At 36.8% G+C, this 72,089-nt stretch overlaps 1 long non-coding RNA gene across 1 annotated transcript; it reads right to left on the bottom strand.

The window, feature by feature from the left end:
* Positions 1-20,107: 20,107 nt before the first annotated feature.
* On the bottom strand, positions 20,108-46,082 carry LOC147912033 (uncharacterized). Its single transcript, XR_015550669.1, has 6 exons — positions 45,693-46,082; positions 38,063-38,170; positions 21,943-22,127; positions 21,420-21,523; positions 20,911-21,018; positions 20,108-20,697 (listed from the first exon to the last, which is right to left on the bottom strand). It is a non-coding gene; the product is annotated as an uncharacterized LOC147912033 (long non-coding RNA).
* Between the last annotated feature and the right edge of the window lie 26,007 nt (positions 46,083-72,089).

Below are 72,089 nucleotides of genomic sequence, written 5' to 3'. Positions count from 1 at the left end.
TAATTTATGGAGCAGAGATTATGTGGTAGGTAAATTGCATAAACTTGTCTGCAAAGCAAATTTAATTGTATAATCCTATAATGCTATTGACAATGTCATTTAAACATCACTTCGGTGAAAGTCATTTTGTTCAAAGAGGTTTCCTGAATAGGAAAAAGAAAATACAAAAAAGCTGTCATAAAAAATACGATCTTTGTTTATATTCAGTTATTGGATGTTTCAGGGTAGAGTTGAGATCTTCTCTTTCCCGGCAGGCAATTAATCTCTAGCTGCTTCATTTCAATGTCTGAACTCATTTGTGTTAATTATCTAACCTCTATTTCTTAAATCTTTGGGTAACTGTGGCTTCTTTAAGTCAAAATCTTCAAAAGCAAAGCATGTCTCAAGTCAGAGCTCACAAATCTTCATCTGTTTCAAGTTTCAGAACTATGTGTATACTAGTGTATATTCACATATGAATACATATCTGCATATGCTTTGTGTACACATATACGTGTGTACGTATACACATATATTTGTGTATGTGTGTTTGTACATGCTCATGTATAAATGTGTGTATATCGCATTGTTTATAGATTTTTGAAAGAGCTTCGTACTCTATATTCTTTTAGGAACTTATTTTATCTATAAATATGATTACTCATGTGCATTCATGTTTGCAAGTAAGCAAGCAGTTATGATGATGTGTTTTCAATATTCCACTAAGTAAGCATGGCATGCTCTTTATACCCGTTCTTCTCCAAATGTGTTTGAAGTTACTTTGGGTTTTGTACCATTTTGCAATGTCACTAAAAACATTTTTGTGCTGCTCTCCTGGTACACATGACCAGAACTTTCTCATGTGTGTATGGCTGGGTCATAAGTCTGATAGCTGAATTCATCATAAACAAGGGAATGCAGAAGGCAATGGAATGACATTTTTTAAGTGCTGAAAGTTACATTTTCTGTAACCAGCAGAAATATCTTTCAAAAAATGAATTTGAGACAAAGACTGTTGGAATTTCTTACTAGCGGACATGGAGAACAAAGGAAATACTAAAAGAACGCTTCATAAAAATTATAGATGGATACAGAAAAGCAGTAGGATATAAAGAACCAGCAAAGGGTTAATATATTCATATACCTCAATAAATACTATCAAACAGTAATTCTGATTGTCTTTGAACTTCAAATTTTATTTAAACCAAAAATGAAAGAAAACAGTAACCTGAAAAGAGAGGACATAGGTAAATGCGTTTGGAGATTCTAAAGTTATAGCTGCATTGGGGAATTTGTAGTACTGTATTGGAATATTTTATACAGGGCATTATAAGTCTAAGATGTGTGCTACCATCTTTAGACTAGTTATAGAACATTAAAAACCTATAAAGAATTAAAAGAAGGAACAAATAAAACAATAAAAAGTGTCAATCGATATTATAGAGGAAAAAACTAATTAGCAATTACATTAAATGTAAGTTAACCAAAAACCCCCAATAAAATATAAAGGTTGTCAGCTTGGATTCAAAAAGAACAAGAACAAAGACAAAGACCTTATATTGATTAGAAGTTATATATTATACTGATTTAAAAATAAGAACAGAGAAAATTTGAAAGTAAAAGAGTTGGAAAGATATACCATTAAATCCATAACCAAAAGTGGCATCCAATAGAAAATTAGAGCAATCCCATATTTCTATGCACCTAACTATATAGATTCAAAATACATGCATAGTGAATATTAAAACAAATTTTATGAACTGCAAATGAGAGAAGTGAGAGAAGGCATAAAAAGTTCTCAGCGTTATGCAGTCACATAGGAAGCAATTAGCAAATGACCAGTATGTTCATTTTGGTAGTTAGGCTTCTTATCACTGCATTCCTGTCAAGGTGGGACAAAGTCCCTGCATATTCCCTGCAAGAAGCTAGACCTACAAGTCAGAGAAATGAAAGGTTTTAGGTAGAAAACGATAACAACACAGAAACTGTCTACTTCTCAGGAGGTTGAACGTGAATAGTTCTGGTAGAGACTGTATCATATATAAGATACAAATGGTAATAAGACAGGACATTTTTCGCATGGAATTCTCTCTCTCTCTCAGAAATAACTCAAAGTGTTTAAGCTGGACTGACCCCATTTAAAGTTATCTCTTTTATAGGGAGAACATGTGGACACCTGCTGTGATGGCCTGACATGCTGGATCTTTACACTATTACAATTTTATTTTTTTAAAGACTTTATTTTTTAGAGCAGTTTTAGGTTCACAGAAAAATTGAGAGGCAGATGCAGAGATGGGCAAACACCCCCGCCCCTACACATGCACAGCCTCCCGCATTATCAACATCCCCCACCAGAGCGGTACACTTGTTACAACTGATGAGCCTTCATCGATACATCATCATCACCCAACATCCACACTTTATCTTAGGGTTCACTCTTGGTGTTATACATTCTTTGGGTTTGAACAAATGTATAATGACATATATCCATCATTCCAGTATTCTTCAGAGTAGTTTCAGTGCCTGAAAATTCCCTGTGCTCTACCCATACATCCCTCCCTCCCCACTGGCCCCTGGCAACCACTGGTCATTTTAGTGTCTCCATAGTTTTGCCTTTTCCAGAATGTCATCTAGTTGGATTCATATAGTATTGTAGCCTTTTCAGGTTGACTTTTTCCCATTACAATTATTTTCTACATGAAAAAAATGTGAGAAACTTTACCTACTGAAAGTAGTTTGATAATTTATATATGCTCACTCGATTCAAAATTACTTAATATCTGGTCACCTGGATATCCAGAATTCGAGATAGCAGAGAATTTATACACAGAGCTAAAAGAAATATTCATCCTTCATTATTAAGCACTATAGGTTAATGAAATTGAGGCAGAGTTTGAGAGAGAGAAGGGCATTGAATCTGAATGAGAGATTAAATTCTTGCAATAGAAACATTACGAGGTAAAGAAGAATTTTAAAAATAATGTTTAAATAACTGTAGGTAATTTTGTTTTACAGTTTCATTCAGTTTTCTTCATAATACTGTGAGGGGGTAATGGTTGCGCTCTGCTGCGTATGAACATGTTGGAACTTAAAAGTGTTGCCATAGACTTTGAACCTGAATCTATCTGATTTTATGAAAACATGGTTACATGTAGATTTGCCCTAAGCCCTTTTAAACTGTATGGAAAATGTGAGTCTGTTCAAAAGTATCTTTTGTACAGAGATAATCAGGAGATTTCTTCTCAAAGAGATCCTTAACCCTCCACCTCAACTATGAATATTTACCTCAACTATGAATATTTAGTTGTCTATGACGTCTTAGAAATTTTACTTTGCATACGGGGATCTAGTAGCAGGGAATACTGAATGGACTTAATTTTAAAACTATTTTACTAGTAAAACATCAAAACATAATTAGACTTTAAAGGTTTACTACAAGGCAAGGACCCAATATTTTTCAGGAACTCTGTGATCTTCAACTCATTAAGTCAAAATAAGTCATTTTGATCCGTCTTCTGTAGGAGAATGGAAGCATTAGAATCTCCCACTGTGAAACATGGTTATATTTCACTCTACGACTATGGTTACCCTTAAAAAAGTCACAGGGAAATATTAACCCTGACAAACAGCTCTGTTGGCCTCTCCTTGTGGCATGGAATATTTTCCAGACCTTTAATCTGTTCTTAAATTTCGTATCTGTATGCTAGTACAGTTTTGGAAGTCTGCATTGAACATATGCCAAATCATCCTATTATGTCATTCCCTGTGATATGCAACTCTACCTGTGCATGCATATGTGCCATTATCAAAGCCAAATTCGTTTGACATAAATAGACTGAGAAGAACTCTAGCAATCTACCTTCTGTGGTCCCCTACTGCTGGCTTCACAGTGTCCTCCAGAGATTATGTACATAGATACACAGAACCTGTGACTTTGCTTCTTAATGCTTCAGTATTTATAGAGAAGTCTATTTTCTTTAAAAAAGGGTAGCTGAGGGGCCGACCCCGTGGCTTAGCGGTTAAGTGCGCTCGCTCCGCTGCTGGCGGCCTGGGTTCCATCCTGGGCGCGCACAGACGCACCACTTGTCCGGCCACGCTGAGGCCGCGTCCCGCATACAGCAACTAGAAGGATGTGCAGCTATGACATACAACTATCTACTGGGGCTTTGGGGGGAAAAGATAAATAAATAAAATTTTAAAAAATTATTAATAAAAGGATAGTTGAACAACTTTCTCACAAAAATATAAAAACACGTTATGGTCTTATTTTTACTATAGTGAACTCAAATCAAGATTTTTCTTAATCCTTGGTTTACTCACTTGGGAAATCTTCACCTCTAATATCTTCCATTCTTGGTTATCGGTAGTTATGGTAGAGTAACCAATGGTCTCATTTACTTTTTTCCTTAGGGAAACAAAAGAAAAGAAAAGAAAAATCCTCCTATGTCTTAAGCTGGAGATGAGACTGCTGAAAATACTCTATTTTTCAGCTCCACTTGCCGCTAGGTGTGGGTAGTGTCTGGACAATAAGCTGTGAGCAGAAAGGAAGCAAGAAGATCCAGGGATACCACTGAATGGACATGTGTGCAATCGCTCTGCACTGGCCAATCCTTCCTGGCAGAAATAAAGGAATAAGGAAGGTAGTGAGCATCTTAGATCTTGCATGAAGGCAGAGTCGAAGCTCTGGGGAAGGCAGAACAGCAATACGGAAGGATCCTGGGTTCCAACCACGGATCTCCCGTATCAGTGTTTAACACTTGTGTAGGACATAGAAGTCCTCTTATCTTAAGTTATTGTGATCCCGGTGATGATTAAATCAACAAACCTTGTTCCTGAATCAGTACTCTCCTTCCGCCATCTTGGCACATGATGATATTTCTCCATCAATATAAATTGATGAGTTTGTTGATGTCCAGAAGCTCATGGGCTGGAAGCAACAGCCACCCCAGACCCTGAGTTGTTGTTACAAGAACTAAAGTGATAAATAACAAATAAGAAAGAGGATAAATGTGCCCCCAATGTGCCACAGTTTAGAAAGCTGTGTCCCGTTAATAAGATAGCTATTATTAGAAATTCTGTACATATTAATTATGTTGTATAAACTTAATTAACAAAACAGAAGTTTTGAAAAATAGCGTGGATCTACATAAGGATAAAGTTTGCTTCAGAATAATAGAAAAACATTGAATAATTTTGACTAAGAGACTATGATGTGATAAATGGTTTTTTAGGAAAAAAAGTAACAGTAGGGTGTGGAAATACTTGAGATAAGAAAGAATGAAGTTTGTTATAGTAGAATAGATGATAAATTCTGAGTGTCTAAAATTAAGTAGATATAAAAATAAAAAGAGAAATTTGAAAGACACTATCAAAAACTTTTTGATTAGCAGATTGTAGAAAAATATTAACAAGTTTACTTTTTCTAATTTTATCCATGAATTGCTAGGAACCTGAGGATAGCATCGACAAAAAAAAAAAAAAGCAGAAAAAAGAAATATAAGGGGGAGAGTATTTAGAAGATGATGACTTCACTTAGGAGCGTTGAGGTGATTTCAGAACTTCAGGTTAGCCTTACCTAGAATGCAAGTGGAAATGAAAAAGTGTTCAAAGAAAGGATGAATAATGTGTATTTGCAGAAAGGAGATAGTCAAAAACACCCGGGTGCACCGAGCACCAGAATCATAATTTGTTTTTTTCTTATACAACGTTGTTATAATTAACAGAAGCTTCCAAGAGAAAGCTAATCCACCTAGAATTGCATGGATGGATGGATGGATAGATAGATGAGAGATAGATAGATGAGAGATAGATAGATAATAGATAGACAGACAGATAGATGGATAGATGACATAGTCAAGTGCCAAGCAGATAATAATACAGGTCACTGTATCTACAGTGTTATCTATAATTATGTTTATCCATGTTCTTGTTCATAGAACAGTATGGAAGAAAATTCAATACAACATTAGCAACGGCAAAACTCTATATTGTGCATTATGAGTGAATTTTTTGCTTATGTTGTATGTTCCTACATTTCTCAAGTTTTCAACCTTGAGTATTTATTATTTGGGGCTGACAAATCAATAAAATATTTTTAAAAGGAACTTTTCTTCCAACCATCTTTCATTTGCTCTTTGTGACAATGAAATTCAGCCTTATACAACATCGAATTCTAAGATGATTCTAATTGTAACACACGAATTATAATTTTTTTTTTCAAGTGAAGACTTGTCTCATGCCAGCTACAATGATTTCAAGTGATAACGCTCATTGGTTTTCTAGCCAAATATTTCCAAACATCATTAACAAATTAACTTTATTTAGAGATTCATCATATTAAGCATGGCATTTCATTGGTGTCAAGTGAATATTATTTTTTCAAGGCAGAATCTCTGAAGGGTCTTTTTAAAAAATTATACATTTTAGTGTATTGTTTGTGTTCTCACATTTTTTAAGAAGATTTCTTCTAAATGTATAACTTCCTTTTACTATTTCCAGTGAACCAAAAGTATACATTAAAAGATGCATTTTTCTGGGACACATTACATTTCTGACGGCCTTGACTAGAGCATAAACCTACAAGATTAAAGAAGTCTTTTACCAGCGCAGCTTGGATTGGTAGGGACGTATACGTTATTTTTGCTATTTATAGAAGAAAGAGCTTTCTCACAGGACAATTGACCAACGTAAATATTTCCTTGTGTAAACTGTCTGACCTTTTATTAACACTTGGGATTTAGTTCTTTGAATCTGAAAAGGCTAGAAGACTAACTGAAGAAATATGAATAATATCAAATCAGAAAGTTCTACCTTGCAGTCTTTTCACACATTTTCCAATAAATACTATTTTATATATTTATACATAACATATATATAATTTATGGATATATATGTATCCAATTTGTACAAGTACATATACAAGTGTATATACATATACACATTTACTATTAAAATTGTATAATTACATAAATTATATAAATTTATAAATACATTACTTATATATAATCTGTATTATATATGATACTTGTACAAATTGTATAAATATATACATTTAAATATATTTAAATATAAAATATAAATTGAGTATCTAGTACCATTGATATTCATTATCAAAAGTTCAAAATGTATTTAATACTACTTTTTATTGTATACAATAGTAACTATACGAAATCCCTCCAACAAACAAAGCGACAGGGATCTTAGGATGTTTTTAGATAAAGTGAGGATAAACTACACAAAGTAAAGGAAGCAGACCATACAGAAATGCACTCATGCTAGAATAGAATAGAAAAAGGTTTACTAACTAAAGTTAAAATATAAAGCTATCACAGTGAACACAGCTTATTTTATGTCTCACATGATAAAGTTTAAAGGCTGACCTTTATCTTGTTCTGATTTACCAGGGAGAGATGATGGCATTATGCAGAAAAAGTTCAAAGTGTAACGAGGTAATCCTCAGTAAACATTTCTTCGTAAACTTCAAGACTTTCCTAACGGTAAGATCTACTGGGGTGTGAAATTGTTTCCTGGGGACAGTGGGAGAAGAAACCCAAATGATGTCGTTTAAAATAACTGGAACAAGCCCTGGAGAGGACCACTCCTAGGAGTTAATGAGGACCACTCCTAGGAGTTAATGACCACTCACAGACATGAGGGGTATTTCTCTCCTCCTCATTCTGTGATTATCAAGTCCCAAGCTTTTGGCTATTAAAATATGCAGGCAATGCAGCACACATAATTTATATCCAATGGTGCAGATGACAGATTCCTGGGTAACATTTTTTAAAAATTTGAAATTGAAAGACAAAATATGAAGCGTGTGCATTTTCTTTTACTTTCTGTTTTTTTCCAGCTTTATCATGGTATAATTGAAAAATAAAAATTGCATATATTTAAGGGGTACAACATGGTGTTTTGATAAACGTATACACTGTGAAATGATTGCTACAATCAAGCTAATTAATATGTAATATGGACACTCCACACGCCCATGTTCTCATCAGCAATGGCTGACGAGATTCATTGGTTCCAATTAGCACTTGGGTATTTTCATGTCTGGATTTCTGCCATTCATAGGTTTGGTGGCTATCTCAGCAGCAAACTGGAATCTTCTCTGAGTGTTTCACTCTATCAAGTTGAGCTGTGGTCTATGGGCGTGTTCACTTTTCCACGGTCAAGGCTATCGTTACATCATACGTGATGTTTATTAGATTTTTATATCGTTTAACTTCTGAGAAACGACCAAAAGGAAAGATGAGAATATCTTAAAGATTTATAAATGGTGATATTGTGTCTAGCTGCCCCTGCTCCCAGGTTTTTTCCTTTAACCTGGCCGTATTAAATTAGTTTCATAATCATTTATAAAATACTATTCCTTTGCTATACTTTGTAAATGATCTGAAACCCAATTAACACGTACATCAGTAGAATTTTAACTCCTTGAGAAAAAAATAACTGTATGATTCTGTAAGAGCTTTTTTCTCCCCAAGTTTTCTGCTTTCCAAAAGCCCTATCAGTTTCCCAAATTTTTGAGAGCAAATAGGAATTTCAGTCAGTTGAGAGAAACACATCAGGCATAGCATTATTTCCTTGCTAAGGGCATCCAGAGGAAGAATATAATGTGTGAAAAGAAAGTGATCTAATTCCTTTAATTGGCTATGTCCAGGTGGGGACTGGACATTTCAAAACAACCTTTTGGTGGGTTTCCATGAGCAGAGAACAATAATTCAATCAATTTGAAGAGTAAAATAAGCCTATTAATCACTACACAGGTATACATACTCATTAAGCTTTTTTCTTGCTGTTATTCATGTATTTTATTGATTTCCGTACTGAACTGATCTCTAGGTAAGACTGTGTGTAGACATAAGCTCTCCACCATTAATTTAAATATCAGTAATTTTCTTTGTGTTTAGATATGTTTATTAACATATCTCTTGAGACATCATTCAAAAATACTCCTGTTGTTCTCAAGGGAAATAAAGCTTCTGTTTATTAATCCTAAAAAAACAAATTTTGAGAATCTAAAGTACTGAGGGAAGGCTCTATTAGTTTAAACTAGAACAACTGGGAAAAATGAATTGTTAATAGAATTACAGCCACGTGCTGCCTAATGACATTTTGTTCAACGACAGACGACATACATGATGGCGCTTCCACAAGATTAGTACCATACAGCTTAGGTGTGTGGTTGGCTATACCATCTAGCTTTGTGTAAGTACACTCTATGGTGTTTGCACAACTACGAAATCACCCAATGACGCATTTCTCGGAATCTGTCCCCATTGTTAAGTGATGCGTGACTGAAAGGGCTTCTTAAATAGATCAGTTTAGGGAATCTCACTGCCTGAAGGTGGCCAGGCTAAGAAAAGAGGAACGTCACATCAAGTTAAAAGCAGTCAGTCACCAAGAAAACTTAAAAGATAGTCAATACAAAACCATTTTAAGAATAAGACAAATATATAAATAATTACTATTTTTCTTAATTTTAAAATTTTGGATAGAGGACACAGCATGAAGCTGTAGTCTGATAAAAATGAATTTTACATAATCCTTTTGATATTATTGAAATTCCTTCAGAATAATTTCAAAAACATTAGTACAGGTCAATTTAAACCATAAATATGCATTAGGAATATTGTAACTGCTTAACATTTAACTACAATTTAAAAGAGCCAAGATGCACACAGTGGTGGTACAAGGTATTCACTCACCCAGACTTGAAGTGAAAGGAAAAACAGCAAAGTCCACAAATGACTCGATTTTGAAAACAATTTTCCACCAGATGGAATAGCCCACTTTAAGGAGGAGATGACTGTCTAAGACTATTGGAATCTAGAGTTAGCAGAGGAAAAAGCAGCCTTTTTTTTTTTTGCTAAACAGTAGGAAAGGGTATTTTGCAGCAGATGTCTATATAGGAAAGACACATTTCATTTTGCTACCTAATATTTATAAAAGGTGTTTGCCAATAATACAAATAGACAAACCTGACATCATTACTATGATTGGTCAAGTCTCTAGCAAACAAAACAAAAACTCAATACTGATTGCTACATAGGAGAAATGCTAACTAGAGGATGAAACTGCAGAATGGAACCTAAACATCTTTCTTTAACAGTACCAATTATTCCCTAAATTATTTTCTATAAGCTTCGATCTTACCTTTTTATGACAATGGATAAAATGTATCTGTTAGTCATTCCTCTGAAGGAAAATGGAAAGCATTTTCCTGTAGTACAACATCTTTTATCCAATTCATTATTCCAAAAAGATTATGTAAATCTTAAGTGATGTAAGATAACAAGAAAAAACTGCTTAGACAATGCCATTTTGTCACATAGAAAGTAGACTGTAACTTTTGGTACCTCCTGATGTCTACTGGGGTTATTTTCCTTCAAAATCTTCGCTGAACTGAATTAAATTCGTATGTACCCAAGGACATAATGATCTTTTCCTTTTGATTTCTTTCTCATGTTTGTGGCTAATTTTTTTCATATTTAATACTGCTTCAACTCTCTTCATTTTAACATATGTGAGCTATGGATGTACATGATTTTTTCCAAAATTTGGAAGTACATGTCCATTACCTTAGTTGTGAGTAATTCATCCTTTTACACTGAAATGTATTGCAGAATATAGAAAAGTTATGAAAAGTACAGAAACAGAAAAACAAAGAAGAAAATACACACTTTTATTTTTACTGCTCAGAAGCAATTATTTTAATATTTTATTATATTTTCTTTCAACATTTTATAAACATTTTAATGAATAATTGAGATCTTCCTGTATATAACCTAGTATATACCCTGTATAAATCTACTGTTCTCTAAGAAATTTTTATTATTAATTAAATATTTTTCCACATAAAGTGCTGAGAATGTAATTTAATGACTGGTTTTAACTAATTAATAACTTAATAATACTCCATCACCGCATCTACCGATATTTAATTATCTTTCCCAATGCAGCGAATGTTTCCAGATTTTTTTAGACTAATGAATTGTTCTAATATAGTCTTCTCCACTTCCTCATAGGTTCCTCGCTTCTCATTCTCCTCTATCCCTTCCCATCAGAATTCTGCATTCACTGGACCACTGAAATCCCTGTTGTGAAACTCAACAATGACCTACACGTGCCAAACCCAGTGATGTTCCTTAAGCTTATATTTCTAGCCTTCTCAGCAAGATCTAATACAAATCCTCCTTGCTCAATGGCCTTTCTTCCTGTTTATGACAGGGCTGGTGTAGTTTGTCCTCCCCTTCTGTGGCCTGGGGTTGGTAAGTTCAGATCCCGGGCACAGACATATGCACCGCTCATCAAGCCATGCTGTGGCAGCGTCCCGTATATAAAATGGAGGAAGATGGGCATAGATGTTAGCTCAGGGCCAATCGTCCTCAGCAAAAAAGAGGAAGATTGACAATGGATGTTAGATCATGTCCAATCTCCCTCATCAAAAAAAAAAAAAAAAAAATCAGAGAGTCCCCGGCGTGGCTATGGACCCTTATCTTAGTGATGACTTTCAGGCTCTGTTGCAGTTTTAAACACCATCTAAATATAGATAACTCCAGACTCACATATTTCTCATGCTTATAGATGTTTTTCTTGCATGAAGAAAGCAAGTCTCAAATTTTACATAATCAAATAGATCTCTTCATTTCCCCAACTTAAAAGAAAACTTATTCTATGCTCCCGTGTTCCTCACTGTAAATTTCCATACTGTAAACTCAGTTGTTCAAAATAAAAAAAAATCTAGAAGCCATGCTTGATTCCTTTTCTCCCTGTGCTTAATAACAAACTAAAACAACAGCAACAACAAACAACACACCCACACAAACACAAAAAATCTCTAGTACCTACAATATCTATTCTACCTGAAAAATATATGCATAATCCACCAATTTTCAACATCTACTAACCTACACCCTGTCATCTCTTCTGGGCTGTGGTTACATATTGGAATCCTATTGGAATCCTATCTTCCAGTCTTACTACCCTACACTCTGGTCTCCATCGAGTAATATTTTAAAGCATATGTAACAGTATTGTATATAAGAGTACTATATCACTCCATCCATCCCCTGTGACGAACACCCTCTAATTATCTAACACATCGTTCAGAATAAAATCCAAATTCTTTACCATAGGCTTCACAACATATATCATACGAACCCTGCACAATACTGCCGTTATCTCTACAAAATTACTGCTCATCAACCACCCTGGTATTCTTCCTTCTGCTTTCAGAAAACACCCATCACCTTCTCTCATCCTCTCTTCTGAGTAGGCCTCTTCTTCAAATCTCAACTAGGCTGGGTCCTTCTCATTATTCAAGGCTTTCAGCTCAAATGTTGCCTTGTTTGACTACCTTCTACAAAGTATACTATCATATCATAGTCAGTATCATGTTATACTCTTTTATGTTTTATACAATAGTACTATCATATTCAGAAATCATCTTGTTTATTTGTTTGCTGGCTGCAAATATAACCTCCATGAGAGGTGAGATCTTTTACGCCCTGTTCTCTATTTTATCTTCAATGCCTAAACAAGGCTCAGTACATAGAACTCTTAGAAAGTATCTGTTGAATGGCCCATCATAACCTTTTTTTATTGAGTTTTGTTAATTATATTTTTCAAGGAATTGGAAAATTTTTGAAGTATAGCGTTTTTTGTACTCCCTTCTGCTATCAGCGCTGCAGAGTGAATTCCACTTCTAGTGTCCCTGTGTACAGCAGAGCTGAAGCCTGCCTGGTCTTTTTTGCACCATCCTCTCACCTTCTGGTGGTCTATCAGACAACACTCTGATGCTGTTCATAGGGTTTTCATGGCCAATGTTTTCGGAAGTGGATGGCTAGGTCCTTCTTCCTAGTCTGTCTAGTCTGGAAGCTCTGCTGACATCGTCCCACCCTGGGTGACCCTGCTGGTATTTGAATACTGGTGGGTATCACGGCAACATGGAGCCACCAAAATATGACAACCGGCAGATAGGTGGTATGGGTCCCTAGCTGGGACACCAACCTGGGTCTTGGCGGTGAGAGGGCCGAATCTTAACCACTAGACCACCAGGACTGGCTGGTATGCCCTTATATTTTTAATGTCTGTTGGGTTCTTAGTGATGTTTCCCCTTTTATTCCCGCATTCTTTGTCTTCTTTTGTGTTGTTGGGTTTTTGTTTCATCCTTGGCAATGCTGGATAGAGGATTAACCACTTAATTGTCTTTTATTTTCTTCAGAGTGTCATTCTTTTGATATCATTCATTTTTGCCTTTGTGTGTCTGTTTCCAATTTCTTTGATTTTTTGCTCTTATAGTAACTATTTCTTTCCATTTTCTTGCTTTGTGTTTCATTGTTCTTCTTTCTCTAGTTTCTACAGGTGAAATCTTAGTGTGCAGAATTGAGATTTTTTTTTTCATAATGTATTTAATGCTATAAATTTTCCCCTAAACACCGTTTTAGCTTCATCCCACAAATTATGTTGTGCTGTATTTTTTTCCATTCAGTTCTTTATTTTCACTTGGAACTTCCTCTTTGGTTCATAGGTTATTGAGAAAGTTGTTGAATTTTCAAAAATTAGGGAATTCCAGTTATCTTTCTATCATTGATTCTTAGTATATTCTGTGATGGTTGAAAATAATTCTTTGTATACATTTCTATTCTCTTAAATTGTTTAATATTCTTTTTTTTTTTTTTTTTTTTATGGCCCGGAACATGATCTGTCTGCAAGAGTGCCTTTGTGACCTTGAGGAGGATGTGTATTCTTCAGTTCTTGTGTGATGTTTTCAAAAATGTCAACTGGTTGAAATTGCTGATGGTTATACTGATGTCATCTATACCCTTAGTGACTTTCCACCTACTTGTTTTATTCATTACTGAGACAGGAATGTCGAAGTCTCCAAATATAGTTGTAGATTTATCTATTTCTCTGTTCAGTTCTATTGTTCTTGCAAAACTTTTTTCTAATCTCTGTTTTTAAGTACATACACATACTTAGGAATTTTATGTCTTCTTGGGGAATCAACCCTTTTATTTTTATGTAATGTTTCTTTTTATTCCTTAAAATATCCTTCTTTTGAATACTTCAGCAGATATGAATATAGCTATTGCCAAGTATCTTAAATTTAGCATAGGCATCTTTTATCTTTTATCAATCTTTCATTATTAGCCTATCTATGTATTTATAATTAAATTTGGTTTCTTGTAGGCAACATATAATTTATCAGGCTTTGTTTTTTTATCCATTCTAATAATTTGTCTTTTTTTAATGGATTGACATCATTTTGTATAATATATAGCTTTAATTAATTAAGGCCTGTATTCAAATACTATTATATTGTCTAACATTTAGGGTAAGGAATTTACAACCATCTATACCCAATTTCCTCCCCTCATCCTTGGTGATGGTATTGATATATGTTTTACTTTTACATGTGCTACAGACATACCAAACATTACTCTTATTTTTGCTTTAAAAGCTTCTCTTTTAGAGCAATTAAATTAGGAAAAATTAATTTGATTTTGCCTTCATTTATTCTATTCCCAGTGATCATGTGTCTGTGTGTAGACCCAAGTTTCTGTCTAGTGTCACACTGCCAAAAACCTAAATGTGAAAGAGATAATTAAATTACAGTTACAATTATAATCCCCATGATATTCTCAACAGGACAGTATTTTAACAGAAAAGTCCTACACACAAATAATCTGTCATTAATGTCAACCTTTGCTAGCTGGCTGTTGGGTTTTTGCTACATGGTCTAGAATTACATGTGTAATGCATAAAAATATGTAGTGCTTCCTGAATATTTTGTTTTGTTATATTCCTTGAATTTCATCTTCCCCTGGCTTGGGGGTGCCCAGAAAAGCCTGCTATTTTATTTTCCACTCATAGTGACTTTTTCTTTTTTTTTAGAAGGTCCTAGCTTTTTTTTTTTTTTTTGAGGTAGATTGGCCGTAAGCTAACATCTGTTGCCAAGCTTCCTCTTTTTTCCTTTTTTCTCCCAAAGCCCCAGTGGATAGCTGTATTTCATAGTTGTACATCCTTCTAGTTGCTCTATGTAGGACGCTGCCTCAGCATGGCTTGATGAGTAGTGGGTATGTCTGCATCCAGGGTCTGAACCGGTGAACCCTGGGGCCACCAAAGTGGAGTGTGAGAACTTAACCACTATGCCACTAGGCTGGCCCCATTATACTGACTTTTAAGTCAAAATACTGTTTTTCTTTCTTATACATCTAATGTCATTTGTAAATTTGTACACACTACAGTAATATTTATTAAATATTTGTTATGTGCTTGACATGCTGAAGTCATTTATCTGTATTATGTTATCTATTTCCCATAGTGATCCTTTGAGTACAGCAATTACTTTCCCTATATCCTGATGTGCATCCTGAGTAATGCATGCACGTCACAATACACAAAATCATCAGAATTGGGAGTGCAACTTGCACATAGACCACTGATCATGACAACAAAGGCAGGCAGAGAACAGCTAGAGGTAATATCCTGGATTCAGTACAATCAATTAGCAGGTAGAAATTTCTGTTAAGAACAGAGGACTGGTACTGTGGATACAGTCTGGAAACCAAGAGATGGGGACTGAGAACGACTCCACTGGAAAGAGACCCCAATGACTTAAGTATCTCAAATGCTACAATCTGTGCCATTTGATGACACGACGCTTTTTCTGGCAGGTCAAGCGGGGTATCTTAGTACAAGCTATTTTGGTAAAGAAAGAATTCTACTACACTCTATCATTGTATAACCTGAAAAAGTAAAGGGGAGGACTCTTGGTTTAAAATTTGAAGTCTCTTGTTTTCCAATGTGTCCATCTCTGGTTTGGGATTATGTATGTAATCTGCGATGTCGTTGTTGATTTCAGTTATAACCTACAACATAGTAATAATGATATCTGCTGTTATCATTCCTTTTTTTTTTTTTTTTTTGGTGAGGAAGATTGGCCCTGAACTAACAGCTGTTGCCAATCTTCCTCCATTTTGTATGTGGGATGCCACCACAGCATGGCTTGATGAGTGGTACATAGGTCCTCGCCCAGGATCTGAACCTGCAAACCTTGGGCAGCTGAAGCGGCAGAGCACACGAACTTAACCACTATGCCACCAGGCCAGCCCCTCCATTTCTCTTTTTTTTTGGGGGGGGGGTCTAAGTAACAGAGGCCCTGCTTTTTTTTTTTTTCTTTTTTTGGTGAGGGAGATTAGCCCTGAGCTAACATCCGTGCTAATCCTCCTCTTTTTTTGCCGAGGAAGACCGGCTCTGAGCTGACATCTGTTGTCAATCCTCTTCCTTTTTTTCTTCCCCAAAGCCCCAGTAGATAGTTGTATGTCACAGTTGTGCACCCTTCTAGTTGCTGTATGTGGGACGCAGCCTCAGCATGGCCGCAGAAGCCGTGCGTTGGTGCGTGCCCGGGGTCCGAACCCGGGCCGCCAGTAGTGGAGCACACGCACTTAACCGCTAAGCCACCGTGCCGGCCCGCCCCTCCATTTCTTGATTGATTATAACAAAGCATGCATTGAACTGCTTGCTTTATTCTCATGACATCATTTTGTTCTCACAAGTATCTTATGACATATGTTCTAATATGTCCATTTTGTAAGCAAAGCAAGCAAAGGCTTGAGCCAAAGGATATCACTTACACTTCATAGACAGAGCCTGGATTTACACTTAATTGAGATACAATATTTCCTCTGAATTAAATGCTACATTAAATTACATTATTCAGCCACTTCTCAGACATGTAGCAAGTAGGTGGCTGTTAAAACGTAGAGTCAAATGCAATGCATGGGTGAGAGAAAATTGTAACTAATGGAATTTGGAGAGCTAAAGAGAGCTCAGTGGAGAACGTAATACACTAAATAGGTTCAATGAAGAAAATAGTAAAGGTATAGAGACAACTTATGATAATAAACAGATCTATGCACCCATAATTAGCAAGTAAGTTCTGGTCATCTAAATAAATGTCCTGGCCCAGTGCTTGGTTTATGATTGTGGAAAATTCTAATGAGTAAGCCATCAGCAGGCCTAAGAAATTATTTCACTGAGCTAATTTCACTTACATTTTTAAAAAATGCCAATGACAACACTCCAAATTAATGGCAAATCCTTTTCTCCCTAGGATAAGGTACAGTTGTCTAACTTTCCTAGAAATATCTTCCAGGAATAAGCTGTCTCTTTAGGATTTTTTAATTAAGCGTTTTTTTTTTTTTTTTTTAATTTGTTCCTTCTTCACTTTTCCCTTCTCAAATTGAGTTCTTTTTTTTTAAAAAATGTGTACCTTCCTTACTTTTCCCCTCTCAAATAAAAAAGGATACTTTATAAAAGGATTTTATAAGGATGAATGGCTCAATTGTCAAAGCAATAAGTAAAGGCAGAGAATAAACTCATGTTGATCATTCTAAATTAGAGAATAATTTTCTAAAAAAAGGGTGAAGTAGAGAAAACGATTTCAAAAGAAAAAGAGAGACTCTGTCACCATGGCAGCCTATGGCTAAAGTTTTAACAATTGAACACTTTGATATCTTTAATCTGGATGAGAAAATAAAAGAGAATAATCTAAATACCAAAGGATTTGTGCCGACAATAATTAGTTTGAATAATTCTAGCAACAATCAGCCAACATCAGAACTCATGCATCGGCTCTTAAACTATTGTCTTATCCACAGTATATATTTTGACAACAATGAGATCCTGTCCTTCTCCCCCTATAGTATGTGACAAGAGAGTTAGATATTATACAAACTTCCACATATAAGTATCTATGTGTCTTTGGTTCTTATCAAAAAATACCTTAAACTGTGTACTTCTTTAGTAGACTGTGGATAGCCCTGTAATTATTTTGCTGTTTTTTCATTTTTCTTCATTCTGTGTTATTAAAGTTAATGTGATTCTCACTTATTTTTGTTTAATGTTGAGAAAGTATGTAAGAGCACAAAATTCAAATGATTTGCTCTTTTAATTGTCTAAAAATACACGATTAGATAGCCATTTAAATTTTTCATCCCAAACTTAAATGTGAAATGCATTATTTTCATGTTTTAAATATCTTCACAATGTACAGTGGAAGGCAGCCTTAGTCCAAGCATTATTTGGTTTCTGACTGCAAAGAACAAAAGCGTTATATGTTGGAATTTTATAATACCAGCACTACTAACACTTTGCACTATGTTAACTTCAATCAATTTGATTTTGACAGGAAACTAACGTATGTTTTTAGACACAGTTGCAGTTATAAAGTTCTTATTTAATTTTGTTTTTCTTTTTCGATTTACTGGTCGCTTTTGAGATACTGAGTGTGTCATTGGAAATATGTGCAGTCAACAGTGCAAAACGATGTCGGATTTTGAATGAAGATAAAGCAATCTAGATTTAGGAACATGGGACCTATTGCCCATTAGTTCAATGAAAGACGTTTTGAGTAAGGTAACGGGGGTGTGAACCAGACTGCAATAGGTTAGACAATACGTAAGACGCAAGATAATAAATTCTAAAAAATAGAATACTTTTACTTAATGTACTTGGTGGGTCATTTTCTGACTTCCTCCACTAAAATACAATCTCCAAAAATGAAGGGAACTTGTCTAATTCATTTCTGTGATTCCATCCCTAAGACAGTGGCTGACATAGTCAAGTTCCATAAACACTTGTAAGGTGAACTAACATACTGTTAACATTACAACACATTTTACAAAATAGAAGTTACAGTCAAGACTTAACCATGTGGAAAATGAAGGAGACTTGCATCCAGGCAGAGACACTGGCGTGTGCAGAGACCCTACCCTAAGGGGGAAGTTATTTCACACATCCCCCAATTTGGGTATACTGAAGCGGAACGAAGAAGGTCGTGAGAGATATGTTGACGGTGAAGAGAAAAAGCAGAGGAGATTGAGAGAAGAGCCAGAGCTCTTAAATATTTTAGGTTGCACATTCCCTGGGTACCAAGGGAAAATACGAATATAAAGAGAAGGAGACTTCTAAGATTTAGACTCTGAGAAGGGATGCAGAGCCCCCCGCTTGGAAGGGCAGGACTGTAAGAACCTGGAAGATATTCCATATTTGAATAGGCAACCAAATCAACAAGGATAAAAAGTGGAGGAACCATACATTTAACAAAGCAACAGAAAAAAACTAGCATCTACGTCTGCCCAGTGTGCACTGTGGACACATCTTTTGGTGGACCCTACGGGCACTGCGTTGGATACAGATGTAGGAGCAGAATTTCTGAGTCCTAAGATGTTCAGCATTAGTAGAGGTTGCACAACAATGTCCCAAAGTGGAAGTACTGCTTTCCTACCCCTCTTTAAAAATCCATATGTCTGGTTTATTGTGTATCGGATTTTATTATTATTCAACAATTCTATCTTTTTTTTTAAACCTCTAATTACATTTTAATTTTTTCCAGTTTTATTGAGATATAGTCGATACACAGTCGTGTATCACTTAGGGACAAGTACACTTTCTGAAAAACGCGTCATTAAGTTATTTTGTCGTTGTGCAAACATCGTAGAGGGTACCTGCACAAACCCAGATGGCATAGCCTACTACAGTCATGCACCACATAATGACATTTCAATCAATGACGGACTGCATATACGACGGTGGTCCCTTAAGATTAGTACCATATAGCCTGGATGTGTAATAGACTATAGCATCTAGGTTTTTGAAAGTACACTGTATGATATTTGCCAAAGAAATTGCCTAACAATGCATTTCTCAGAACATGTCCTCATCATTAAGTGATGCATGACTGTACGTACCTAGGCTATATGGTACTAATCTTATGTAGTCCATCATTTACCGAAATGTTGCTATGTGGCACATGACTGGATAATACTGTATAAGTTTAAGGTGTAAAACATCATGACTTGATATATGTATATACTGCAAAATGATCACCACAATAAGGTTAGTTAACATCACCTCACATAGTTACAATTCTTTTTCTTGTGATGAGAGTTTTTAAGATCTACTCTTAGCAACTTTCAAATATGCAATACAGTATTATTAACTATAGTCACTATGTTGTACATTACATCTTCATGACTTATTTATTTTATAACTGGAAGTTTGTACCTTTCAATCCCCTTCACCAGTTTTGCTCACTCCCCACCCCCCACCTCTGGCAACCACCAATTTGTCCTCTGTGTCTATGAGTTTGTTTTTTTAGATTCTTCATATAAGTGAGATCATACAGTATTTGTGTTTCTCTGTCTGACTTATTTCACTTAGCATAATGCCCTCAAGGTCCATCTATGTTGTTGCAAATGTCAGAATTTGATTCTTTTTAATGGCTGAATAATATTCCGTTGTGTATATATGTACCATATTTCCTTTATCTATTCATCCATTGATGGATACTTAGAGTGTTTCCATATGTGGGCTATTGTAAATAATGTTGCAGTGAACATGGGGGTGCAGATATCTCTTCGACATGATGATTTCATTTCCTTTGGATATATACCAGAAGTGGGATTGCTGGATCATATGGTAGTTCTATGTTCAATTTTTTGAGGAACCTCCACACTGTTTTCCACATTGGCTGCACCAATTTACATTCCACAAAGAGTGCACAAGGCTTCTCTTTTCTCCACATCCTCGACAGCTGTTTGTTATCTCTTGTCTTTTTGATAATGGATTTCCTAACAGGTGGGAGATGATACAAGTTTCCCCTTCTACGCAAAAGTACAGTATTCTTGTGAAACATTTTGTAAGCTGAAATGGCAAAAAGCAAGTAAGCAATTACCATTAATTTATATGGGAAACATTTTTGAGCATTCCTAGACCCCCAAAATAACCTACCAAATCATACCAAATAATCCATAAAACCTAAAATAACATGAACATATAGTAAAAGCAGGAATGATATGGTAAACACGCAGACTGTATAAAGTAGACATAACGTATGTAGATTATAGTTTTGCTTACCCGAATCGGGAAGATGGCGAGCACATGGGAAAGCTGAGAGGTGGTGGTGGTGATGATGGTGTGTTAAGATGACTGGCTGGAGGTTGGGGCAGTGGGAGATACAGGAGACTGGGCCGTAGGAGAGAGAGGCAGAGTCATCTATTAACATCTCATTGTCATCTGAATCCATAAGGACAGGCAGATCACCAACGTTTACCCTTCTTTTATGTCTGCCTGCCTAAATGTCAAACGTCCAGGTTCATTGCCTGCTGTGGCTGATGTGAAGGCTTGAAATATGACAGTATGCATGACTGCTCAGCCTCTGTAATGGCAGGCTGCAAAACAAATGCCTAATGCTATTTTCGCTTTTCACCTTTACTAGTAAAGGGAAAATCCTTTTTGGATTTCTTTAAGTTAATGAAAACAGGTACTGACTTAGGTCTTTCATAAAAGTGAAGTGGCATAAAGTGAACTTTCCAACAGTGGAGAGAAACCTGTATCTCATGGTGCTTTTGATTTGCATTTCTCACCATTTCCTGAGGTGCCATTTGGTTTATCCATCCACTCTCGTGTCTTCTGTCATTCTCAAGGCAAATCTCTAAACCAATAACCAATGATGACTACTTTGTTTTCTCTGAAATTAACAGAATAAAAAGAAAACGGTAAAATAAAGCTCCCAACATTGGAGTGAAAGTGTAACTGTCATGAAGTCCATGGTCCATGGCACTCAACTCTACATGGCGAAATTTTCTGACTGTGACATCATGTGACTCTTTGCCTGGTGGTTTTGTCTGTTTCTGTTTTATTATTGTTGTTTTCTTGGCCAGGGGAGCATGGCTGGCCACAGGACGGGGAAGGCAGAAGTATCCAAGCCAGCCAATGCCGTGGACACAGCCCTCCATCAGTGACAGGCAGGAAGTTGGTAGACCCTCACCCCTCCCTTCTTGCTCTGGGCTTAGGCTCATTCTGAGACCCACCTACACTGGACACAAGATGTCCACAGAGAGATGAGCTTTCCACTTACCTCAAGTGGTAAAAGACATGAAAACCTACCCGTTATTGGCTTCACGCTTCCCCCAAATGCTGTCTTCTAGGGTGATTTCTCAAAGCACTTGTAAAATTGATGCCTTGACTCAGGATAGTCTTCTGGGAGAACCAAACTAAGACCTTTCCACAAGATTCTTGCTTTTTCATACTTCCATTGGCAAAAAACACATCTCCCTTTAATTTAAGCAGGCCTTATGGGAATAATAATAATAATAAAATATATTTCTAACTCATTCATACAAGCAGAAACAATATTGCTTTACATTCTTTATGATTCATCAACATTTTAGTTACTAATATGGGAACTATTGGTTTTTACCTTTGGGGAGACACATTCAATGAAATAATCATGCTTTTAAAACCGAAATACACAAACCAGTACATATTTGCAATCTTAGTACACAAATATGGAGGAAATAAATTACCATTTCATAGGAGGATGGCAGTATTTTCTCGAGGCTACATGCAACTTCTAACAAAATTTGCATTAAAATATTTTTATTTTCAGATTAAGAGGACAGAGTACCAGGAAGAAAAAATTAATATCTGCACTGGTTGTTTCCATCTGTCAAGTGTTGGTATATATATTTTACATTATAAATACATGCATACGCATGATATTGTCATTAAATAATCAAAATGGGATAGTTTAGTAGCAAATATTTGAGAAATGCTATCTATAGATGACAGTTAAGGCCCTTAGCAATGAGAGAGTTTCCCCGGAAGATAAAGCAGAAGTGTGGACAGCTGGCATGAAAGAGAATGCAAATCAGACACCAGCTTTTGATGTAAAACAAAATTTTAATGTTAAACAGAAGATGATTTTTTTGAACTGGGAAGGTCTACTGTGCACATATTCCACATTTCAGAAAACTATGTTAATATCTCTGCATTTTAAAAAATATGATGCAATGATTAGCTTAATTTAAAAATCAGATGTGATAGAGGGATTAATTATGTTATGAAATAATCTTCTGGACATGCAGTTAGGAAAGCAAGCTTCCTTGTGACGTTTAGAATAACACTACACCAGACTGTTCAGGAATACATCTTCTGTGAGCGTCCTCGCACCCATGCAGTAGTCTTGTGTCAACTGTATCCGAGTTTTGCACTGCACTTACACTATCAGTTTAATTGTTCTGTCACACGTGCATGGCCGTCTATTTACTTAGCTAATATGCTTTGATTGCTGGTGTTTTGATTTGGTTTTCAAAAACTTCCCTTTATAATGGATACTAAATAATGCTTTTTGTCATAATTGGTTTTGCATTAGGAGCTTACTGCCGCCTGACATTATAAGAAGAAATACGTAGAGTCATCAAACGTATTTTTCAGCAATTTCCTTTAAATAAGACACAGCACGAATTAATGTTTCAATTACATTTCAGAGGGCTTACTCAATTGATATTATTTAATATATCTGATGTGTTTAGTAATGATGTTTCCTGAGGCAAAACAATATCAATGTGTGGGGATATTGTTTTCATTTAGTAGTCATTAAGAAATTACCCAGCTTAGGCAGCCAGTTATAATCAATGATTTTTGCAGTAAATTAACACATTCATTGGATCAAATGCCATTCTTTTTACTTTAAAAATTATTCAAAATTAAGATTTCTTAAACCAGGGGTTCTCAAAGTGTGGTTCCTGGACCAGCAACATCAGCATCACCAGGAAGTGTGCTAGAAATGCCAATCTTGGGCCCCATCCTAGACTACCTGGATTCGTTAACTTAATTATGTATGCTATAGAAAGGCCCACCTTCTTCAATGAGATTCAGAAATATTATGAACATTTTAGATAATGGATTCTACCTCTGTTGTTCTCAGATGAGTTCCCTGCTGCCAGTCATAAGTTGGTCTGAGTTGAGTTTTGACATTCTCTATTAGATACTTAAATGTAGGTCACGATAATCAGGATCCTGATATCGCAGAGCAGATCACCCTGGGGCTACTCCCAGGAGCAACCAGCTTTTTGCATTACAGGGTTTCACCTTTTAGACAGGTTTATATACCAGCTCTACCCCCTGACTCTGCTCACGAGAGTGTGGAACCTTCAGGGAATCAACTGAACGAGACTATGAAAAAGAATATGGGGATGGACGTAATTATTTCAGAACTTGAATGCTTTTCAATTTTGAGAAGCAGCTTCCTTGCCCTTTCTTTTCTCAGAAGCACAGGCATAACACTGCTACGGTAGAGCTGCCTGTGTGAGATGTGCCCTCTCATTACATCAGCACGGCGAAGTTGAGCACCTGCTTTCACTAGAGGCTCCTGTAAAGCGGGCAGCCTTTAGCACTGCTGCGATTTGAACACAAAAGAGAGTTCCAGGAGATCAGAACTGTGCTGGTAACGGATATTGAGTTCCCATTACTGCACCTACTGGAATGTGCTAATATTTTTTCTATAATTAATTGTTCTTTTTTTGATATCTGGATCCCAGACATTAAATGTTACTAAGTGCTGTGGTCTAAATGTTTATGTCCCCCCCAAATTCATAGGTTTAAATCCTCATCCCCAATTTGATGGTATGAGGAGGAGGGGCCTTTAGGAGGTGATTAGATCATGAGGGTGTAGCCCCCATGAATGGGATTAGTTGCCCTGATAAAAGAGACCCCAGAGACCTCCCTCACCCCTTTCCACCATGTGAGGACACAGAGAGAAGATGCCATCTAGGTTCCGAATCTGCTGGCACCTTGATCTCGGACTTCCAGCCTCCAGAACTGTAAGAATGCGTTGTTCATAAGCCACTCGGCTTGTGGTGTCCTGTTACAGCAGCCCAAAGGGACCAAGACAACAAGATTCTCAGAATCTCGGAAGTCTCAGGAGTTTGCCCCAATATGCCCTTACCATGGGGAAGCCATTGGACGTTGGGTCTACCTTTCTGTGTCATGGTGAAATGGTGGTGACACATTCGAAACATTGAACACATCAATGGTTGGAGTTCCTCATCAAACCAAAGGGGGGTGTAACAAAACCACAGTGTTGTTTCTGATCTATCTGCTCACTGCTGTTTCTTGTTGTGTACATCTACAGTGATGGCTCTTCACCCGGAAGTCAAGCACCGCTCGCTACAACGTGTCCCAGCCTATTAGCATCAACAGTCCCACCCACTTCGGGGGGCTCCCACTGTGTATTTCCCGTGATTGCTGAGCAAGGCAGCATCTCTGGGGGGGTCCTCACACATTTCTCACGTCTAGCAGACATCTCCTTTGACAGTGAGGTAGCTGGTTCTGCCTTTGGATTCCAGGCGTAATTTACAATGCTTCCCACTTTATTGGTCTGCAAAACCAGTGAAGGGGAGAAAGACTTATCCTCTACCGACTCTGGGTCCTTTCTGGCTGGGCTACAAATTAAACTGACATGAGACCGAATAGCAGGAGAAAATCAAACAAAGCTTTATATCATGTATACATGGGAGAGACCCACTGGGTAACTGAGTATCTCTGCAAGATGGCGGAGGTTCTCACCTTAAATTCTACCTTCAGCTAAAGACAAAGGAGGATGTTGGGGGTGGGGGAGTTGGCTATGGGAGATTAGCAGAAAGCACAGTAAACAAGAGTATGTAGATTTAAGTCCTAGCCTTCCCCACTGACAAGAGTTTCTAGAGGTAAGGTCATCCCCCTTCTTCCTGGTACAGAGAGGGAGATACCTTTACAGATGGAGATTTCTCTTATAAACGTAAATGTCTCTTACAAAGGGTAATTTCTACTTTTCAGAGCTTCTTTCCCTTCTGCAGTTTCTTAAAAGTAACCAGCCCAAAATAATCCTCATGCCAAAGAGACACATTGTGGGGTGGCCAATTCTGGTCTCCCACACCAGCTTTCTCAAGAGTGTGACTGAGGAGTTGCTAGTGAATTTTCTATACAGGACAGTGGTACATATTTTATATCATATCATCCCAAACATTATTCTGGCCATTTTTATATGGGGTGAGAACAGACATAGGGATGAGCAGTGTATATTTAATATAAATAATATATACATTTCTTCAATATATATCTGATAAAAGAAAGTATGTGGCAAATAATTACATGAATAAATTAGCTGCCAGAATACTTAAATATCAAAAGTACAACTTTAAATTTGAAATAAACAATCCCCCATGCCAGTGTGTACCAGAATTGCATTTTTGTTGAAATCACCTTGTGGTTTTTGCTAAAACACTAATTCTCCACAGACTCCCTTGATGTAGTCTTTAAATTTTTTTTTACAATGCATTAGCTACATATATTTTATGTTTTTATTTCTATGCATGAAACATTACATAAAACATATTTATTTTTATATACAGATTCTGAGACACCTCTAATGTCTAATGAAAATTCCAGATGACCCTTATGTTCAGAGTATTTCAGAAAACTGAGATAATCAATGAACTTTTGCATAAATCCTCTTGTTTTTCATAAATTCTTTATGAGAACAATTCCAAATGAAGCAAGAACTCAAAGATATATTCTCAACTTGATATTGTCACAGTGCATTCACCTTGACTTCCAAGCATCATTTCATCAGTGGGCTTCATCAAAGTGTTATTATTTTAACTACGCTCACTATTCTCCCTGGATTGGAATTTGAGACTCGGAAAATGACATGGCCTTTACTAGAGATTTGGAGAAAAAGTTTGCATTGGAACCAAAATTACATAGCGGGAAAATTACCAAAATCACTACCAATCGAAATCTAATAATTGAGACAAGATGTCACTGTGTGTTCCTATTTTGATTTCCTTAGAATTGTGTACCGGTACGACTGGGAACATTTTTTTTTAAACAAAGAAAGGACTTCACGTAAAATGAAAACGCATTTTATATAATTTATCCCATATGATGTTTTGACCACGTTAATCTTACATCATTTTACTTTATCAGGGCAGAAACATTAAAAATGGGTTCTATTTTCTTCCATGAACTCTATTGGACACCTTTCAAGCATTCCATTTCATCGCTAAGATATTATGTCATTACAAAGATAAGAAAGTAATGTATAACAACTAAATTTGTGAACGAGTAATTAGAAAATATTAAAAGAAACGTCTTAACACCTTGGCTAAATTCCTCAGGGAAAATTGTTATAAACCGTGTTTCTGAAGAGCCAGCCCTAGTGGTCTAGTGGTTAAGATTCAGTGCTATCACCATCAGGGCCAGGGTCCAAGTCCCAGTCAGAGAAACACACCACTTGCCTGTTGGTTGTCTTACTGTGGCAACTACGTGTTGCCGTGATGCTGAAAGCTATGCCACCGAAATTCAGATACCAGCAGGGTCATCCATGGTAGAAAGACCTGGCCATTCACTTCCCAAATAATTGGCTCTGAAAGCCCTATGAATAGCGGTGGAGCGTTGTCTGATACAGCGCCAGAGGGTGAGAAGATGGAGCAGAAATATCGGGCAGCGTTCCGCTCTGCTGTCCACAGGGGCGCTGGGAGTCAGCGTCCACTCAACCGCACTAACGGCAACGTTTCCCAAATCAGAAAATTTCCTCAATCATGTGGCGTTCTCAGTGAACACGGCAATCTCACAAAGAGGAGTAAACTAATAACCAGGATACACAACCACGCACTGAAGCTTTTCGATTCCTTTTAGCGCATCTTCCTGTTGGCTTTGACTGTTTTGGATTGTTGGTGATTGACTCTGCCTACTGTGGTCATACGGGAATGCTGCCTAATGTTGTGGTTCGTAGGCAGGACTTCGCTGGGGTCGTAGGGGTGACTTCAGCTACTTCAGCTCTTGCAGTCACATTTTTGAATAAATCAGTGTAGTTTCTCTTTAAAAATGTAAGTAAAAATAAATATAGAAATTTAAAAAAATATTACTGCTGTGTTTCCCTGTTGCAAATCGTCACCTATTTCTTGTTCTATATTGAGGAAATTATTTGTAAGAAGATGGTACAGATCAATTTTCTACATCAACTTGTTTGAGAGTTTTTGACCACGATTGCATTTATTTCCTCAATTATTGAGTGCCTAGCAATGACCAGGAATATAAGCTCAAGAGACAGAGTGGTAAATAATGCCATGACCTCTGTTTCCATGAAACTTACATTTTTGGGGCTTGAGTGTGTTGGACACCAAATGGGTGCATGCAGCTCTTCTGATTCTCTGCACTGATTCCTTCTTTCCAAAGGGAACACCTACGCAAATGCACATTTCCTCTTCTGTGGAGGAATGATGTAGAGCTGTCCAAAATTTAAGCTGAAACCTAGGGCTTGGGTGGTACTAGGTCTTTTCATGAAACTCTAATCTTGGAAAATTGCCTGTCCAGTTATGAACAAGGAAGAGATTCACATCGCGATGCATGCTTCTGGTTTCCCAAGAAACCACCAAGGGGGCAGATCTGAAGTGCAGAGGTTACCTGGGCAATGGGAAGCAGGAGATAGGACACACCTGGGTAAATGGATGTGCCTTCCTGTCTGCCTTCTGGGCACTTGATGCAATATGGCTTTTGGGGTAGCAGAAAATTCCTCTCCACCTCCAAAGCAGTCTACATCCTAATCCCTGGAACCATGTGAGTGTGTTCCATGTCAAAAAGGGACTTTGCTGATGTGATTAAATTAAGGATCTTGAGATGGGGAGATTAGCCTGGATTGTACAGGTGGAACAAATGGAACCACAGGGATTTATAAGGGAAAGAGGGAGGCAGAGATTGTAGTGATGCATTTGCTGGATGGAAGGGGACCACGAGCAAAGAAACACGAGCAGCCTGGAAAAGAAGGATATACAAGCTGAAGAAGGCAAGGAGATGATTCTTCTCTAGAACCCTCAGGAGAAACACAGCCCTACTGACACATTCATTTTAGCCTGGGGTGATCCATTTTGATATTCTGATCTTCAGAACTGTAAGATAATAAATTTGTGTGGTTTTAAGCAACTAAGTTTGGGGTGATTTGTTGCAGTAGCCATAGGAAACTCATACAGTGGCCGATCCATATCTGCTGAATAAAGGAACACACATCAGTCAGTTGATCAATTCAGGCATTCAGACGTAAGTCTTTTCTCGTGGAACCTACAATCTTGTAGGAGAAGTGAGTAGCCCCTGACAGTGTGTGTTTGTCATGTTGTATAACCTAGTAGTTATTAGAAAGCCTCCTCTTATGGCTGACGGATTGACTGTCATTCTCGGTTTTAGAAGTTTTGCTGATTTTGTGCTCGTTGTTGTTTTGGATAAAGGGAGAGTTGTCTTCATCTATGCAGATATTTTAGTGGGGAATTGGAGAGACTTGTCAGAATCACCAAGAAGCCACTTCCTCTCAATGAGGAAGAGTTAGAGAGTAGGCAGTCTCCCTCCCAAGAGGGTCACTGAATAAATATCTGCACCTTGATGATTTGGAAGTGTTTTCTTCTGCTTCACATCCCTCAAGTTGTCTGCTATCCACATGGTGATATGTTCTGGCAGAAAGAGGACACTAATGCAGGTTTTCTCTGCTGTCTTGCAGGGTCAACACATCTGCAGAGCCTCTTGCTATGCTGCTTCGAGGTTCTTTGTGAAGCAATGGCCAAAAAGGCAACATACAGCTTTACTCTGCATCCCTTCGCGTCTTTCCATGCCTCATATTTTTTTCCTGACCCTCACTACACAAGGCTCACACCTAAAATGTGTCATCTCTTTAATCCTTGTCTAGGGCTCTCCTTTCTTCAAGTGTCGAACTAACACAAGGAAAGAGGAAATGAACAAATATACACCTAGCTGCCACCTGCAATAAAACAGAGATGAGTGATATGGAGAATATTAAAAAAATATAGAGGGCTAGGCATTGAAGGGGGGTTCTATTTTGCTAAAGTGCTCAGGGAAGTCTATTAGATGTGCTTTTGCAATGTGTCTGTAATCAAGCGAGCAAAAGTGTCATGAGACTTAGGGACAAAAATTGAAGAATTCTGGTGACAGGAGTGTGATTGGTTTCAACACAGAAGCCTCATAGAAGAGAAAGTTGGAGAGAAGATTAGGAAGCAGATCATATAAAACCTAGGGTGTTGAGGATTTAGACTATATTCTGCTGTGATAAGATATTCTACTTATACAACATAACATGCATGAATGACCTATTTTATTTATAAAATACTGTGGCTTTTATGAAAGCAGTGGGCAAAAAGGAGTCACTATATTAGTTTGCCAGGGCTATCCTAACAAAGTACCACAGAATGAGGGACTTAAACAACAGACATTGATTCTCTCATGGTCCTGGAGCCTGGAAGTCCAAAATCAACGTGCTGGTGGGGTTGGTTCCTGGTGAGGCTTCTTTTCCTGGCTTGTAGATGGCCGTCTTCTCACTGTGTCCTCACCTGGCCTTTCCTCTGTGCTTATGCAGAGAGCTCCGCTGTCTCTCTCGTATTATAAGGACGTGAGTTCTGTGGAATTAGGGCCCTACCTTTATGACCTCATTTAACTTTAATTACTTCCCTAAAAGCCCTGTCTCCAAACACAGTCACATTGGGGGTTACGGTTTCAACATATGAATTTTAGGGGGACATGATGCCATCCATAACAGATGCAACTGGGGACAGGGAGACCCATCCTAGGGCTACTGCAGATGGGCAACTGAGAGAGAGTGGTTGAGTTGGAGACAGTAAGAATCAGATTTGAGATATCTGATAACTGCAAAGTCAACAAGATTTTCTGGTAGATTAAAGGCGGGGTGGCAGAGAAACAGATGAGGACTCCATAATTTGGGACAGAGGTACTAAATTTGTATAAAATGAGCATTAAATTTGTATGCTTACGGCACCTTTATTTTAGACAGATTTCATGGATTCAGATTGATTGCATCATAACGTCAGTGGCAATAGACTCGATACAGAGTGTTTCTCATCTCTAGTGACACTGCTCTGGTTACTGCTTTTATGATCTTTCAGCTCACATTTCTTCCCATGCTGTCCTAACATTCCCATTCTCAATCGCTCCATCTCCCCTTGCTAATGTCACTGGGTAACGGTGATGCTTTTTGCCCCTGGCATCCCAACGTCCTTCCATTTCTGATTCAGGGCTATAGTTTGATGAAATAACCTTTATGTGTGTTTGGAATTTAGGAAGTTGTTGTAGTTGCTGTTATGCCCTAATTATTATACAGCCTTTTGATCTTACTTAATCCATCATGAGCTATTTAAAAATAGAATTATGTCATGGTTTCTCCTCTATCAAATGAATACACCAAAAATGAAAAATTAGGAAGAGGTAGCACTGAACATAAGCTGGGCAGTAATTTCTGTTGATGGTGCCCTACAGTATTCAGCATATCCATTAACATACTCTTCTGTCCATGCATAACTTCATGTGACAGAGCAGCCTATGATTTTAGAGTGGAAAGGGATTATTGGAATGCTTTCCAACCCCAACAAGAGCCAAGTAAAACTGAAGTTCAAAGAGATGAAAGGTCTTGCTCATGGTCGTGGAGGCAACACTAGGTCAAGGAAGAATGCCCAGGACTCTTTGTTCTTCACATACTATGCTGTTCCAATCCCTCACTGTGGGAGAAACTTCTCCATGAACATTGTCAAGATGATACTGCACCCCCCCAAACTGCTTACTCCTTTCTCAGTTTACTCTCAGAAGTACCGTGTTTTCTCCATCCATAAATACTCTTTTCATGTTTCTAGACGTGAGCTTTCTCAATTCTAAAATAATAATAACTTCACATACAATAGTATAATCTCCTTTTGGTTAATAAAGCATAATAAATCGTGCAAGCATATGAAATGACTTGAGTGAAGTATTACGATTTCCATTATTTCTAGTAATTGAGTCCATATTGATTGCATGCGTGAGTACAATAATGCCATGCAGCCCAATACGGTACAGCTGCTCTCTGTCTGAACTGTCCAACTCTGCTTATCTTTTTAAGACCTAATTTGAATAGCTCCCTTAGAGTCCAATTTATTCAGTGGAATATTTTAAATAGGATTAAGCATAAATTAAGTACTCTGCCAGACTTATGGAACATTTTAGACTTATATAGTACAATGCTGAGAAAATGGTATTTTTAAATCCTTTTCCCTCCAAATGCCAACTTACATTAAATTTGATATGGCATGTAACCACTACAGGATTAGATGCTACGTTTTGAAATTAGTTGTGTTATTGTGGTAAATTTGTGTTACTTCTAATTGAAAATCAGAGGTTCAAATGTTCAAATTGATTAGATGATTTAAAATAACTAACAATGGATATTCAGAGCACTATAAAGCTTATTCGCACTATGGAAAACAAATGCTTCTTCTATGCTAATATTTCACTGTATTAAACTACTATTAAATCTGGTACTCACTATTTTGATGTTTTTAATAATGGTTGTCAAGTGATGGCAAGAATTTATGGAAGTAATTAAAATTGGGGGTTTTGTATCCCCAAAAAGAAAAAATGCTGCTGGTCACCTGGGGAGTTACTTCACTTCACACACACTCACATGCACACATTCGTTGTGAATACCTGGACATCATGTTCCTGGATGATTACTGCCATCATTAACCACTGTTACAAGATGGAGTGTGTTGTACCAACCAGGTGTACTAGCATGATACAAAGACAATGCCAAGAGGATGTGCTGAGAATGACTTTTTCCTGATTACGTAGACAGAGAGGGAAATGACAAGTTGAAAGACCTGAGTCTTATTCATGACTCTCACGAGAAAGCTACTTGACATACGTGACCTTCATGTTCTTCATCCAAGAGTATGCATGGTGCTTTATGGAATTATACGTTTCAAAATATTTTCACATACACCATCTTATTTGATTTCCACACACATTATGCACCCACACACACTCATACACACACGCACACATGCACACACAGCATAGATTACTAATGTGGTCTATTTTTAAAAACCAGACTAACTCATGGGAAATATAAATATGCATACATGATTATTCAATTAAAATGTCCTCTATTTTCACAAGGAACATTCAATTTTGACTTTAGAAAATAAAGGTGGGCCAGCCTGGTAGTGTAGTGGTTAAGTTCATGCACTCCACTTCAGCGGCCCGGGGTTCAAGGGTTCGGATCCCGGGAGTGGACCTACACACAGCTCATCAAGCTACGCTGTGGCAGCGTCCCATATACAAAAAACAGAGGAAGGTTGGCACAGATGTTAGCTCAGGGCCAATGAGCTAACCTCACCAAAAAAGAAAATAAAGATATAGATAGACGTAGGCAAAGATATGAATGAGGAACAAAAAAGAAAGAAATAGGTATAGATATATAATCACAGCAATATGTATCTATCAAGTAAAACTTTTCAAACAAAAGTCAATGACAAAGTTGTCTCTGAATGAACAAAATTGTGCACACAGGAAGTTAATAGGAAAGTATCTATTAAAATCTTGGTCTATAAGAGAAATTTTCTTTTCTACCTAGTTAATTTCTTCATTTTACTTTCAGATTTCAGGTTTAACTTCAATTTTCTCTACATTGCTTTGGCTAGTCTAAGTCGGTTTTTTGTTTTGTTTTGTTTTTCAGATTTGAGGTATCTGTAAAAATTAGGAAGGGAGCCTGCTCTGCAGATCACCAAAATTTTCAGTGCCTTTCTTTGATCATGTGGACTACAAATTGGTATTGTGGAATTGAATATCACCCATATTTTTGCTTGGGTTTTTTTTTTCTTTTTAATTTTTACTCTTTTCATCAGTTCACTGGGTGTAGGAACAATGGTACTTTTGTTCTACATTCTTTAACTGGAAATATCTTCAGGCATTTTCTCAGATTTTATAGAAATCTGCACACACAAATATAGGTAAATACATATAGAGCACTATTTTTTTTTACAGATCAGTTTTTGGTAAAGTGCTTTTTATACTTTGCAAGATGACATCACATTGTTTCACACACACAGTACAAAGTAGCACTGCTCTATTCTAAACTGGGTGGGTTTAATTCTTGATCCGACACCTAGTGGGAGGTGATGAGGCTGTGATTAGTCTTCTCTGGGCATCATGGAGCAGGAGGAACACTTATAAAGAAAGAAAAATAGTTACTAGCCTATGAGGAACATTCAATAAGCCTTAGCTCTTATTCTTCAGTATCTTCTCTCCTCCCCTTACTATAATTGCTTCTCCCATGATCCTATTCAACAATGTATGGGAGACCGTGTTATTGTAAAAATATCCTTGTCTCTCATTTCTAGGCATTCCCTAATGGGACTGGCCCTCCCCATGACAGGATGACACCTCCTGTCCCGTCGAAGCCAGATGTGGTCCTACAACTTGCTCTGGTCAACGAAATATAAGTAGAAAAGACATGCTTTGTTTCCAAGCAGACATTCTGGGAGCCGCTGCCCGGTTCCGCCATCTCCCTCTTCTCTCTGCTAAGAGAATGGACGTTATCAAAGATGTGCACTGGGTGTTCAGCCTGGAGAAGTAGCGTGTAGAAAGCAAGACGCAGAGGTCGAGGTGACCTCCAGCCAACATGCATTTGAGAATAGGAACAGCATAGGACTCAGTGTCCTAAGCCGCCAACCATTTTGTAGTGGTTTTTTAGTGATGGCACAGCATTTTGATAGCTGGATATTACAAGCCAGTATTCAATATCACATCCCCTGCCATCGGTTATTCAGACATTCTGCTATTGTTGGGACTGTAGACATTTGTTCTTAATTTTTCTTTCCCAACAGTGTTATGCAATTTGTCTGCATATGCATCTTTGAACTACTATAATATTATTTGGGGAGGATATATTCCCCAAAGTAGAAAGGCTGAGCCAAGTGTACGTGTGTTATAAATTTTGATAGATGTGCAGAAAATGTCACCCAAATATTTTGCAAATTTATAAAAATACTAAAGGGATGTTGATGTGTACCGATTTCCTCCTACATTAACCAACACTGTACATCGTATATGGGCATGAATATTTGTTTGCGTGTGTGCCTGTGTGAATGTTTATACAAACCCATCCTCATGCTTGATTAAAAACACGGGTTGAGCTCTCTCATATGTTTATTGATTAGCTCTGTTGATTTTTATGATGATTTAAACGTTTTCTCATCTAATTATCTGATGTTTCAAACTAAAAATAATAACATTAATGATAAAGCATTGCATATCTATTAAACTCTGACTCAAGGCAAGGTACATTTTAAAAGTGCCTCCTACTTTACAAAAATTATGTCAGTTGCAGAGGTATGATCGTTATGCAAAACTTTGCACCTGGCTTTTAAACTATTCACTTTACTTAAACAGCTGGACGTACACCTTGAAAAGAGATCTGTGTAGAAATTAAGCTTTGGGATTGCAAAATATTGCATTGTATGTATATAACACATTTTCTTTATCCATTCGTCTGTTGCTGGACACTTGGGTTGCGTCCTCCTCTTGGATACTGTGAAGAAAGCTGCAGTGAACGTGGGTGTGCAAATACATCTTCAAGACCCTGCTTGAATTCTTTTGGATATACATCCATAAGTGAGATTGCTGGGTAAAATGGTAATTCAATTTAAAAACTTTTGAGGAACCTCCATACTGTTTTACCTAATGGCTGCTCCGTTTGACATTCCCGTCAGCAGTGCGCAAGGGTTCCAACTTCACCTCCTCGTCAACACTTGTTATTTTCTGTTTTGTTTTGTTTTATTTTTGTAGCAGCCGTGCTGATTGGTGTCAGGTGATATCTTATTGTGCTTTTGATTTACATTTCTCTAATGTTAAGGGATGTTGAGCATCTTTTCTTATGCTTATTGGGCACTGTATGTCTTTTCTGGTGAAATGTCTATTCAAGTCCTTTGCCCATATTTTTAATTGGGTTATTTTGTCGTTGTTATCGAGTTGTAGAAGTTCCTTACATATTCTTGATAATAACCTCTTTTTAGATGTATGATTTGCAATTATTTTCTCCCATTCCATACGTTGCAATTTCACTCTGTTGATTGTTTGTTTCGATGCGTGAAAGGTTTTAAGTTTGGTGTAGTCCCGCTTGTCTATTTTTGCTTTTGTTTTTGGTGTCACATCCAAGAAATTATGCTGCCTTAACAAAGAACGAAATCGCGTCACATGCTACAACACGGATAAACTTCAAGTACATTATACTGACCAAAGTAAGCCAGTCACAAGAGGATACATACTACATGATTCCACTCCAGTGAAGTAGCTAAAGTAGTCAAAGTCTTAGAAACAGAAAGATGTTTACCAAGGGCTGGAGGAAGAGGGGAAGAAAAGTTAGTATTTAATGGCTATAGAATTCCAGTGTTGCAAGACGAACAAGTTCAAGAGATCCATTGTACTACAATGTGAATATACTTAACCTTACTGAACTGTGTGCTTAAAAATAGTCAGGATGGTAAATTTAATTGTTTTTACCATAATAAAAAAAAAAAGAAATTAAGCTTTAAGAAAAAAGAAAAAAGAAAGTATGCAAACACAAATTTGGAAATAGAATATGCTCCTTTTTTACATTCCCACTAGATGCAGATATCTTACAAAGTTCACAGGGGTATAATCATTATATACATAAAATACGAAGGATATAAATCTTCCTAATGGGACCATTTTCAAGGACATTCCTATGAAACATGATATCCAGGCACATTTAAGGCAGTTACAGTACTCTATTAAGGTTGATTAAGATTGCCAAAGCAACAGTTACAACCTCAGAGAATAAAGTGTTCAGTAAAATCGCTTTCCTCATGAATAGCCTGGCTCAATATATTAGAGAAAAACGAACCGAGTGGCTTATATGGCAGTTAAAATAGTTGCATTGTTCTATTAAAAAGCAATCATTTGATATTAAATTGGCCATTAACAGATATTAATTTGTACTTTTAGATTACTGGTAACTGAAATAATTCATTCTTCATTAAAATAATTTACTCTCATAAAAGATATTAATTTATGGATTTATAGATTTTTAAAAATTTACATATTTTATTGTCCCACTTGTTTTAAAATCTTTTAAATGTCTTCCATTCTTATGGCTACTATTCTATGACAAATTTATTCTATACCAGAAATAACCAAACACACATATGCATAAATGTGTATTGTGTTAATGTGTCTGTTGGAGATGGACTTGTATAATTAGACAACTTTTAGCGGTAATTTATTGTATATATTATGATCTTTAAATAACCACCACAGTATATGTTATAAGGATTTACAAAATATAAAGACATAATTATTGAACATTATACCTTGTGACATGTAATGTCCCACTTGGCATAAAATGCCAAAATTCCATGTTTTAGTAGTACATATAGAAATCACGAGGAATGAACTCAGCAAGAACAATAAGGAAGAAAATAATACAGAATAAATATTTGCTTGCTATTGTTTGGTGTTAGCTTAAGATATACCTTTGATGATTATAAGAGCTAGTGACCCCAAAATTAATGGTAGGTACATGAGGAGGCATCTTAATATTGACTAAATTTCATAACTGTAGGCAATCATTTGATTAAATGATGCTAATACCTCACATCTTTTAAGCTAAAGATTTTTGTGAGATCCATAAAACTAAGATATGTTTGGGATTTCTCTGCAAGCTTTAAAATTTGAGAGTACAATTCTGCTGTTGTTTATATCCATTTAACCAAGAGGGAGCATGGTCCAGATAAATTAAATGACTTTGTTTACTAAAATCACCAATGAGTGGTCTAGCCAGAATTTCAGCCATGCCATTTATATTAAATGCTACCCAAAACCCAGAAGTCAGGTAACTTTGCTATAGCTCATAAAGCGTCCTTAGACTGTTGAGGACAATACCCCCCAAATGCCTTCTTTAAGAAAAGAATGAAATGACTCAATGATGGCTGACATTTTCAAATTAAGCATGATAGAGACCGAGCAGTTCTTTAACAGTCTAGATTCTTCAAAGAAAAAATAAAAAAAGCTGGAATACATTAGTAATGAATTTAATGAACCAAATCCTGTTTTCTTTCTTTTTTTAATACTACTTACCATGAATGGGATCTATCTATAGATCTGGAAGTGCCAATATAAAAGTTTTAGGTGGAAAATATGATGTAATAGTTTACTTTAACACCCTCATATTTTTGATGAATGGTAAGTTTTAAGGCTGCCTGAAAACGTCTTTAAATTCATATTTGTAATTCCTATAAGATGGCATTGATAAATAGGATTTCAGAACATGATTTCTAAAAAGTGTCCCCAGTGAATTTCTGAGGTTCTAGCCACAATGAGCATTCTGAAAGCACGGTACCTTGCTCAAGATGGTCTTCAGGCAATGGAGAAGGTTGTGAGTCTGCAATCGTATCAGCTTGGATATCCTCCCTTTTCAGCACACATAGTCTCGTTCTGTTATTAATTCCTGCAGAGACATACAGTAAAATGATAGCCATTTTAAGTATTACAGGACACACACCTTTATTACTCAAAGTCTCTTCAACTTTTTCTTCCAGTGTAAAGTAATTCCAATATTGAAGTTAATTCATAACATGGATGAATATAAATTGAATGTCTAAATTCCATTTGGAACCTCCATTTATTGAAAGCACATTGTATGTCAGGCTCTTTAACGAACATTCTGTACAATTAATCTAAATTGATTTCCACAACCATTTTTGGAGCAAGTGCTATAATCTGTAATATGCTGACAGGAAGAGTAAAAGTCAGAAAAGATCTCAGAACTTATCCCATTCCACATACTTAGAAGGTTTTAAGGCTGGTTTGGAATACAGGTTTAAAGAATTCCATGCTAGAATACTGTTCTGTCTCAGTGACGGTATATGTGAATCAACTTTTAGTCCTAAAATTTTGAGCAGCATCAATTCCTTAACTATTTCCAAATTCCCACCCACTATTGCATTTGATTTTTCTTATTCTTGTTTCTGCTGTTGTTTTATTGTGTTTACATTCCTCCCTTTGCATGAAAATTATACAGGGAGACATGATGTATTCACATTTAAGACTACGTCAATATTAACTGTAATTCTCACAATTACACTGAAGATTATGTGGTATTCTTGCCAACAGTTGTCAAAGAATTCATCCTTTCATACTTTTTAAAGAGTCTTTACTGGTTGTTTATCCAACAGTAATAGAGAATTTTCCTCAATTTTCCATCAAAAACACTTCAGAGTTTATTAAAAATATTCAAGTATTCTGTAGAAACTCGGGCTGGAAGATGTGAATATTATAATTAATGTTCTTAGAAATAATCAAATTGCTGAAGGTTTTGGCACGATAAATTTTGCATGATTATTTGGCCTCTCAGATTAAGATGTCTCTAATTAGAATCTGAATTTCCGATATTTACATGAGGAAAGCAAAGTATTTGTGTCCATGATCTGGTGTGACCCCTTACTCCGGAATTAGGCATTATTTCTTTGATCTATAGATGAGTACCTGCAGCCCCGTGCTATTGAAAGTAATTTTTTTTAGCTCTTATTTATTTAACTTTTCAAGTAGCAATTATGCAGAATCTCTGGCATATTGTTTGTCAGTAATGAATGTGCTATTCTGAGTTTGGAGGACTAGGGGCATTCATTTGTATTTCAGACAAAAGGTAGCCCTTATTAGTTCATCTTGACAAACACTGAAAGGGTAGTCTTAAGTCAGATATCACAATCCTTCAATAAATAACAATCACAAAAAAGCTGTTGATTATATCTACAAAAAGTGGAATCTGAATGAGGATTAATATCTCCAGTAAGGAGTTGTGACTTTTCTAATAGACACATGGATAGGGACATGCTTATTTATAATATATTTGGTTTCCTTAACATATTGTTTTAAAGAAAAAGCATGCTTCCCTTCTATTTTACATGTTTCAAGATATAATTATAAAGTTCTCTGTACGAATGTAGGAAGTAAAATTATGGACATCCAATACTTCAATCTACCTTTAAAGACACTAGTCTGTTTGAGTTTACATTCAGTTGTTTCCCAAAAGAATATGTGAATTTTAGTGAAATAGATTGTTTAGCATGTTTCCTCACATTTTATTCATAGCTCAATGAAAGATGGATCAATGTTAAATGGATTTTAAATATAAAATATGCATTTGCAGAAAACAAAGGTATACAAGACTCCTATCCTTCTCCTAATTCACTCTTGAGGTCGCTCATGGTTTCTGAGGCAAAATCTACAGAGCCTCAAAGATACCAAGAGTTTGAACAAAGAACGTATTGAATAAAGCCTGCAGTCACTGGCTTAATGAAGCAAAGGAAAATATAGCCGTGTAACAAGAAGATGCAGCTTAAAGAAGGGAGACTAACTCAGGAGACAGTGCTTCCTCCTGATATAGAATAAATAAAATGTGCAGATTGGAGCTTTAAAGATATACTGTTTAGGAGTTGTGTTTAGAGAATGACATTTTTAAATACAATATTCTAAATAACAAGTATCAACAGGGGCAAGCGAATGGGACATCACAGAAAACCACAATATTTTGGAGGATTGAATACAGGGATTATCATATAACACAAGAAAAATATACAAAATTAGCAACAACAGCATTTAGAAGGTTCAGCCCTACAGTTATTTTCTAAGCTAATTAAAAATACTCTAATTTTAAAAAATCATTGAATTAATCGAAAGGAATTCCATTGTTGACACCTGATTCAACGGCCTGGACAATCAAATGTGAACATATCTCAACACAGAGAGAACAAAATACAGTCATGCGTTGCTTAACGAACGGGATACATTCTGAGAAATGTGTCGTTAGGTGATTTCATCGTTGTGTAAACGTCATAGAGTGTAGTTACACAAACCTAGATGGTGTAGCCTACTACACACCTAGGCTATATGGTACTATCTTACGGACCACTGTCGTACATGCAGACTATTGTTGACTGAAATGTCGTTACGCAGTGCATGAGTATAGTGGAGAATGATTAATTTAAATGGATAAGGTTATAATCTATGAATGAGTTATGAAACTGCCAAAAGAGAATTCTTGAAAGCAAGAATTGTACTTGTAAGGGAAGTTACAATAATAGATGGACTTTAATGCCCCAAACGGACTCAGTGAAAATTTAAGAATTGGCAAAGGGAAAAGATAATAATTATAAAACTAATGTTGTTGATGGAAAAGAGAGCAGGGGCTGATAGTTTTAGAGAAATTACAAATACAGGTAATAAGTAATTGGGATTTTACTTGTAAATAGTATTTTTAAAATGCACTGGCAGAGGGGAGAGGGATTATTATCAACCGATAGTCAAGAATGTGAGAATTTACAAGTTAGCAAGGGAGAGTATAGACTGAATACTAACTGAACCAAACCATGAAAATAGAGGATGAAGAGAATTCAGGTTAAATACAGCAAATTACACCCTAAGAATTCATCACCAACACTCCAAAAAAATTAAAATTATAAAGAGGGAATCAATAAAGGCATTAAACCTCATGGACAAAGTATAATCTATAACATCAGATAAAGTATGTCAAAAAATTTGCAAGCAGGATACGAGTTAAGAAGGGAACTCTCATACACTGCTGGTGGGAGTGCAAACTGGTGCAGCCACTATGGAAAACAGTATGGAGATTCCTCAAAAAATCAAGGATAGAACTACCATATGATCCAGCTATTCCACTGTTGGGTATTTATCCAAAGAACTTGAAAACACCAATTTGCAAAGGTACATGCACCCCTGTGTTCATTGCAGCGTTATTCACAATAGCCAAGACTTGGAAGCAACCTAAGTGCCCATCAAGGGACGAATGGATAAAGAAGCTGTGGTATATATACACAATGGAATACTACTCAGCCATAAGAAACGATGAAATCCAGCCATTTGTGACAACATGGATGGACATTGAGGGTATAATGCAAAGTGAAATAAGTCAGAGGGAGAAGGCCAAATACCGTATGATTTCCTTCATTAAGTAGTAGATAATAACAACAATAAACAAACACATAGGGACAGAGATTGGATTGGTGGTTACCAGAGGGAAGGGGAGGGTGGAGGGTGAAAGGGATAATTCGGTACATGTGTGTGGTGATGGGTTATAATTAGTATTTTGGTGGTGAACATGATGTAATCTATGCAGAAATAGAAGTACAATGATGTACACCTGAAATTTTTGCAATGTTATAAACCAATGTTACTGCAATAAAAAAAAAAAAAAAAAAAAAAAAAAAGAAAGAATGCCTTTCCCAGAAATGCAAGACAGGTTCTCCAAAAAAAAAACGTCTTAAATTCTCAGCACGTGAAATACAATAGACTCACCCCAATCTATCTTGATGAACTTGTGAGACAATGACAATATCATTAAAACTAGCAGGGGAAAGAATAGATTACATTAAAGGATTGTACAGCCACATAGTATTGTGCTTCTCAAGAACACCACGGAGAGTCAGAAAGCTGAGGCGTTTACATTTGTGAGGAGTAATTGCCATTTGGGAAATATTTACCTGCCTTGAATGATACTGAATGCAATGGCTGATTAGAGCATTCTTTGCTCAAGAATCTGGTCAATATGCCTCAATATTGCAACAAGAACTATAACAATAGGTATCAACCTAACAGCAATATTCTTTATTGTCTCAAAAGAAAGGATCTGGGCAGAAAGAGTTAAAGTTGGTTACATTTCCTGAAAGGGTTCCAATATTCAGTAGGAGAAAACAAAGATAAATTTGTAAGTATATCCAAATATACTTTTTTGAGTGATTTGTTCTTTTTTGTAGTCACTTCTTGCAAAAAGATTAGCCAAACTACTAATTATTGTAATAACGAAGAAATGTGATTCAAGGGATTTTAAATTGAATGCTGTGCCTTTATTGTGAGTTTATTTTCTATAGAATATAATTGGAATGAATTTAATAGTGGAAATTGTTTCAGTAATATATGATATCTCTAGTACAGTAATTTCTAAGGATTTGAGAAGTACACAAATGGTAATGGTCACTGATGGTAATAATATTTTTACACATATGTATAAAAGAGTTGAGAGAAGGAGTTTATGACCCAGTTCATAGCAAAGTTCCAGTTTATAAATTCATATAATATCTATATATCTGAGTTGAACAAAAATACAAATCTTCCTTGCACCATAATGCTCCATTAAATACTGATCAAATTTTTGTTCACGGTTATGAAGAAGTCAAAAATATTTCCTCCAGTAAAATAAATATAAAGCAGCAAAAAGCCATATAAAGTATACTGGTCAACACGCATTACTTGGGGAGTCCTTAAAAGCAGCAATTACCACCTCAAAGTTCATTTGTACACTGGTGTCTGTATTTTTAGGTAATTTATGCCAGTTCTTTTCTATTTCCTTGCCTTCATTGAAGAGCCATATTTAGCTTTCTCTAAGATATAATTCTGTTATGACATTCCAATATGGAACATTAAAATTCTCAAACATACAGGAAAGTTGAAAGAATGGTGCAGTGAAGGCGCATATAACATCCCCAGAGAGGTACATTTTACTTTAGTTGGTTTATCATATAGCTATCCATCTGTTCATTCCTCTTTCCACTCGTCAAGTCATTTTGTGTATATATATATATATATGTGTGTATATATATATATTTGAAAGTAAGTGGCAGACATCAATACAACCGATTGCCAAACACTTCAGCGTGCATATTATCGATATTTATGGTTCTTTTTGTTTTATTTCAGGTAAAATGTGCGCACCTAATTGAAGTGCATCATCCTGAGCGCACCTGTCTGTGAGTGTTGACAAAGGCGTATGCCTGTGTAACCTAAACCTCTGTCAAGAGGCAGAACTCACCCTCACTCCACTCCTTCACGAAATTCTCAATCAATTCACACCTCCACTCAGATAGGCAAGAGAGTTCTGATTTTTTTCACCATAGGTCTATTTTGCTTTTTATCAAATTTCATATAAATGCAAACATACGATTTGTATTTTTATATGTCTTCTTTAAGCATTTTTAAAAGATTCGTCTGTTATTCTTTATTGATAAGCCATATCTTTTTATTACTAAGTAGCAGTCCATTTTATAAATATATCACCATTATTGCATTCATGTCGTTATTGATAAAAACCTAGACTGTTGCTAATACTGGGTTCTTATTAATAAACCTGCTTGGAGTGTCTCTGTACAAATATATTGTGGATATATTTTCATATTTCTTGGGTCAATTTTTAGGAGCAGGTCTGATTGGTCTTGGGTATGGGCGTTTGTAGCGTTGTAGGAAACTGTTAATTTCTCTCATTACAATGTGAAGGTTATTTTGTAACTTTATATGTTTATGTAACCTTCTTTTACTGTGCAACACAGGGTTCTTTCAAGTTAAACATTGTGGAATCTTTTACTACATTTTTAATATCCACAATCCTCTTTGTCTTTTACTAGGATATTCATTGTGACAGCTTCCTGGTCACTTCACAACCTGCATATATTTTGATGAACTTTCCCTTTTGTTTACACTCTTTCAGCTAGTTTTATCTCATGTGACATAATTTTACATACAAGCCACTTAATACTTTATACATCAGGGGACATATCAAGTTCATTTTCTTGTTGAAAAAGGATATTAAGCTTTCTAATTTAGTACAGACAGGCTCACTTGTATTTTAAATTATATGTCTTGACAACATTATAATATAACCATATTTGAACCTAGTCATCCTAGTGAGCTATTCAATTTATTCTCCCATGTTGGAGGTAAAGCTTCTCCAAGACAGGATTTTGGGATATATTCAGCCAGAGAACCAGAACTATTATGAAATGTGTGTGTATGTGTGAGCACGTATGTGTGTGTGTGCATGTTTGTGTGTGTGTGTAAGACAGAGAGAGACACAGAGAGAGAGTTAAAAGATTCCACTTGAGTGAGCGGTGATAGCATTTTGAAGTTAGGAAGTTTCTCTTACTCATCATTATATTTCCAACGCTTTGCACAGTGCCTAACTGACTGGGTAAATATTAGTTAAACCCATAGGCTAGTGTGTCATAATTATACCTTCAAACCAGTGTCCTCTTGAAAAATTACATGAAGACAACATCACCGTCATTAGTCCTCATCGCTTAGGAAGCATGGAGGAGCTACTCTCTCCTCTCCCTCCTTCTTCTTCTTTTCCTCTTACTATGTGGAAAGATAATGGTTAGAAGGTGGTTCTGCAGCTTTTCCTTTAATTTCGTGGAGGCCTGAAGATTTGACCCTTGGTCCATTTTTCTTACATCGTTAATTCCAGGAATTGTTGGGTTTTTACGTGTAATGAATCCAAGATAAATGAGAGTCCAGCTGAGGACCATGGAGCAAGCCGCGGTGCCTCATTGATGAGATAAGTGATGAGTCGTTGGCGGGGATGGGTTGACCCTACAACTGGAGGCTATCGCTTAACACCTGAGAACACTCCAGGACCGAGAAGACGTGAGAGATGGAAGTACTCCACAGCTGGTTCCTTACCTGAATTGAGGTTGTCTTTTCGTGTTCAGCATGGTCCTTTGTGAAGACTCATGTTCCGGGTGTAGAATGGTGGGAACATTGGAAGCTGTGCTGGGGGTCATGAGCCCTGTGCTATGCCGATTCTCTGCGCACTGTCTGTTGCTTGCCCTTTATGTGGCCGAACACTTGGCACTGGGTGAAGCCTATCCTGTCTAACATGTTTGGCTGTCATAAGGACCCAAGTGGATGGCTGTTGCTCAACAAGAGTGGGCCCTATACCATAGCAAGACGCTCTAAAATAATTGATCAATACTATGGACTTGATATATGGGGGAGATAAGGACAAGAAAAAAGTATAGAACAAATTGAGGGCATTTAGGTCTTATCAACATGGGTCACAGATCATTAAGGTACCAAAAATATTTTTTTTAAATAAAAATTGAAATGGTTCATTTTTCGTGAGGTTACTTTTAGCTATATGGATTTAACAAAGCAATAATAAAATGACAAAAAATGCCACCTACTGAATGCTGTGCAGGTATAAAAACAGTCCATAATTAAATGACCAAGCCGAGGAATTTTCTGCTCTCAGTGCCCTTCGGTTCTTAGGTTGGCGAAGCCACTGGACACATTGAGGTTCCCAGGAAATAGTGACTCTTCCCAGAAAGATGCAAAAATGCATGCGGCCAGTTGCACGTGGACACCCGCCTCTCCAGCCGAAAAGGCCAGATTCAGAAATTCTCAGCTTCTCTACAACAGAGACAAATCACAATACGTGAGCAAGAAAGGAACAAGTGGCTGAAAACTTCGTCGGGCGATGGAATTCAGAGTCTACATTGCACTGATCAGTGCAATTCTTTATAAAACAATGACGACCTCCTCCTTTATTTCCAGACCAACTTTTCTGTGTGCAAGTTCCTTCCCCTTCCTCCTCAACACAAGCCCTGTTGCACTTCCCTTACTGACCCTGCGTTTTTCACTAAAGCATTCATTTTCCACCTCTACTGTAAGCAGGTTATAAAAGCGTTTATTACACAGGTATAGATCTTTCCTTTTTGTAGTGGAAATTTTATTACACGTACTCAAACTACCACGTACAAATACGCTGCATGTACATTTTGGGTTTTACAGATCTGAAACGAATTTCCAGACCAGCTATTTAGGACTCTGGGAAAATTTACGAGGGCAACTCGCTGGTTAATGACTGAGGGTGTAGCTATGCTGCTGCCGTGCCTACTGAGGCCGAGATGTGCAAACAGCAGACATAATACTCTCTGGATTTTCACTAATGATTTGGTGACTTCTACATGTTTGGCTTCTATATTCCAGGGAAAGAGAAAATTTAAATAATGATACTTAATGGTGAGGAGCCAAATGATTGACAGTGATCCTTTTCATTCTCCCTCTAAAGTTTTGTTTTGTTTTTGTGAGGAAGATTGGCCCTGAGCTAACATCCATTGCCAATCTTCCTCTTTTTTTTATGTGGGATGCCGCCACAGCATGGCTTGATGAGCCATGCAGCGGGGATGAGTAGGATGAGTAGGTCCGAGCCTGGGATCTGAACTGTGAATCCCTGACCATGGACGGACTGCGCCAACTTAACCACTACGCCACCGGGCCAGCCCCTGTCCCTCTAAAGTTTTAAAGTAAAAGATGAAAATGATGGACAATTTTAGAAACTGCATAGATTTCGGGATATCACGATGTATGTAATTGGAATCAACATCATTGGATTTTCTGTGATAAGAAGCAACAAGTATGTCTAGGACATATTTCTTATATTAAAAACCAATATGATAAACATTGTTAATGCAAATACATGTATTCCTTGTTTCCCAAGTTATATTTCACGAAAAATGATGTTCAATGTCACATGACATTGAGTTTAATTTCTTGTGATTTTTAAATAATTTTAAAAAGTTTCCCTCCAAGGTCTCTGTTTATAACCCATTACTTGGAGTTAGAAAGTAGTTCCCACAAAAAAAATCCCTTCCCTAAGTCCTGGCTTGATCTTGCTGAACTTGTTATACATGGAAATAGAAATCATGTCAATGTTTTCACTTTTATTATGCAATTTGCAAGAGTTTGTTGCAGAATTGAAAGTAAACTGGAAACTCTAGGAGTTATATGGGTCTAACACATGCTACCTTTATTAAACCATTTGCCACTCGGCAGCTGAAGTTCAAGATTGGGAATCCTGGAGGATCGTAGAGGATAGAAAGGCAAGTGGATGGGTTGGGTCTTTTATACATGTTAGGAAGGGTTTACCTTCCAATTACAGTCTTTAGGTAGTGAATGCTGAAATTGGGAATGATGTGGGGAAAAAATAGAGAAACAGATGGGATGGAGGAGGAAATACTATTGTCAAAATCATGAAAATAAATGAAGACTGCTATTAAACTTTATTTACTGAAGGTGATGAAAATGGGGAAAATTAAGAGACTACAATACATATTATGCATTTTAACCAGTGGTATGGCTATAGCAAGCTGTTTGACAGAATTCTCTGCCTTGTACCAACTGGTCTGCATTAGTTTACCTCCGTGTACACATGTCCAGTGTTATGGGCTGAGTTGTGTCCCCAAATTCATACATTGAGGCCCAAGCCCCTAGTACTTCAGAATGGGACTGTATTTGGAGATGGATGTTTAAAGAGGTGATGAAGGTAAAATGAGGTCATTAGGGTAGGTCGTGATCCAATAGGACTGATATCCTTATACGAAGAGGCAATTAGGACACAGACATACACAGAGGAAAGACCATGTGAGGACATGGGGAGAAGATGGTGTCTACATGCCAAGGAGAGAGGCCTCAGGAGGAACTAGGCCTGCCCACACCTGGATCTGAGATTCCAGCTTCCAGAACTGGGAGAAATACATATCTGTTATGTAAACTCCCCTGTCTGTGGTCTTTTGTTATGACAGCCCAAGCTGACTCCTATACCCAGGTCCTAATTTCCATTATTATTTTATTATCAACGTTTGATAGCCACTGACGGCTGCCTGGGAAACCACTTTATTGGAATGTACTGAAGGAAAGTGTACACAGAAAACAGAGCACCGTGATACACTCCAGCAACATTCACAAAACGTCTGAGGAATGCATCCCTCCCCACCTCCCACTGTCTGCTTAGTGGATTTAATTCAAGCGTTCAGTTGACCACAACTTCCTTTTGATTTAATAAATTTATTTAGCACAAACAGTTATCGCTGATAAATCAGGAGAAGGTACATCCACAGATGCGTGTGTTTGTGTTATATGTATAGGAATCACATTGGCCATTTTTACTTCTTTGAGGCAGATCTGGGAGATTGTTGTGGCTATAGGTTGATTTTCTTCTATGGCCAAACCATGCAGAAAGTGTGAACCTGGCCATATGCCGTGCCAAAAAGACAAGGTCATTGTTGTTTCTGTTGTTTATTTATTTAACACACACAACTCAGACTATACGAATATTAATTTACTTTTCGATATTTAAATCTTTGAAAACCAGATTTCAACAAGTGTTTCTGTCACCAAACATGGACACTAACCTGCTTCTCTTGTCTTTGCCTATATTCTAACCTCTGTGTTTGACCTAAGTCTCTTGTCTGTTTGCAAGGTGCAGGAGTTCCTTTATCTGACACCTTGGGGCCTTGAGGTTATGTGGTTTTCAGCTATGTTCCAGGAAGAAGCTCTAAGAGACAACCGCCTTGCACCCAGCCTCTCTGAAATGGACCAGGCTGACCCAGACTGCGACCACAAGCCTGGTACCTGCACAGATAGGCAGAGAGTTGTACTGAAGTAACCTGCCCTCTTTAACACCATAAATTCCTCTCCTTTGGGAGGGACAAAGCCACCATTTTTAGGTCATATGATGTCTGTAGAAACATGATTTCAAACCACGCTGGGCAAGCTTATGCCTACCTCTACATGTGATGATGAGACTTCCCTTTGGATATTCATTTCCTACCCCAAATAAAGGTACCCTCCCCCCTCGTGCTCAGGAGCCATAGCTTTGTGAACAAAACTACTTCTGGTGCAGTTTGATTTAACTCCCAAGAATGGATCCATTTGGTCCGGTAACATTTCTACACTTAGTGGAAAAAAGTTAATCTTAATGAAAGAATATCAGAAACTCTAGGTTATCAAAAATAAGATATGGCAATACATCCTATATTTTTTACAGCCTTTGAAACCTTCTGAATGGGTGAATATCCTGACTTTTTTTAATGTCATGCCCCAAGTCAATATCAATATACATGTCATGTCAAAATCCTTAGCTTCAGAAAAAGGTTAAGAAAATGATTTTTCACGAAGAATGCCTAAGGATACGCAGAAATAACGTTCTTTGCCCTACGGAATCGCAACTGCAATATAAAAGTCATAAACTTTCCATCTTGTTCTTTTTTTGAAGATAACTTGAAAATCTTACTTAGAAAGGATATGGTAGAATAAAAACACATTGTAGTTTTTTAGCATATTTACTCTCCCTTCCTTTTTCTTTAGTTTATCTCACATCTTCTCCTCAAATTTATCGTAAATGCTTCCATTCTATAATGAGACAAACATGGAAATAACCATGTTAGTGAAAACAACAAATCGGCCAACTCAAGCTCACTTTTACTCAGTGTCTTATATTTAACTAGTTGATATATTCATGTTGCAGAATAAGCTAATATGTGCTGCATTTGCTATAGTAATCATCTCTAGGGATGAAATTTTTAATAAGAAATGTGTGACTCAGCCCTCACTCTGTTATAGCACTGTGTTAACCCAAGTGGGGCTTACAGTTGGGCAGATAAATAAACCTGGGGATGGATAAGAAATTAAAATGTATGGAGCCCACCCTGAACTCTGTGAACCAGAACATTTTGCGGGAGTCTGTGTGTTAAGAAGCTTTCCATAGCATTCTTACTTACACCAAAGACTGAGAACCACTCTTCTAGTGGGTTCTACTAAAACAGAGAGGGTATGTACAAAGTGATAAATAAAATATACTGTAGTTAAGAGAAGGAAAATCTTAAACAGACATGGCAAGGTTCTCTCCTGAAAGATCCATCAAATTTGAAACCAAATGTGTTGGGTAGACATTAACCAGGTGAAGAAGGGAAAGTATCTTAAAAAATGCACAGAAGCAAAGAGGGAGAATTTGAATTCTAGGTTGCTCATTTAGCCACACCATCCTACAAAATACTAGACATTTTTATTTAAAGTGTATTTGCTAGGTTAATTCAAAGTGCTCGCCCTCCACTTCAATAAAATATAGCCAGTGTACAGGGCATAGGACAGAACTGTAGAGACGGTTGGGTGAATATCATTCTTTAGGTGCTCACATGCATACTCTTCACACTGAATGTGAATAAAAGTTAAGAGAGAGGAAATTGTGGGGAAATAGCTTTACCTGTCCACCTGTCTTATTCTGGGATAAAGGTAATTAAACACCGCTTCAACTGTGATAAACGTCATCCAATCGAAACAACAGGAAGCTTGGAATTGTTTACAAATTCAGAAAGTACACTCAGGGTTAAAATACATGGGCACGCAGGCATACTCATGTATCCCCCTACATTAACGGAGCACTAATTTGTGAAGGAAGATGGTAGTATGTCTTTGAATCGAGAAACTGATATTTATGAATGGCTACAAGGTTTGAAAATGGAGAGGTAATCACTTTTTGTAAAAATTTAAAATAGGCAATTAAACATTCCTATTGATTAATTGCAACGTGCAGATGTAGAGATGATGTTTGAATCCAAATGGGACTAGAAGAGCTTTATCTAAAATTTCTCATGTAGAAAACATGAACCTAAACTTATTTTAAATATTAGGAGTGATAATCTACTAAAGGTATATATCATTTTGTGTATTTCATTCTTTGTCAGTAAATTATAATATGTTTTAAGGATTGACCCACGGATTTGGGGTAATGTCATGCATCGTCTTTCTATCTACTTTAATATGTGAATCTATAGCTATGTGGATGTATCATTAAAAGCCACAAGGCTGATCTTCCAGAATGGATTAGTAATCATCAGCAATTGTATATTAGGTAACCATCCACTCAATTATAGAGAACATTACAATCTGACATGTGGATAAATTAAAGGCTTGTAAGAAATCTATGCACACATTCTAGATAGAGACGTTCATATTTGAGATAACAGTTTAAGATTTATTTTCATAAAGGTGATTTTTATTCAAAAATTTATGGACGATTTGATTCTTGGTTAAGTTATGCAAAAAAGAGTCCTCATGCCGACTTCATTGTAACATTCCTTATGACATAGGCATTCGACCGACGGATGCTACTGGCCAATATATTCTCACTCTATAAACTGAGTTGCTAAAAATGAAAATAGAAAATAAAAATAACCACCTGTGTTGAAAGAATGATCTATGAAACAAAGGAGGTTAACTATTTCTCACATAAATATTTTAATGCAATAATTAAACTAGAGAATCACCAGCCCTGCATGAGTATTGTTTCATTAACCTCCAGATTTCTGTAATTGACAGGCACTTGAAGCAACCTGGCGTGTGCAGATAGTAAAATGTTAACACAGGAGTAAAATGTTAACACAGGAACATTCTTTTCATGCTCAGCGGATTTTAGTTCCTGAAATAAGTACTATCTCACTGGGTCCATTGGGTTTATTCCCCTTCTGCATGAACCAAGGCGGCATTGTACTGGAAGCAACCGTTGAAATCATCTTATTTTCTAGAAAAATGGGGCATTTATAAGAAAAAGGACTTACCCAAGGTCATTGATTGAGCATCGTGGTAGTACAAACATTCTGTATGCTACTTGAAAATGAGGCTTCTTTAAACAAAAGACTTTAAGACTGTTTCCCCCTTTTCAAGAATGATTGTAAAATCAGGACAACTTAGTTATCATTCTGAGAATTAGTTGGAAAAAATAAACCAATGTTTATTTTCTTTCTTTTTTTTTTTTTTAATTTTATTGAAGTCACATCGGTTTATAACGTTGTGTAAATTTCAGGTGTGCGTTATTATATATCAATTGCTGTGTAGACCAAATCGTGTTCACTACTAATAGTCTAGTTTCCATCCGTCACCACATACATGCACCCCTTTAGCCCTTTCTCCCTCTCCCCCAACCCCCTCCCCTCTGCTAACCACCAATCTGTTCTCTTTGTCAATGTATTGATTTGTTTATCTTCCACATGACTGAAATCATACGGTATATATGTTTCTCTGTCTGACTTATTTTGCTTAGCATAATACCCTCAAGGTCCATCCAAGTTGTTGCAAATGGCACAATTTTGTCTTTTTTATGGCTGAGTAGTATTCCATTGTATATGTATACCACATCTTCTTTATTCATTTATCCATTGATGGCCACCTGGGTTGCTTCCACCTCTTGGCTATTATGAATAATGCTGTGATGAACATAGGGGTGCATATATCCTTTTGAATTAGTGTTTTCACATTCTTTGGATAAATACCCAGGAGTGGAATAGCTGGATCATGTTGTATTTCTATTTTTAATTTTTTGAGAAATCTCCATACTGTTTTCCATAGTGGCTATACCAGTTTGCATTCCCACCAGCAGTGTATGAGGATTCCCTTTTCTCCACATCCTCTCCAACACTTGTTATTTCTTGTCTTGTTAAATTATAGCCATTCTGACAGGTGTGAGGTGATATCTCATTGTAGTTTTGATTCGCATTTCCCTAGAAATTAGTGATGTTGAACATCTTTTCACATGCCTGTTGGCCATCTGTATATCTTCTTTGGAAAAATGTCTGTCCAGTGTTTATTTTCAAGATTCCATTCTTGTTGGCATATTTAGGGAGAATATCCATTTCTAATATTTACTTGCTAAAAATATTTTTAAAAATGATTGATGTGTTGAAAAATTGGCAGATTGTTGTATTTAATATGGGATATTGCTAAAATTCATTCAATGAAAATGACGATAGAAATTCAACGACTAATAATGATCATTTAAAGGCACAACTTTCTTTAAATGATTTTTTTTTTAAAATGAGATCTTTGAAGTAGAGATTATGTTAGGACGAGGTAATTCAAACAAGTACAAGAAAAAAAGAATAATTATATAAGATCCCAAGGTCTTGGAACTTTATGGGACCACTCAATTCACTGAACACTACTTACTATTTGCAATATACTAGACACTGTAATGTGGAGAATATGCATGTCTTAACCTTAAGAATTCTACAGTCTTATTGAGTGAAACAAGACTGTGCAGAGGTTGACAAAGTAGAACATGCTTTGAGATTTTTAGATTTGTTGCAATGACTAGGATATTATTATTGTTGTTCATTATGATTATCTTAACTTAGAAATGAATATAGTTAGTTTTCGGTAAATCTTTGGTAAATATGTGAATGAATCAATGAATGAATGAACTTCCAGTGGAGGTTTCCAGTTCTGAACTGTCCTTCCATGCTTCCACGAAAATAGGGTAAAGCAGACATTATGACATTTTTGCTGAGGCACACGTTTAAAACGTTACAAGAATTAAACATGTGTTATCATAACATGAAGTGTTCATGTCTCTTTCAACACCAGAAACTAGAAAAAAACACAGCTGAAAAATTTATAATTTAAAGCAAGGTGGAGTAAAACCACAGTTGGCAAAAAGTAACCCAGTGCTTAAAAGAGTGGTGATCCAATTCCAATTTTGGCTTCACTTTCAAATTCCTTATCGTCTTACATCCGAATTTTATTATTTTCATATACATTTCCAGAGACTATATATTCTTTTTCTTCCCCTCAGGAAATAGCTGCAGTTCTCTTTTTTTTTTTTTTTTGAGATATATTTGATATACAACATTGTGTAAGTTTAAGGTATATAACATATTGATTTGATACATTTATATTGCAATATGATGGCCATTGTAGCATTAGCTAATACCTCTATTGCATCACAGAATAGTCTTTTTTTCTAGTATTGGAAACAATTATATTCTTTTAGTTTTAATGCTGTTCATGTTTGGTTAGAAATGAAAAATTGCCCGTGGTACTATTTCCGAGAATAATTGCCTGAAGATAATAATTGACGTCATTCAATATTGTGATCCTTGAATAGCAGATAATATAACAAAGTTGAACTGTTAACATTCTGCTATATTACGAAATAATATCTAGTTCATTGTCATACGCTAAAACTTATTTGACATCATCAACTCAAAATTACCTTTCAAAACAGCAGTCTTGATTCTTTTCCCCCCACCCTTCCACAAAGTATCTCTTTTCCTAGGTTTCTCCTCTCTCAGAAATGACTCTATCAGCCAGTTGATTGATCAGTCAATAAACTTAATACGTCCTACATTAGTTCGGTATCACCACTTTTTTTCCATTTTTCAAAAGTTTTTTTTCCTTTCCCTACTATACTCCTCCACTAGGACTTTGCATGGCTAGCCCATCTCTTGCTTTGGGGCTCAGCTCACACGGCCTGTTCTCAGACATTGGATCCTTTGCTAATCATCTTATGTATTTTATCAGCTCTCTCTCTAATTATGCTTTATCACACACATCTGCTTTATTTTCTTTGCAGCACTGTAATGCCTCTGGGCTGTACATGCTTTGTTGACTTTCAACCTCACCTATTGGAATGTAAATTTCATAAGGGTGGTGCCTTGTCTTGGGTTTACTTTCACTAGCTGTAAAGTGATTCAGAACATAACAACTAATGTAGGTAGGTACTTGTTATGGGCTGAATTGTGTCCCCTCAAAAGTCATATCTTGAAGCCCTAACCCCCAGGACCTTAGAACGTGACTGTATTTGGAGATAAGGCCTTCAAAAAGGTGATTAGGTTAAGATGAGGACATTCACGTAGGTCCTAATCCAGTATGACTAGTGTTCTTATGAGAAGAGGAGATTAGGACAGAGACACGCACAGAGGGTCTCAAGACCATGTGAGGACATGGGGAGAAGACAGCGTCTACATGCCAAAGAGAGAGGCTTCAAGAGAAACCAACCCAACCTTGATGTCAGACTTCCAGCCTCCAGGTCTAGGAGAGAATAAATTTGGTTTTTTAGCCACCTAGTCCATAGTATTTGTTATGGCAGCCCTAGCAATCTAACATAATACCCAATAAATATTGATCCCTGTTCATCAAATCATCCTCTGTGTAAAGAAAATATAACTTTCTTTCAGGAAATTTTTTTTTTTCAAAGTTGGCCCTCTATTGCAACTTGTTGAATTTTTCCATGCCATTATCCCTTATGACATTGTGATTTTAATTTGGAAATAATTTAAAGGAACATTCTCAAGAAAGTAGCTCTTGGGAAAGCCTTTGTGACCCCAGAGTGTTGCAGCCCAGGATGCTGATTCAATGTCTGGTCCTGCTGTCTGCACAGACATACCAGTTCCCTTAATATAACTACGCACAATCTGACCTGGAGAAGATGTCTACTTTTCTGATTTTAATAGATTCTAACATCAAAAAGCACTTTGCGTTAAGCTCTAATAAGATGGAATCTTGCACATAAAACTGTGCATGTGAGTCGTACTAAAATCTCAGCTTTTGATCACTGCTGATTGAACATTCTACAGGAGTGCTGAGAAAGAAGTTAGGGACAAAGAGCTCATTTTTTAATCAGCTTATGCTGCAGGAATGAGTGATCACTAACTTTGGGACTGTGAACTCAGGAGCAGCTCCCTCTGAAGGGAGGCAGGTCAGGGAAGTTTCCCAAGAAGATTAACTCACCTTTCAGGAGAATTCTCTGAGTGGTGTCTTTGAAAGATAAATCTTTATATAACCTGTATTTGATGATTTGTGTGTAGTCTACTGTAGGTGACTGTAATTTAAATGTAACTCATTGAATATGGTTTAGCAGGCAAAGTAATGGAAGTGCATCAAAACACATGGAATTAAGTACCCCATTATGTCTGAGTAATGTAGGGTGAATCAGTTAACCTCTCTATTAATTTAGCTTTCTATAAATGTTTAATGAGACAAAATCAGACTAATTTTTAAGTTTACTTACTGCTCTATAGTTCTACGATTTTTAGTTTTCTACTACTGCCTACTGGCCCATCTCAATAGACAAGACCTACCTGTCTCACAGGTGGAAAAACTGGCACTAAAGGGACTTTTCAAAATAATGTGTCAAGTTGCATAGCATAATTGTGAAGTTAAGGAAGATCCGTCACTGTTTAAAATGAACTCTTTCCGGGCCGGCTCCGTGGCTTAGCGGTTAAGGGCGTGTGCTCTGATGCTGGCGGCCCGGGTTCGGATCCCAGGCACGCCCCAAGGCACCACTTCTCCGTCCAACGCGAGGCCGAGTCCCACGTACAGCAACTAGAAGGATGTGAACCTATGACATACAACTATCTACTGGGGCTTTGGGGGGAAAAAAAATGAATAAATAAAATCTTTAAAAAAAAAAAAAAAAAAAATGAACTCTTTCCTTCAATAATCATTTGGCTAATAATGTGTAACATGTGATGATACTATGATGAGGATGATTATAGTGATGATGGTGGTAGTGGTGGTGGTGGTGATGATGGTTTAATGAATATATGGGTGTCAGGTACTTTGTTAGGTCAGTAGTTGTCAACTGCAGACAATGCAAGAATTGCCTGAGCTGTCAAAGAACAAATCACAGACTTTCCTTCTACAGATTATGAATTGTAGATCCGTGAAGCCCAGAAATCTCTTGGTCGTTATGGTGGATATAGCACACAGCCCTTACAGAGAGAAACACTCCAGAAAATTAACTATTAACTATGAATAATTAAGAGAAAGCACAAATCATAGCATTTTTAGGGATGTCTAAAGAGTCGTTACCTTGACTACTTTGGGCCACTTTTTAGTTGAAATGAAGCACTAGTTCTCAACTGAAGTGAACATAATTCAGCTCTACTGTTTCTCATATAAAAAACATCCTTCCTCACTGCTTGTTAAATATCAAGTCTCAATACATAGAAGCTGTTCTCTGTAAATTTTTTCTCTCCCCCTAATTTTCCACATTAAGGCCAGAGTGATGCTTTTGAAGTGTGATGGCTTTACTGATTTTCAGAGAAGTATGGGACCTAGAAGATGCTATAGAGGGTGAATCTTCAGGAAATCCAATCTTAAATACACAATGTTTGTTCTTCTGCCTATCATCCAGCCTCCAGAATCCAGACCTTAAAGATCACAGTTTCAACACACAGGCAAAGAAAGAGAAAGAATGTGGGGAATGATATCAGAGGTATTTATTGATTGGTCCTGTAAGTAGCATTCATCTACATGTCATTGGATAGAATTCAATCATGTGCCACATCTAATTGTAAGAGAAGATGGCAAATGTTGATTTGTCTGTGTGCCCACAAGATAGAAAGAATGGGTTTGCTGATTTTCCATCAAAGCTTGATAGAGATTTAAAAGATCATTACAGAGAGGTATTCGCTTAAGCAAGACATATTGAAGTGAAATGTACAATTATAGGCATTCTAACTAGTCCAATACAACTAGAGTCTAGTGTGCATGTAGGGCAGAGTACAAGACTAGAAATATACAGAAGGGAAAAATGACAGGGCCCCTTGTATGCGACGGCAAGTGTTTTGACTTGTGTTCTGTAGGCAGAGTAGAATCAAGGGATAATATGAGTCTTGACATCAGGTCTGTTTTGAAAGATCATCCTCACAGCATTTTGAGTAATACACTGAAGGACTGGTACAACTGAACCTTGCATAAATTTCTATAAGCACGTCTTTTAAGAATTGGTACATTTCCTAACCAGTGAAAAAAAATCCTAAGGTGTTTATCCAAAAGAACTGAAATCAGGATATCAAAGAGACACTTGCACACTCATGTTCATTGCAGCGCTATTCACAATAGGCAAGATGTGGAAACAACCTACATGTCCACAGAGAGATGAATAAAGAAAAAGTGGTATATACATACCAGGGGAATAGTATTCAGCCTTTAAAAAGAAGGCAATTCTGCAATATGGGACAACATGCATGAATCTCGAAGACATTATAGTAAGTGAAATAAGTGAGTCACAGAAAGAAATATTGCATGATCCCACATATATGTGGAATCCAAAGTAGTCAAAATCATGGAATCAAAGATTGGAATGGTGGTTGCCAGGCCTGAGAGAAAGGGGAAATGAAGAGTTACAAATCAGTGGGCATAAAGTTTCAGTTGAGCAAGATGAATAAATTCTAGAGATCCGCTGTACAACAACATACCTGGAGTCGACAATACCATATTGCACACTTAAACTTTTGTTAAGAAAGTAGACCTCACGTCATGTGTTCTTCCCACACAAAAATAAAATTTTAATAAAAGGAAGAAAATTCCAAGAACCCCAAACAATGCTAAACCAAAATGACAACAAATAAAAAGAAAATCCAGTGAATTAAAACCAAAAATGTAGGCAGTGAGCAAAGTCAAATGTTTGATTTTGCTTGGATTTTTTTGGAATTGAATGCAACACAGGAGAAGGAATCTGGAGATTTAGGCTGGGGTGTGTCAAACAAGGTGAGAGAGCATGACCTGACAATCCTGCATGAAGCAGAGCTCCAGGCAAGGAGCTAAATTGCCCCAGGTCAGTATTCATCTTGACTCCTAGTAGAAGCAAAGCAAATGTCTCCACAGGAAAGCAATTTCCCATTCCCATCTTCTGCGGGTGCCAGAAGTTATGTTGGATCAAATATGAGGTCACAAAATAAATAACCAAAACCAAAGAGAAGAAGCCTCTCAGAGTGACAAAAGAAAAGGATTCAGGGATTATTATACAAAGAATATAAAAGTCTGAAATGTTTAAAAACATTCCAAGGGTAATGGAAAATTCATCACAGGGCATGAGACTATCGAAAGTAATCAGTACCTTTGTGCAAAAGAGTGAAATTGAAATTTTAGGAACAGAAAATCTTTGAATTTAAAAATCCAAAATATGGGGAACAATCAGTTTATTCACAGCTTATAAAAATAGACTAGAAAATTATGCAAAAATGCAGCTTATGAGTAAAAAGCTGAGAATGGCTACAAATATATGAACTAGAGAATGTCAAGATGTTACACATCTCTAATCGGTCACAACTGTGTATCACTCAAAAGTTTGGTGTGGTTTGGCTTTTGCCTGTTTTGTTTTGCAGGGAGAGCACCAATGCTGGGACACATTTTGCCTTTGTAGGACTGATTTGTTTACTAATTGCTCTTTTGTTTGTTAGTTTCTTTTCTTTCTGCGACAAATCTCCAAGGCATGCTGCTCTTTCCAGGGGCCTCTCTCTCCCAGTAGCAACTCCTTCCCCAAAGTGCCCCCTGTACTAAATTATAGCCAATATCTATAATAATTTGCATTTTTATATAAAAGTATAATTGAAGAAAAATAGATGCCATTTGCATTAGAAAAAAATATATAAAGTATCTTGGATATTTCTATGAAAATTAATGCAAGTTTTTTTATGCGGAAAATTTTAGCATGTAAGGAAGGACATTCATTTATTGGTTAATATATGATTTAGGATGAGGACCACCCAAAGGGAGATCCCTGGGGGTCTGAGATGTTTAAAGCTGTTCAGAGGGATTTTTATCTTCTCTCTCTTTTTTTTTTTTTCTCCATGCCTGTGGCTAATCATAAAGTAGAATTTAATCATAGGGACCCTGAGCACACCTTTGAGAGGAATGGAATGTATTTGTGTTCCTGACAACACCCTTGGTAGAATCAGAAGATAAGATTTCTGGATTTAGAAACCCATTCATGTGCAAAGGGGGTATTTGTTAGATTAGGATAAAGCTGGAGATGGGAATTTATGAAGGAGGATCAGAGAAAATGCAGCCAGCAAAGCTGAACTGCGAGTCTCAAATGTTACTCCAGGTTCTCCTCATCCCTCTCCTTCATTTCTGATTCCCAGGGCATCTTCAGCATAACCTATGTCACTTAAAGCTATTCCCAGGTCCATTTCTAGTCCAGATTTGAAAATACTGAGGATTTGTCCCAGGGCCATGTTTTTAATCTTAGAAATAGAATTGGCCAGGGCTGCCCCGTGGCTTAGCGGTTAAGTGCACGCGCTCCGCTACTGGCGGCCTTTGTTCGGACCCTGGGCGCGCACCGACGCACCGCTTCTCTGGCCATGCTGAGGCTGCGTCCCACATACAGCAACTAGAATGCTGTGCAACTATGACATACAACTATCTACTGGGGCTTTGGGGAAAAAAAATAAATAAATAAAATTTAAAAAAAAAAAGAAATGGAATTGGCCAGAAGAGTAAAATCTACACAAATCAACATTTCTACAAAAAGTATCAACACGTGTACTATTTAAATGACACACCACTTCTATTTTACAATATTTAGTATAGAAGAATGAAACAAATGGTGTTGAGGGGAAAACAAGTATTTGATACAAAGTTGAAGATATTTTCTATTATGCTTACTTCTATTATTTCATCTAATAATTTCTTGCAGATAAACAGAAATTATATATAATGCATTGCATTCTTTTGTATGTTTCTACTTTTCTTAATCACCAGCTTCCTAAAGAGAACACACCACGTACCAAGATATAAACATAGATGGAAAATAAGAAATGCAAACTGTTACCCTGACATTATGAAATATATTATCATATTGGCACTTAAAAAATAACTACACCGAGTTTTCATATTACATGTGTCTTCAATTAAATGAAACAGAACATTACTGTTGGTGCAACTCCAGATCTCATAGCCATGTCTAAACATGGGTCTCAGTTTTCCATTAAAATTTCACGTTGTAGGGGCTGGCCCGGTGGCGCAAGTGGTTAAGTGTGCATGCTCCGCTGCGGCGCCCGCAAGTTTCGCCGGTTCGGACCGCAGGCGTGCACCGGCACACCACTTGTCAAGCCATGCTGTGGTGGCATCCCATATCAAGTGGAGGAAGATGGGCATGGATCTTAGCCCAGGGGCAGTCTTCCTCTTCAAAAAAAGAGGAAGATTGGCAGATGTTAGCACAGGGCTGATCTCCTCAGAAAAAAAAAAAAAAAGTTCATATTGTATTCACTGGTTACATTTTAAGTAAGAACACTGATAATAAGAAAGGCACTACTAAATAGTTTCTGAAGATTTAGGATAAACATGTGAAGCAGACAGTGAAAACAGAATATAATAATATATTGCCAAGTATACTTTAAATATCTGTTACACAATTCAAGCTTGATATTGGTTTTGAACTAGGTGGTAATGATTTTTTCTTTTGATATGGTATGGTTATTCTTTCATATTTGTTACCTGCTTTTTCTGCTGCTGTTTTAAAAACAGGTGAGCAATGACCATCATTTAGAGTTAATTTTCTATAATTGAAAGCACAATCTCTCATTTTTCCAGGCTTTCCATGTTCATCTAATAATTCAGGTGCTAAAAACAAGTGACTGTAAAGAGATGCTATTCTACATCCAATCAGTTAAGCTTCTTTGGAATTCTGCAGTTCACAGAACACCTGCAAATACCTTTATTCGTTTAATTATAAGATTAACTGGAAGGCATATGTGTATATATACACATACACATACATGTGCTTTCCAGTTATATATATATGTAATATCGCTTATTTGAAGACTGCTATTCATTTACATCGATTATACTGCTGTGTGGACTGGCCACCATATGAATGGATATTATAAGGGGTTAACGAAAGTAGACAACCATTTTCCTCAAATTGTCTATAAACAAGCCTCATCAACTGATATTGCCACTCAGAGCCATTTACTTTGGCAAAACAAATATGTATAACGCACTCTGCTCTCAACATAACACATATTTGCCTAAGAAATGCTAATGTGTAACAGTCATACACAGAAACCATTTAATTTCATCAGCGCTCTTGACACATGGTTCAGGATCTTATTATATTCTTAACTGTAATGTGATTTTTTCCTAACTAAAATTATGCTCTTAAAAAGAGAAGATTAATTGTTTTATTTTATTGTGTTGTGTTGCAGTCAGGGAGAGTTTGTGAAAAAGAGGGGATGTAGAATTAGGCTTTCTATGCTGAAAGCAGCATAGAAAGGTCAATAAAGTGCCATATATTACAGTGAATGTTAGCAATTTTATCACATAAACACATTTGCCACTTTATTAGTCACAGAAAAGTGTGTTCATGCTCTACACACACACAAAAGTCATAAATGAAGATATGGGTTTCATTTACAAATAGGAAAATGTACGTTTTGTTGCCTAATGGCTCATTTAATGCCTACCTTATTTCCTGCTCATCCACTAGGCTGTTACAGACTCCTAGGGATGAGTGAGATCTGAAACATCCCGGGCTGTATCTGTGTCAGGGGATCACTTCCCAGAGAGCCCTGCTGCTGCTCAGTTTCATCTTCTAGGCTTGAAGAGTAACCATACCCCCACCTCCATCCCCAAGGCCTGCTGGAGGCCCCTTTGTCATCGCCTACTGTGACATCTCACTGATGAGCAGATCACGGCATTGTGATGTTTTATCTTTGGGTCACTGGCCATTTCACGCTAATCAGGAATTCCCAGCTGGGCTGACAATTTTTGGTGAGTATTCTCCTGCTGATGTTTCTTAGAGAAGGCACAGCCTTGTTCTATAGACGGAGGGCGGTGACAGGGCCACAGAGCTCCACAGATGATCCCCTCCTGACACTCCTTGGGTGATGTCCCAAGATGGAATTGTAGACGTGGTGCTATCTGTTTCATTGGTGGAAGACTTAACTTTGGTCATGGATTCTGTTAGGGGAGAAATTGGGACCTGGTACAGTGGGAGTGGCTTGTCTCTGCTGGGGCTGATTCGGATAGCAAGGGGACGGAACAGCGGGGGCTGGCTTTTCACTTTTCCCACGATGGCTTTTTCACTCACATGCCTGGCACCTGGACTGAGTCAACTCAAGCCAGCGCTCATTGGGAGGGTTGACCAGAACACCAAAACGTGCTTTCACCCTAGGATTTGGACTTCTCATGGAATGGGGGCTGACGACCTACAGACTGCATCCCAAGGGGGAACACCCCATAAACATGTGGTCTGCAGAAACTAGCTGGAAGCTGTAGGGTCTTCAATGGCTACACAGCATCATTTCAGCCATACCTGATGATCCAGGAAGACACAGCCATCCTTGATTCGAGGGGAGGGGATTTAAACCCCCATATTTGATGTGGTGGATGGCAAAGAATTAGTGGGCACTTTTAAAGTTGCCAATCACAGCCACACTCACTGGATTGTCCCTCCACGTTTTAATATCACCATGAATAAAAGCACATGTCAGCATTGCTGGAAAAAAAAAATTTCCAAAAGTCACAGCACTTCTCAGTGATCTTCAGGAGCTCAGCAGAGAGCTGTGCAGATACAGAGGAATCCCAGATCAAAGATATTATTGATTACTCTAGCATGGTCCACCTAAGATTAGCTGTTATCCAGTCCCACGGAATGCTGAGTATTTCAGCAATTACACTTCATTACAATTAAGAAGGCAGACAACAGACTGTGAACTGTGGTGTTTTGTTGTTAAGAGGGAGGCAAATGAGAATATTTATTTGTTCATTCAACTCAAGTGGCTGTCGTTAACCTTGAAGATGCATACTTCATAAAGGTATGTTTGTGGACAACATCTCTAAAGATGGTACTTTTAAAAATATGTGTATTGCAGTGCTACACAGTGGTCAATGAGCTCCTTAAGATTCTTTGCTTTCAGAGCATATTATATATATTGTGGTACCCTTATATAGGTGTCTTGATTTTGAAAGATTTCAATTGTAGCTCTGGCTGAAAAGGGCATGGTGAACTGTTAGCTGTGTTACTCTGACCAACCTGGTATTTAAATTGGGTTGCCAGACAGTACTATTTTTGCTTTCATATCTTCTAAAAGGAAATCAATTGTGGAAATAATTGAAAGTTTTAAGTTTTTACTTTCATGCTGTAGTGACGTCAACACTGTGACTCATCTCTAGTAGACCTAGATTTCTGACATTAAATCTTGTAGATATTTTCCTTGAAAATAAATTGTACTTAAGGGGAATATGTTTTGAAAAAAGGGAATCATTAAAATGTCTGTGAGTTGCTATATAGGAATTAACATCAAAAGCATGCTTAAATACAGGATTTGTTCCCTTTTTAACTTATTTATTTACTTATTTTTGGAAGTGAAATATGAAGATTACTTAGAATAGCCTGGCTATTACTGACTGGTTGTAGAATAATATATGGATGTTTCAGTTCTGCATTTATGTCTATAAACACACAATTTACATATATATGCATGTATTCATGTACATACATATATATATGAGTGTGTGTATATATATATTACTTCACTTCATTTATATATACTATAAAAATCATGTATATGATTAAGTGATCTATGAGTTACTCACCTGTGTGAAAAAATGGGAAAGACTGTAAGATATTAAACAGGCATTTTAATAAAACTTAAGTTTATTCTTAGATGACTATAACAGAACTTTAAAAAAAATCTGTTACGATGTAAAATTGAAGTGGTTTCTAAATTTAAAACAAAATGATCCTTTTAGTAAAATACATTGTTATCTAAATGTTGCCTCTCAATTTATTTTAACAATATGAAAAAATAGCTGCATAATTAAACCTAGAAAAAGCATCTACTGGGTGCTCGCTTTGAAAGATGATGGAACCACCGTAATTCTTTCCACTCTAGTCTGACCACTGTTAGTAATCCTGTTTTACATTTCCATTTCTAAGATTTAAATTATCTGGTAAATACACAGGAATGTTACCATTACTCTTTATTCAAATCGACGACATGATACCTCTAGTTCTTTTACCATAGCTTCTCCTTCCTGATTTCTTGGATTTGTCTCTTGCTCTGCTAGATTTTAGTAAGTAGATGTTACTGTAAGGTACTCGGGTACAGTAATAGCAAGATTTTGCTTGATTTTAAGTTTTAGTCTGCTGATGGACAACTCGGCTTGGTTGAGAACCGAAAATTGTAAGTTATTCTTCCTCTTGGAATTTTGTAGACATTTCCTCACCCTCACCTGCTAATGAGGTCACTCTGGACAAATGTGAGACCAAACCAATTTCGTCCCTTTGTATAAGACTTAATATTTTCCTCTTGACTGCCCATTTGAATATTTCTGTGATTTTCCCTCATGCTTTTCCCTCTTGTCTCTGTTGGATGTTCAGTTATCCTCTTTCTATTTGTACCTCTTATCTAGTTTCCCATATAGTTTAACTTTGCCTTCCATTTCTGTACTGACCTGTCTCAGCTCAGTTTGCCCCTTCTTCAGGGCTCTTAAAATTTCTCTTTGAAACTATTCATGTCTTGTTTGATTGTTTAAAGAAGATCATGTCAAGTGGATTTTATTTGAGAGTCTGGAGAGCAATTTGGTGACCTCTGTTTCTTTTTACAATTCCTTCTTTTTTCCATGTGTTCTTCTCATCAGCATTTTTCTTACAGCTTTGCTGTTGACTTTCTTTCATGAATCTGGTGCCAGTTCATAATCACAGCTTCAGCTCTCCCTTCAGTTTGCTTCCCCTCACACCTAGCTCAGCTTTCGGGCTGGGTCTGAAGTGACAAATGGCATCTTAGTACAGGGTGAAGTGGCAGCTGGTCTTCCCAATGACCCATGCCCCTCTTAGCTCTGCAGGGTTCCCAGACCACCTTCTTCTACAGTTTCCTGTGCTTTTGGGTTTTGTGGGTCATGCTTTTCAAGGAAATCTGACTCCTCGGTGAGGCTGATAGTGGCTTCTGGGGTTCCTTCCCCTACAACTCAGTCTCAGCCCCTGTTACCTACCAAGGGAGCTGTATCTTTTATGGTTTGTGTTTAATTTTGTTCTTTTGGTTGTTTCTTAAGGAGTTTATAGGGAAAATAAGGGAGAAAAATTACATTTGTTTCTTTCTTTTTTTTTTTAGAATATGTGTTGTAATCTCAGGTGTTATAGTAAGGTAATGGAAAGAAACAAAGGTATACATTTAAGTTTCTAAACAGCTTAAACGTTATAACTACAATGCTTTCTTTGTAATTTTATTTTTCTAACATCAGTGAACACAAAACTAGGATACAAAGTTCCATTGAGTGAGGCTCAGTGGCACTGAAATGAACACTCTAGGTCATTAGGACCATATCTCATAAGGACCAGCAGCCTAAAATATTTCTTAATATGGTTTGACACATTCAAATCATACAGCGAGGTCTCTTTCTAATCCTTATACACACTTTCTCCTTTCAGTCCTCATGGCTTCTTACTTTTTTTCTTTTCCTAAATAAATCTTTTATCTTGTATCTGTGACACATATTTAATATGGGTTACTCTTCTTTCAAATAATTACTTGAAATAAGATTCTTTTGTCTTGTGTGTTTGGTTCGTTGCTTTATTTTAATAGACTTTATTTTTCACAGCAGTTTTAGGTTTACGGAAAAATTGAGCAGAAAGTAAATAACATTCTGGGATAATATTCTCCTAAATATTAAGAATTACTAAAAGTAATATTTTGGAATGTTAATATCTATGTATTTGTTCTCCATAAATCTGGAATTTTACGGTCTTTTTTATAAAGGGGGCTAATTTGTTTCTTTATACATAAAGCAGCAGAATATTGCTAATTGTATGCCTTTCTCGTCAATCTTAACTTCTCAAGATTTTGTAAATGAGTGTTATTAATAACAATTCAATCCCTTCCTTCCTCTTCTATTTCCATTAAATCACTTTTTTTACAAAATAAAAATAGGGATTGTTAATTACTTTGTTTCTCAGGGGAAGGTAAAACCTACCACTACTATATATCTCAAATAAACACGGACTTAATTTCCTCAGTATATCTCTATATTTAGCTTTAATTTTTTTTTTGTGAGGAAGATCAGCCCTGAGCTAACATCCATGCTAATTCTCCTCTTTTTGCTGAGGAAGACCGGCTCTGAGCTAACATCTATTGCCAATCCTCCTCCTTTTTTTTCCCCCAAAGCCCCTGTAGATAGTTGTATGTCATAGCTGCACATCCTCCTAGTTCCTGTATGTGGGACCAGCCTCAGCATGGCCGGAGAAGCGGTGCATTGGTGCGTGCCTGGGATCCAAACCCTGATGGCCAGTAGTAGAGCACAAGCACTTAACCGCTAAGCCAAGGGGCCGGCCCTAGCTTTCATTTTTTGACTAAAAAGTTATTGATATGTGGTTGGAAACATGGCGAGGCTGAAATCTCCCCTATTTTTCTGGGTGTAGTTTCTGTCATAATGGTACTACTGATTCTCTTTATTTGTTACCACCCAAGAATCGCAGGGGGGGATTCGCAAAGATCTGAGTTCAAGGAGGGGACACTCTGCATCTGGAAACCCATGACAAGGTGTGAGAAGGTTGAGATGTCAGCTCCTGCCTCAGCCACAGAACAGGTGGGTGTTCCCAGACTGTCTCCTATGTGTTTACTAGCAGTAAATTTGTGTTTGTTATTACAGCTCAGAGGCTATCTCACAAAAAGGTAGACATTTAAAAATGCTTAACTTCCCAATGAGTTTAAGTGACAAAGGGCTGTGGTTTCATTTCAGGGAGTTGGTGAGAATTTTGGTTTCTTTTTAGAAAATCTCTCTTTCTCTCCTCTCTTCCTCCCTCCGTCTCTCTCCTCAACGCTGCCCCCCACCCCGCCCTCCTATCTTCCAATTTTCCTTGTCCACTTCTGCCCCTAGGCATGGAGTCATGAGACGAAGGACAATTCTGTTAGCTAGAACTGTGCTTCATACCCTACTCAGGGAGTCATGCCTATGTTCTTTTTTCTTTTTTTTTTTTGGTGAGAGAGATCAGCCCTGAGCCAACATCTGCCAATCCTCCTCTTTGTGCTGAAGACTGGCTGTGGGCTAACATCCATGCCCATCCTCCTCTACTTTATACGGGATGCTGCCACAGCATGGTGTGCCAAGCGGTGTGTTGGTGCGTGCCCGGGATCCGAACTGGCAAACTCCGGGCCGCCTCAGTGGACCTCGCGCACTTAACTGCTTGCGCCACTGGGCCGGCCCCGATGCCTATGTTCTTACAAACAACTACCACTCACATGTATGTGCGTGTGTAGTTCAGAGTCTATTTTTGAATGTTCTCATTTCATCCTCTGGTCTATTTTTCTAAACACTGGTCTAACCTGTGTCATTTTTGTGTCCATTTTTTTCCTCCATTAACCTAATATGTTTTTACATTATCAAGGCTACTCTTTACTCCTTCAGATTTCTTTCTATCATATCAGACAGATATTTAATGCTTTGAATATGTTAGAAATTTAAACATTCTGCTGGTATTGAAAATTGGATCATATCTTCAGTTATGGCTTCTAAATTGTTATTGTTTAAGTAGGTAAAAGATATTGATATATATATATTTTTGTTGTGTGTGTGTGTACAATCTATTTTAAAATTTCTTTATAAAATGTTCTCATTTTGTAGCACCTTATATACAATTTTATATCACTTGAAATCAAATTATTTGTAGATAGTAATAGTTTTACCACCTCCTTTCAAATTTTTCTAACTCTTATGCCTTTTTTTATTGTGGTAAAGAAACACAAAACATAATAAGATCTAACCTTTTAACATATTTTTCAATGTACAGTACTGTATTGTTAACTATAATAACCATGTTGAATAGCAGATCTTTAGAACTTTGTCATCTTGCATGACTGAAACATTTTACCCATGGCACAGCAACTCTCCATTGCCTCCTGCCTCTAGCCCCAGGCAATTACCTTTCCACTCTCTGCTTCTATGTGTTTGACTACTTAAATGCCTTGTATAAGGGATATCATGCAATATTTGTCCTTCTGTGATGGGCTTATTTCATTTAGCTTAACATCTTCAAGCTTCATCCATGTCGTCGCATACGATAGGATGTTCTTTTTTAAGGCTGAATAATATTCCATTGTGTGTGTGTGTGTGTGTGTGTGTGTGTGTGTGTGTATACCACATTTTCTTTATCCATTCATCTAGCACATGGCGTTTGGGTTGTTTCCACCTCTTTGCTTTTGTGAATAATTCTGCAATGAACATGGAAATGCAAATATCTCCTCTAGATTCTCTTTTCTAATGTTTTGTATAAATACTTAGAAGTGGGATTGCAGGATCACATGGCAGTTCCATTTTTAATTTGTGGGGAACCTCCACCCTGTTTTCTACAGCAGCTACACCATTTTACATTTCCACCACCAACACACAAGGGCCCCAATTTCTCCACATCCCCACCAACACTTGCTGTGTTTTTTATAATAGGTATCCTCACAGGTGTGAGGTGGTATCTCATTGTGTTTTTATATTTGCATTTCCCTGATGATTAGTGATGTCGAGCACCTTTTTATGTGCCTGTTGGCCATTTGTGTCTTCTTTGGAGAAATGTCTATTGAAGTCTTTTGCCCATCTTTTAATTGAGTTGTTTGGTCTTTTGCTGTTGAATTGTAGGAGTTCCTTACACTCATAGCCTTGGTTTGGCCATTTGCATTGCTAATTCCTTCAATACAATGGTGTAAACAGTGATCATAGTAGTGAGAATAGCATTTATGTGATTTCTCTCGCTTTAATTGTTATTTCCTTATTATTTCCTCTATAAGTACACAGTGCCTTTTGGGCTAAACATTTAATTTGGTATTATCATTTTTTGTTTGTTTAGTTTGTTTTGGTTTTCCTTTAGGTTAGTTAGATATTCGTGCATTTTCCCCATTTCTAAATCAGGATTATATTTGGACTGGATTGGAGATTTGTTTCTGGGTCACCTAATATCAATATTTATTAGTATTTCCCTACATAGTATACTAATATTGCATTGATTTTTGTTTGAAGTTTTTTTCTGATATTTAGGAAGGTTTGCATATTTGTTCCCTTTGACCATTTGATTTTTGCCTGAAAGGTATCCTCTGGAAGTGTCCAAAAGAAATACTCATGTTTACAATATTCCCTGAATTTTTTTTAATTGAAGATTATTTTCCTGTTACTTTTAAACTCAAGACACAGTGTGTCAGGATGCAAAAATATTTGGTTCTCACACTCTTCTTGTATCATGTTTGATCCACTCTCATACAGTAATGGACATTACCACAGAGAAATTGAGGCCAGTCTAAATTTTAACCCCCATAAGTCAGCCTAATACTTTTGCCAATACTTACTACTCTGTTCAATATTTTTTCTGACTTATAACTGATTAAGTATCTGTGACATAACATGAATCTTTTCAAAGAGTGATTCAAGTGTTATGTTATCTCTGACGTGTTTTTTTAAAATTTAATCTGTAAATATTTGATATGTAGCATAATTTTGGTTTTCTGTTTTCTGGACTCCAATTATGCATCTGTCAGTCTTTTTGACATATCTCTCCAATCCTTTTTAATGCCTTTTTATTTCCATTTCATTGCACTTATTTTTCTTACATCTATCCTGTCTCTTTTCATTTTCGCCAGTAGGTTCTATTCTTTCTTGCTTTTCTTTTAATTTCATCTCCATTTCTGTGATTTTTATTCTTTCTTTATTACTGAGTTCTGTCAGCTTATGACCCACATTCTGTCATTTTCTTGCGATCTCTTTCTTCAGTTATTGTATTTTGACTCTGTTTTCTTCTTTCATAGAAGTAAACTACTTTATTAAAGACGTTTAAGTGGTTTAGAGAGTGGTGTATGAAATTTACTGTTTTTCAGAAACTTCAACTCTTTTTCCGTATAAGTCAAATCTTTGTCCTGAAGAAGGTTATATTCTATTGGGGAGAGTTACACCCACACAATTCCTTCAGACTGCTGATATTTGGTCCTCATTATTCTTTATAATTTCTCCCTGCCTCTTTTCTGTTTAGTCAGCTCCTGCTATTAACACTCTAAAAAGCCTAGAGCGTTCCATTATGATCAGAGTTTACAGACTGCTTACTATGAAACTCACCAGGGTTACGGTTCAGTGGCCAAAATTTAGCTGGATATTTTGAAAATTTTCCGCTCATACACGGTTGTCAACATTTTTTCAGTGCGGAATTTGGAGTAGAATAATTCAAAGGGAAAGAGATACGTTGTAGGGTTGGGTTATTCCTTGGTTGAAGTTCACTTTCATACGAACAGTCTGGGTTAAATTTATGTTGTCATCACTCCAAAATATTGACGTGGCTTACTGAGCTGGTGGTGAATGCAGCAATCCTTGGTAATAATAATTAGATGTTTCTGGATTTCATTTTCCTGATTCCAGATTGCTGTAAGTATAGTGTGCAATTTTGTTCTAGTTAACATAGCTTATAACATAGCTTGTTAATATCTCTTCAACTCATTCAATTATTATCATTTCAATGATCAATAAAATACAAGCACATATATAAAGTCTTATTCCTGCCAGAGGGACTCAAGTAAGAAATCTGACAAGTTCAGGGTTTCTGCCCTCAAGGCTTGTAAACAAGTGCTGGAGAAAAATAAACAATTATTTCATTACAATAATGATATATTTTTGTGCAAGATCCATAAACATAAAAGGGCTATATAACTGAGAATAAAGTCTGAGAGAATATTTCTGAACAAGATTACATCTGACCTGACTCACTGAGGAGGACAGGCATTAATCAGGGAAGAAGGATTGGTGGTTCATCAGGCAGCGGGTACAGCATGCTTCTTGCCAAGGTTGTTTGAGACAGCAAATCTCATTAACATAGCTGCTATTCACATGGGGGGCCAATGTGCACCAGGACATTCAAGTGAATGCATGGACAGAGAGGCGAGATACACAGGACTCAGGAAGACTAGCTGCCAAGACAAGGAAAGGGAATGATAAGATGCAAACTGGATGCTAGGACAAATAGGACAGTCAGTGGTGAAATTTTGTTGTAAGTTGTGGGAGGCCTGAAATTGGACATGATCTGAAGAAATATGTTTGGAGAAAATTGGTAGAGTGAGATCCCTGAGAATTTGGAAAGATAACAGAATCCAGATTACAGAGATTAATTCTGAAAACTGTAGATAAAGGTAATTTGAGAAAAGACAAAATTTTAAAATTCAGACAGAACCCAAAAAAGGACTTGGCCATTAGAGCTCATCATTTGTAGAAGTGAAGGG

This window comes from Ceratotherium simum, chromosome X (assembly GCF_057802395.1).
Source record: "Ceratotherium simum simum isolate JZ-2026a chromosome X, ASM5780239v1, whole genome shotgun sequence".
NCBI lineage: Eukaryota > Metazoa > Chordata > Mammalia > Perissodactyla > Rhinocerotidae > Ceratotherium > Ceratotherium simum.
The sequence above is the reverse complement of the archived record's forward strand: the minus strand, read 5'-3'. Positions and strand labels throughout refer to the sequence as shown.